The 72,089-nt window shown below is 45.2% G+C and overlaps 1 long non-coding RNA gene across 2 annotated transcripts; it reads right to left on the bottom strand.

Moving 5' to 3' along the window:
* Nucleotides 1–13,988: 13,988 nt before the first annotated feature.
* On the bottom strand, nt 13,989–57,463 carry LOC128843708 (uncharacterized). Of its 2 annotated transcripts, XR_008446334.1 has the most exons (8): nt 57,400–57,463; nt 49,077–49,211; nt 30,040–30,193; nt 29,072–29,157; nt 22,687–23,037; nt 21,231–21,500; nt 20,139–20,295; nt 13,989–16,236 (listed from the first exon to the last, which is right to left on the bottom strand). It is a non-coding gene; the product is annotated as an uncharacterized LOC128843708 (long non-coding RNA). The 2 variants fall into 2 exon arrangements; XR_008446335.1 differs by lacking the exon at nt 30,040–30,193.
* Between the last annotated feature and the right edge of the window lie 14,626 nt (nt 57,464–72,089).

The following is a 72,089-nucleotide window of genomic DNA, read 5'->3' on the forward strand; positions in this document are numbered from 1 at the left end:
GGAAAAAGCAAGTAATTGTGAGGTGGCAAAATTTGCAGATGATACAAAACTACTCAAGATAGTTAAGTCCAAAGCAGACTGTGAAGAGCTACAAAAGGATCTCACAAAACTGGTTATCTGGGCAACAAAATGGCAGATGAAAGTCAATGTTAATAAATTAAAGTAATGCACATTGAAAAACATAATCCCAATTATATCTACAAAATGATAGGGTCTAAATTAGCTTTTACCACTCAAGAACGAGACCTTGGAGTCATTGTGGATGGTTCTCTGAAAACATCTGCTCAATGTGCAACGGCAGTCAAAAAAACTAAAAGTCTGTTAGGGACCATTAGGAAAGGACTAGATAATAAAACATAAAATATCATAATGCCTCTATAAAAATCTCTGGTACGCCCACAGCTTGAATACTGCTTGCAGTTCTGATTGCTCCATCTCAAAAAAGATATATTAGAATTGGAAAATGTACAGAGAAGGGCAACAAAAATGATGGGGTATGGAACAGCTGCCATATGAGGAAAGATTAAAAAGACTGGGACTTTTCAGCCTGGAAAAGAGATAACTAAGAGGGGATATGATAGAGGTCTATAAAATCTTGACTGGTGTGGAGAGAGTGAATACAGAAGTGTTATTAACTCCGTCACATACCACAAAAAACAGGGGTGACCCAATTAAATCAATATGTGGCAGGTTTAAAACAAACAAAAGGAAGTTCTTTGCTGCTAGGGGATGTTGTAAAGGCCAAAACTATAACTAGATTCAAAAAAAGAACTAGATAAGTTCATGGAGGATAAGTCCATCAATAGCTATTAGTCAAGATGGTCAGCGATGCAACACCATGCTCTGAGTGCCATTAGCCTATATTTGCCAGAAGCTGGGAGTGGAAAACAGGGATGGAGCACTTGATAATTTCCCTGTTTTGTTCTTTCCCTCTGATGCATCTGGAATTGGCCACTGTCAAATGACAGAATTCTGCACTAGATGGACCATTGGTCTGACCCAGTGTAACTGTACCTCAGTGGGTCACAACTGAGGATGCCAAATTCAGGACAAACTGCTGAGAAATAGGGCAAACACAACCCAAAACTGGTAGTTATTCTTCCATAAGATATACCAAACCAGCAACAAAAGTAAACTTCTATTTCACCACACTGGCTAACAAGAAGTCATAAAAGCATTTTCCTTAATGACTGGTTTCAGAGTAGCAGCCGTGTTAGTCTGTATCCGCAAAAAGAACAGGAATACTTGTGGCACCTTAGAGACTAACAAATTTATTAGAGCATAAGCTTTCATGGACTACAGCCCACTTCCTCGGATGCATATAGAGTGGAACATATATTGAGGAGATATATATACACACATACAGAGAGCATGAACAGGTGGGAGTTGTCTTACCAACTCTGAGAGGCCAATTAAGTAAGAGAAAAAAACTTTTGAAGTGATAATCAAGATAGCCCAGTACAGACAGTTTGATAAGAAGTGTGAGAATACTTTCAAGGGGAGATAGATTCAATGGTTGTAATGGCTCAGCCATTCCCAGTCCTTATTCAATCCTGAGTTGATTGTATCTAGTTTGCATATCGATTCCAGCTCAGCAGTCTCTCGTTGGAGTCTGTTTTTGAAGTTTTTCTGTTGTAAGATAGCCACCCGCAGGTCTGTCACTGAATGGCCAGACAGGTTAAAGTGTTCTCCCACTGGTTTTTGAGTATTATGATTCCTGATGTCAGATTTGTGTCCATCAATTAATTTGCGTAGAGACTGTCCGGTTTGGCCAATGTACCTGGCAGAGGGGCATTGCTGGCACATGATGGCATATATCACATTTGTAGATGTGCAGGTGAACGAGCCCCTGATGATATGGCTGATGTGATTAGGTCCTATGATGATGTCACTTGAATAGATATGTGGACAGAGTTGGCATCGGGCTTTGTTACAAGGATAGGTTCCTGGCTCAGTGTTTTTGTTCAGTGATGTTTGGTTGCTGGTGAGTATTTGCTTTAGGTTGGGGGGTTGTCTGTAAGCGAGGACAGGTCTGTCTCCCAAGATCTGTGAGAGTAAAGGATCATCTTTCAGGATAGGTTGTAGATCTCTGATGATGCACTGGATAGGTTTTAGTTGGGGGCTGAAGGTGACAGCTAGTGGTGTTCTGTTATTTTCTTTGTTGGGCCTGTCTTGTAGGAGGTGACTTCTGGGTACTCGTCTGGCTCTGTCAATCTGTTTTTTCACTTCAGCAGGTGGGTATTGTAGTTTTAAGAATGCTTGATAGAGATCTTGTAGGTGCTTGTCTCTATCTGAGGGATTGGAGCAAATGCGGTTATATCTTAGAGCTTGGCTGTAGACAATGGATCGTGTGGTGTGTCCTGGATGGAAGCTGGAGGCATGTAGGTAAGTGTAGCCGTCAGTAGGTTTCCGGTATAGGGTAGTATTTATGTGACCATCGCTTATTAGCACAGTAGTGTCCAGGAAATGGACCGCTTGTGTGGATTGATCTAGGCTGAGGTTGATGGTGGGATGGAAATTATTGAAATCATGGTGGAATTCCTCAAGGGCTTCTTTTCCATGGGTCCAGATGATGAAGATGTCATCAATGTAGCGCAAGTAGAGTAGGGGCATTAGGGGACGAGAGCTAAGGAAGCGTTGTTCTAAGTCAGCCATAAAAATGTTGGCATACTGTGGGGCCATGCGGGTACCCATAGCAGTGCCGCTGACTTGAAGGTATATATTGTCCCCAAATGTGAAATAGTTGTGGGTGAGGACAAAGTTACAAAGTTCAGCCACCAGGTTAGCTGTGACATTATCGGGGTACTGTTCCTGATAGCTTGTAGTCCATCTTTGTGTGGAATATTGGTGTAGAGGGCTTCTACGTCCATAGTAGCCAAGATGATGTTTTCTGGAAGATCACCGATGGATTGTAGTTTCCTCAGGAAGTCAGTGGTGTCTCAAAGACAGCTGGGAGTGCTGGTAGCGTAGGGTCTGAGGAGAGAGTCCACATAACCAGACAAGCCTGATGTTAGGGTGCCAATGCCTGAGATGATGGGGCATCCAGGATTTCCAAGTTTATGGATCTTGGGTAGCAAATAGAATACCCCTGGTCGGGGTTCTAGGCATGTGTCTGTACAGATTTGTTCCTGTGCTTTGTCAGGGAGTTTTTTTAGCAGATGGTGTAGTTTCTTTAGGTAATCCTCAGTGGGATCAGAGGATAATGGCTTGTAGAATGTGGTGTTAGAGAGCTGTCTAGCAGCCTCTTTGTCATATTCCAATTTATTCATGATGACGGCAGCACCTCCTTTGTCAGCCTTTTTAATTATGATGTCAGGGTTGTTTCTGAGGCTGTAGATGGCGTTGTGTTCAACATGGCTGAGGTTATGGGGCAAGTGATGTTGCTTTTCCACAATTTCAGCTTTTGCACATTGACGGAAGCAATCTATGTAGAAATCCAGTCTGTTGTTTCGACCGTCCGGAGTAATTCCATAAGTAATCCAGTCCTTGTAACACCACCAAAAACACTGGATTTAGAAATGTGAAGTTCTTTAAAAACCAATCTCTTCAAATAAAAGGTTCTTGTGATACCAAAGACCAGCCACACACCCAGGTCAATATATAACTCGGATCTTACCCCAAAATCACACTGATGACAATTCTTTAGTATCTAAAATCTAAAGGTTTATTCAAAGAAAGAAATAAAGAAAGAAAGGTGAGAGTCAGCTCCCATTAGTATAAATTCATATTCCAGAGGCTTGAGCAGAAAAGAGGCTGGAGCAAGATAGAGACCAAATGGAGGGGTTTCCAGGGCCTTTTATATCTTCTGCCATGTGGAGGGAACCCATTGTTTCAAACAAAGTCCTCAGCACAGCTAGTGGAAAATTACAGGTGACAAGATAGTGTTTGGAGTCACATGGGCAAGTCACATGTCCATGCATGAAGGTTTGGACACAGTAGAAGCCATTACCTATACCTCAAACAGCACGTCTGCAGGAGAGTCCATTCAGTGTAGATGGGCGTCTCCCATGGTCCATTGTCCATTAAGTGTTTCTTGATGAGCCACTTAATTTGAATAGTCCCTCCAAGATGTGCTGGCTAACTACCTTGTTAGTTACCCCAGGAGCAACCATTTGAAATCCAGGTAAGTATAGCGCCACTAGCCTATATTTGCCAGAAACTGGGAGTGGAAAACAGGGATGGAGCATAACTTCAAATACAAAAATGATACATGCATACAGATAGCATAATCATAACCAGCAAATCATAACCTTTTCATAGACATCTTACATGCCACATTTTGTACAAGATTTGTTGCAAATATATAACAGTGGTTGCAACAATGATCTATATGGTCATATTTTAATCAGATAACGTCACACCCAGTATGGCTGTTCTTATATCCCCTATTGGGATGGGGAGGGACTATTTGCTGAATCTGGGCCTCCAAAAGTTAAAGGAACATCCACAACTTGAAAAACCATGTGCTCATCTGAATAATTTCTACCTATGATTGTTATAAATAACAACTAAGACAGCTGTCAATGAAAATGACTGGAAAACATTTTTTATCACTTTTAATTTTTCAGTTTGTGTTTTTGCAGCCTTTTCTGTTGTCGGTTTCACTGGTGTTTTTTGATAGTGGACTGTACTTCCTGACTCATGCACTAGCATGATGACATGTACTGCTCTGGGGTAGCTCACGTGTGCATTCTTCCTCGGGCTCCAAAAGAAAAATCTTTACCAGCAACAACCTCCGCAAAACTGAAACTGTAGAGGAGACAAGCAGCAAACAGGCATGCTGAGGGGAAGGAAAGGGAGGGTGCACTAGCTTAGCATGTAGCTTTCCGCCACCCCAAAGACATTTAAAAAGCAGAGCAACAAAACCCTTTAAACAGTTTTGAAGAGAATTTCAGGACATACTGTTTAAAGTGTGTGTGACAGATATGACTAGGTCCCTACCAAATTCATGGCTGTGAAAAATGCATCATGGACCATGAAATCTGGTCTCACCCATGAAATCTGATCCTTTGTGTACTTTTATCCTATACTATACTGATTTCACAGGGGAGACCAGCCTTTCTCAAACTGGGGGTCATGACCCATAAAAGGGTCGCGGGAGGGCAATCACAAGGTTATTGTAGTGGGGTCACAGTATTGCCACCCTTACTTCTGCGCTGCCTTCAGAGTTGGGTGGGCACCCAGCACTGAAGGCAAAACCACCATCAGCAGCAGCACAGAAGTAAGGGTGATAATACCATGACCACCGCTACAAAAACCTTGCAACCCTCCTCCCCCAACCTCCTTTTGGGTCAGGACCCCTACAGTTATAACACCATGAGATTTCAGATTTAAATATCTGAAATAATGAAATTTACTATTTTAAAAATCCTATGACTGTGAAATTGACCGAAATTGACCATGAATTTGATAGGGCCCTAGATATGACAATGCCTTGCAATATCTGTGGGAGTGATCTTATTTTATGAAGTTTGTGTATCATTGGTGGCCAGGAACTGTATGTAATTCCATTGGGGAAGGTGACCACAGTTCCTTCAGGAATGAAGAACAGTGGGGGATGACTAGGCAAATTTACTCAGCTTGTAGCACCTCCAGACAAGTACCCCATCTGGAGAGAGACAAAAATATTGGTTCAAACTGGATTCGCCAGAGACCAACAGACAAAGAAATGTTTCTTGTCTAAATACCCTGAGTTTAAATTGACTCAGGGCTGCTTTTCTCATACGGCAAATGGACAGGACCTTCTGTCCAAGGGGAGCCCCAAACCTTCCAGGGAAGCGTTGGAAGGACTGTAGCCTACTGAGGCCCCAGAAGACTGAATGGTGACCTCTGGTAAGCTTCTAGTGTGCGTATAGGAACTTTTATTGTTTTAAATGTGTTTTCTGTGTAATGCTTTCACCTTAAGAATAAATGTACTTGCCTATAAAGAGCTGTGTGGTAACTTATAACTGCTGGCAATCCCACTGTTCAGAGCTCTCAGAGAGAAAGCTAAGTGCAGACACTGACATTTGGGCAGTCTGGCTTGCTGGGGATATCACAGTGTAGGCAGAGAACTCTACACCCGGGAAAAAAACAGGCCAGGAGGTAGATAGACATGGGTCTATACCCAAGAAACGTGACAGCTCAGGAGCCAGGAGCCCAGAGTGGAAATCCTTGGTGGACCACTGAGGAGGAATACAGATGCAGTTGTACTGAACTGTAGCAGGCTGCTTAGCAGGTGATTAAAAATATTATTATTGTTATTATTAATACTAATTACTTAATTAATAATGATAATTAATAAATAATAATAATACTTAGCCCTTATATAGCTCTTGTCATCAGTAGATTTCAAAACAATTTACAAATTAGTTACTCGGAAATTCAAGCTACAGCATCCTTTGAAACTTTCCCATTTAAAATCAGAAGAAGGAACCAAATGGACACAATGAATGGAAATGATCCAGCTGAGCAATGAAATCAGGAGTTGTGTATGGAAACGACTCCTCTTATGATGAGTGCATGGACCCTTGCAAAACACATGGCACATTCTTTTCAGAGGAATTTCTGGCAATATGTAAATGAATCGTTTTCAGAAAAAAATATAACATCCACCTGCAGAACAGGGAGTTTGCTCTGTAATGCTTTTTTATGAAAGACAAAAGTTGGAATCCCACATTCGTTTTTCCTGTCTTGTATAAGTCCATGTACTGCACCTGCAGTTAGGCCAGGAAACTGGCTGAGAGATATGTACAGAGACTAGCTACTTTTGAAAATTGTGAATCAGCCATGGGATAATCATCGGAGTTTGCAGGGCTACCTTTTGCTGTGTTTCCTTCCTGTTTGGTGGTGTCAGACTGCTTCTTGGCTGCTGAGTCTTAAAATTTAGACTGTGCTCACTGCAATGGGCTTTAATTTTTAATTGTCCCAAAACTGGGTAAAATTCCCCTGGAACACATTTGAACAATTGTTTCAGTTACCATGTTTGGATACTAGTACGTACATCCATAACTAATAAGTATCAGAGCAAAACACAGAGGAGCAGAGAACCAGAATTTATTTTGTATTGGGGAAAAAAATGAAGAACGGTGAAAGAAAAAGCCTTTCAGTCTAAGGGACCGGAGACAGAACAGTGAGAATGTGAGTTAGTCTAAAGCTCCGGCTACAATACAGACTTCCACTGTGACAGCTATTTAGGGAATGTGAGCAGGTGTGATCCTTGACTGACACAACTGTGCCAGAACGCCTAATGTAGATGTAGTTATACCATCAAGCTGCACTTTTACCCATTCTGCTTGTTTTGCTCAAGGATGGGAGGAACAAACTATATAAGTAGAAGTGCAGTTTTGCCAACATGAGCTGTGTCTACTCGAGGAGCCCTTTGCTGGCATAGTATATAGATATAACTATACTGGCAAAGTATTCCTAGTGTAGACATGGCCTAGTCTACACATAAAAGTTTTATTGGTAAACCATGTCAGTTATGGGTATGACGTTTTTACTGAAATCATTGTTAAAGCAGTACAATCCCTTAGGGTATGTCTACACTACGGGATTAATCCAAATTTAGATCATTCGGATTTGAGAAACAGGTTGTATAAAGTCGAAATGAGTGCGGCCACACTAGCACAGTAATTCGGTGGTGTGCGTCCAAATACCGGGGCTAGCGTCGATTTCTGCACCGTTGCACTGTGGGTAGCAATTCCATAGCTATCCCATAGTTCCCGCAGTCTCCCGCGCCCATTGGGATTGTGGGTTAAGATCCCAGTGCCTGATGGGACAAAAAACATCGTCGCAGGTGGTTCTGGGTACAGCCTCACTTCCTCCCTCCCTCCCTCCCTGCATGAAAGCAACGGACGGCAGACAACCATTTTCGCGCCTTTTTTCCTGGGTGGGTGAACACTGCAGACTCCATACCACGGCAAGCATGGAGCCCGCTGAGGTCAAGACAGCACTCATGAATATTGCAAACACCTCGCGCGTTCTTGTGGAGTTTATGCTCAGCCAGGACCAGAAAAACGAGGCGAGGAGGCAGCGGCGGCGGCAGCGCAGCGACAAGCATGATGAGGACATGGACACGGACACGGACACAGAATTCAGTGAAACCACAGGCCCCGGTGCTTTGGAGATCATGTTGTTAATGGGGCAGATTCTATCCATGGAACGCCGATTCTGGGCAAGGGAAACAAGCACAGACTGGTGGGACCGCATAGTGTTGCAGGTCTGGGACGATTCCCAGTGGCTGCGGAACTTTCGCATGCGTAAGGGCACTTTCATGGAACTTTGTGACTTGCTGTCTCCTGCCCTGAAACGCCAGAATACCAAGATGAGAGCAGCCCTCACAGTTGAGAAGCGCGTGGCGATAGCCCTGTGGAAGCTTGCAACGCCAGACAGCTACCGGTCAGTCGGGAATCAATTTGGAGTGGGCAAATCTACTGTGGGGGCTGCTGTGATGCAAGTAGCCAAAGCAATCACTCAGGTGCTGCTACGAAAGTTAGTGACTCTGGGAAATGTGCAGGCTATAGTGGATGGTTTTGCTGCAATGGGATTCCCTAACTGTGGTGGGGCAATAGACGGAACCCATATCCCTATCTTGGCACCGGAGCACCAAGCCACCGAGTACATAAACCGCAAGGGGTACTTTTCAATGGTGCTGCAAGCACTTGTGGATCACAAGGGACGTTTCACCAACATCAACGCGGGCTGGGCGGGAAGGGTTCATGACGCTCGCGTCTTCAGGAACACTACTCTGTTTAAAGGGCTGCAGCAAGGGACTTACTTTCCGGACCAGAAAATAACCGTTGGGGATGTTGAAATGCCCATAGTTATTCTTGGGGACCCAGCCTACCCCTTAATGCCATGGTTTATGAAGCCGTACACAGGCAGCCTGGACAGGAGTCAGGAGCTGTTTAACTACAGGCTAAGCAAGTGCAGAATGGTGGTAGAATGTGCATTTGGCCGTTTAAAAGGTCGCTGGCGTTCATTATTGACTCGCTCTGACCTCAGCCAAAGAAATCTCCCCATTGTTATTTCTGCTTGCTGTGTGCTCCACAATCTCTGTGAAAGTAAGGGGGAGACCTTTATGGCGGGGTGGGAGGCTGAGGCAAATCGCCTGGCTGCTGATTACGCGCAGCCAGACACCAGGGCGATTAGAAGATCACACCATGAAGCGCTGTGCATCAGAGAAGCTTTGAAAACCAGTTTCATGGCTGGCCAGGCTACCGTGTGAAATATCTGTTTGTTTCTCCTTCATGAAAACCCTCCCAATTACTGACTGATTTTCTGTAAGGAACCCACCCTGCCCCTTCCCCCATCTTTCTTTCAAACCAAATAAAGTCACTATCATTTAAAAATCATTTATTCTTTATTAATAGATTAGAAAAAGAGGGAGGGAACCCGGGTGGTATTTGGGAGGAGGATTGCTGGGAAGGAAAAAGCCACAAAGAAAAGGTTAAAAAAATGACAGCCTTTTGCTTGGGCTGTCTACTGGGGTGGAATGGGAAGGTGTACGGAGCCTCCCTCCCCGCGTTCTTACACGTCTGGGTGAGGAGGATACGGAACATGGGGAGGGGGGAGGGTGGAACAGGGGCTGAAGCGGCAGTCTGTTTTCCAGCAGCCGTTCCTGAATCTCCACCAGACGCCGGAGCAGCCCCAGCGTTGCATCCTTCATCCTCTGGTCTTCCTGCCGCCATCTCTCATCTCGATCGTCTCTCCTCTCCTCACGTTGGTCCCTCCTCTCCTCACGTTGGTCCCTCCTCTCCTCACGTTCACTGACTTCTTTCCTATACTTTGAAACTGTTTCCTTCCACTCATTCAGATGAGCTCTGTCACTCCTGCTGGATTGCATAATTTCAGAAAACATGTCCTCCCGCGTCTTCTTCTTACGACGCCTTATCTGTGATAACCTTCGGGATGGAGGAGGGAGGCTTGAGGAATTTGCAGCTGCTGTAGGGAGGGGAAAAAAGAGAGAATTGTTTTAAAAGCTACATTTTGCAGAACAATGCTTATACTCTTTCACGGTGACCAACACTGTTCACATTACATAGCACATGTGATTTCTGTGCAAGGTCGCATTTTGCCTCTTAATGCTGAGTGCCTGTGGCTTTGCTGCTAGAGATCACAGGTCTGGGCAACAGAATTCGGCTTGCATGCGGCCATGGTAAGCCATTGTTTTACAGCTTCTGCACCCTCCTTTCCCACATACCAAGCATAGCCTGTAGAGTGCTGCAGAAGCCTGGCCAATCTCAGCCAGTTGGGGGGGGGGCAGTGTGGGGGGGCTTGTCTGGGCCCCTTCAGGCAAGTAGAGTGCTGCGGTTTTTCTGTTAACATTCAGCAGCACCAGAAAACAAACTAACCCCCCCCCCGCCATGAATTCTCTGGGATGATCACGGTACCCCTCCCCCCACCGCGTGGCTGGTATCAGGGAAGATCCCTGCAGGCACCAAACTACCCCCCCCCCCGCCGCCGACCCCCCCCCCTCGCCATGAATTCTCTGGGATGATCACGGTACCCTCCCCCCACCGCGTGGCTGGTAACAGGGAAGATCCCTGCTAGCCAAACGCGAAAAACTCAGGGCCAATTTCCCATCTGCGCTTGGCTAACTGCAGGGAAGGATTTATTTTCCGCCACAGGCAAACAGCCCAGTAGGAACGGCCACCTCTGTCCCCTTAATTAAGTTCCCATATTTCAACCAGGTTACCAGGAGTGATATCACTCTCCTGAGGATTACACAACAAGATAAAGAACGGATGTTGCTTGAATGCCAGCAAACACCGGGACCATACGCTGCCAGGCTTTGTCAGGCAATGATACCAGATTACTTGCTGCAAGCATGGCGTGGTCAAGTGTCCTACCATGGAGGAGGGAATAAGGATGCACTGCCCAGAAACCTTCTGGCAAGGCTTTCGGAGTACCTCCAGGAGAGCTTCATGGAGATGTCCCTGGAGGATTTCCGCTCCATCCCCATACACGTTAACAGACTTTTCCAGTAGCTACAGACTTTTCCAGTAGCTGAACTGACCGCGAATGCAAAGTCAGGCAAAGTAATCATTAAAAACCGTTTGCTTTTAAAACAAGTTTTATATTTTAAAAGGTAAACTCACCTGAGGTCCCTTCCATGGGTTCAGAGTCTTGGGTACTGGCTTGGGAGGCTTGGGAGGGTACTTCAGTCAGGGTGATAAAAAGATCCTGGCTGTTGGGGAGAATGGAGTGCTGTGTGCTCTCTGCAAGCTCATCCTCCTCCTCCTCCTCCTCCTCTACCCCATCGGCAGAATCCTCAGGCGTCGAGACTATCCCCGACCCAGAATCCACGAACAAAGGTGGGGTAGTGGTGGCAGCCCCCCCTAGAATTGCATGCAGCTCGGCGTAGTAGCGGCATGTCCACGGCTCTGACCCGGAGCGACCGTTTGCCTCCTTTGTTTTTTGATAGGCTTGTCTGAGCTCCTTGACCTTCACGCGGCACTGCTCAGAGTCCCTATTGTGGCCTCTCTCCATCATGCCCTTGGAAATTTTTTCAAAAGTTTTTGCATTTCGTCTTTTAGAACGAAGTTCTGCAAGCACTGAATCCTCTCCCCATACAGCGATCAGATCCAGTACCTCCCTCACGGTCCATGCTGGTGCTCTTTTTCGATTATCAGCCTGCATGGTTACCTGTGCTGATGAGGTATCTGTGGTCACCTGTGCTCTCCACGCTGGGCAAACAGGAAATGAAGTTCAAATGTTCGCGGGGCTTTTCCTGTCTACCTGGCCAGTGCATCCGAGTTCGGATTGCTGTCCAGAGCGGTCACAATGATGCACTGTGGGATAGCTCCCGGAGGCCAATACCATCGAATTGCGGCCACACTAACCCTAATTCGAATTGCTAAAATCGATTTTGGCGCTACTCCGCTCGTTGGGGTGGAGTACAGAAATCGATTTAAAGGGCCCTTTACATCGAATTAAATGGCGTTGTTGTGTGGACGGTTACAGGGTTAATTCGAATTAAAGCTGATAAATCCGAATTAAAGTCGTAGTGTAGACCAGGCCTTAGTGCTGGGTGCAGTCTTACTGGTATAAAGGTGACTGAGAGCTTGTCTACACTACAAATGTTCTGCTGGCACAGCTATACCAGTATCACTATGCTGGCCAAGCCCCCTACTGGAGAAGCGGTGTAAGATGGCTGAAGGAGTTTTTCTGCCAGCAGAGCTAAATCACGTCCCCAAATGACATTAGCTAAGCTGACAGAAGCACTCTTCTGTTATCATGGTTGTGCCCAATGGGGATTTTGCCAGCATAGCTATGTTGGCAAAGGGGTGTGATTTCCCCCTACTTTCCCCCCCCACCCCACCCCACCCCACTGCTAGATGACATAGCTATGCCAGTAAAATTCAGTAGTACAGTATAGGCTAAGTCTCATGCCAGTATAGCAATTCCCCATATGGCATATTCCCCATATATCAATTCCCCACCTTTATTCAAATATAACTGCATCCACACTAGGGGAAGTGTATTGCTCCAACTATATCAATATAGTTAAAGTGATACAATTTCTAATGTAGACAAGCTCACACTCATGGAGGGATGTTTCTCTCAGAGCTCTTCTGCAGGGCTCTAACCTTCAATACTATTTTACATCACTTTAACTCCTCGTGTTCTGTTCTGCGGAGACACGGATGATTCAGGCAAACCCATTCCTCCTCTCCATTGCTTCTTTCCCTTTCTTTAGGAAAAAAGAAAATGCTGCAATAGGATGCATGTGAGCTACATTCTGCCCCATGTCCTGGAAGTGTGATCACATCTGTGACTCTCAATCATATCTTGCCTTACAGTCTGCACAGTCAAATAGTAAAGAAAGGTACCTGCAGAGAGCAAATATCACTTGGGAGTCTTTGGTGTCTAGCATAGACGAGAAGTCAAGGCTCTAGTCTGGTTGGCAGGTTGACTTTGAGTTCTGTCTGTTCTGTGCAATCAAAAAGGTATCTCTACAGTACCTTCCACAAACGTTGTGGTGGGATTAAGCAAATTCACCTCTGCTCCAGTTGGAGAGCTCTTCTCATAAACATAAGACTGGGAGGGACCTCCTGGATCACTGAGTCCCATCTCCTGCTATCGCAGACAACCAGTCATATAACCTCATTCAATAAAAAGTACCTTATTTATGTATCTTCATGTTGATCTTTGACCAAATTGAATAATCTGGACTGGGTCATATTCTTCTGTTTGGGCATGGAATTGAGACTGTAGAACTGAATCAAGCAAAGGTTCATCCAGTTCCCCTGTGTATACCCTACTATCAGCTATCCAACTTGACACCCTAACTCTTCTGTGCTATCAGTGTGAGAGACTTCATTGATAAAATTGGTTTTGTAGAGACTTAGCCCATAAAGTCCACAGGCTGCTCCCCCAGAGATACCTGTGAAAATCAGCCTGGAGGGAGGAAATCTCCACTAAGATTCAGGGTTTTCCCAAATTATTCTTTGGGGGAACTGGGATTTGCCCCCCTACACATTCTTCACCCGTGATCATGCAGCTCTGCTCCCACCCCAACCCAGGATCCAGATAGCTATCGGGCCCTTTCCCTCTGCATTGAATCTGGAGCCCCTTGCTTCCCCTCCCTGCTTCCTGGCAGCACTGTTGTTTGAGTCAGTGCAGAGAAACACACAATGCTAAGGCTGGGCGTTGGAAATCAGAGAGAGAGCCACAAGTCTGCAGATCTAGTGCTCCACTGCAAGCCGAAGAGAAAGACGGGAGAGAGGAGAAGAGAAGACAGGAGGAAAACAGTAAGTTATGACTTGAGGGAGCGGTGTGGAAATAGGCTAGATCAGTTGGGGTCTGGGGTTGTATTTAGGCTGAGATTTTCAGACACCCAAATTAAGGGGATCTGGCCATCTAAATCCTTTATGTGACTCTGGAAATCTCACTCTGTGTATAAATTATAGTCCTATTGTTTGCTCGCATCTGCTGTGGTTGCCTTAAAATTTCTTTTGACTTTTGCATGGTGTCAAAGTTAGACTCAGGACTCATAGTTTGTCAGACCACTCTGTTTTATTAGCACAGCGCTCTGCTAATACATTCAGATAATGTGAGCCTCCATGCAAGATTCAAACAGTCTTATTTATACAGATAAAAGGGTGCGAACTAAACAAAGGGACAGAGAGAGCAAAATTGTAAAATATGCATGGAGCACAATATGCATATCCTGCTTCCTTGTTAACTCTTATCGATCTAAGACTAATGCTTCACCAATTGCCCTTAAGTGGCAAGTTAAGCAGTTAATGTCTGCTTTCCTGCCCCCCTGGCTTGCAGCATTTCTCATTTCTACTTAAAGGTACATACAGCATTCTTTAATTCATTCTATTTCTTTAATATAATTCATTTCACTTTCACAATCCCTCCTTTTGGTCAAGCTTACGCAAAGACCAACAATTACTGGGTTCCACATATTAATAGTTCTTTATCTCTTCGTTCATCAGTGATATTTAACATCATCATATTAGCACTCTGTTTTGGGGCAGTCACTTGGGTGGCAAACCTTACACAATTCTGGATACAACAGGAGATTAACTGAAAACATACAAAAATCATTAGGATTCCACACAGGATAGTCAGGGCTCCCTGAAACAACCAGTTTCCTATGCCAGAGAAATTGAATAGGTTACTTAGCCACTTCCATAAAGAACTTGGCTCTTCATGGGGAAGATATGCAATTTGTTCTAAGTGACTAGCGCGATCTATTACCTCATTGGTGTCGTCAGGTATGAACACACAACATTCTTTTCCAATGAGAGCACAGGTCCCTCCTTTGGCCACCAGCACTATGTCCAATGCCTGACGGTTTTGGAGGGCCATCTGTCGGATCGCCCCTGTTTCTTTGGCCAGGGTCTTTAAACTCTCTCCGGTTTCATTTGCCATTATTTCAACTACTGCTTGTAACCTTAGGAGGCTTTTTGCATGGTGTATTACTCCCCCAAGTGGGATAAGGGAACCGCCAATGGCCTCTTCCCAGGTCAAGGGGCTTATGTTATTTACATACCATTGGGCATCTGATAAGTCCCTTCTTCTTCGCCTGAAATTACGAAGGCGTTCTCGTGGGAAGGACCCTAGCACTCGGAATTGTGGGAAGAGTCGGGCGGGATAACAGATACCTGACCAGTTAGCTGGTAACACATTATAAGCTTTGGTCCCACAAACCCAATGATGGCCTATTAAGGCTGGGAAGGGTCGGTTGCACCCATTTGTCACATAGGTGCCTGCAAAGGAGGAGTAATATCCTCTGAAGGGCACAGGGTAATTCTCCTTACGAGAAGTGGTGTTATTTGCATGGCATTGAAAGATTGTATTGTTTTCACTAAGGTTACTGTAGGGGGAACATGAGATTGATTTTTCTGTTTGATCCCAGGTCGAGAAAAATTCATATCCCCGTACCCGGCCCGCCACTCTTTAGTTTTGTTTGAATAATCCCATACATCATTGGCCACAATATGCTGAAGGCAACGGCTTTTTCCCAGATCCAGCCCTATCCATTACACACTCAACACCAATGACCTTTTCCCTCCACCACACTTATCCATTTAGATACATTTATTCCCACTGCTTCCCAAGTGTCATTATTGTTCCATGTTTTGTTAAACGGACGAGGTCCTCCAGTGAGGTCTGGGGAATTGAGTAGGATTGCCAGGACAGGAACACCAGCTTGAGAGTGAGCTGGGATGTGGCTGCAGACCCAGCAATTAGAAATATTAAGAGTCTGAGCTATCCACACTTGCTGCTGGATAAAAGAATTGTCATTGTGGACTCCCCAGACCTTAAGACACCAGCAGCCGAGGAACAGGCGCCACCAGAGGCTCATGTTGGAGGCAAGGCCCTTCCGGTTCTGACAACCTTGACTGAGGGAACCGCAGTCACAGTTTTACATCCACCAGGCAGCAGGCGCTAGGCTCACTACTGCTTCTTTTTGGGCCTTGCTTTAGGTCCTTGTCTGCTTCTGGCAACCCTTACAAGAGCGTAGATGGTAAGGTATTGCAGGCTGTTCCTCTATGTCTTCTTCTGGAGTCAAAATTGACTCTGCGTGGTCCTGAGGTGATTGGTTTGCTGGGGGGTGCCTTCTTACACTGTGAAGCATGTATGCACGCTGTGATGCCAGACAGTTTAAACAGCCATCTGGATAGTAAGCAGTACCTGATGATTCTTTGATGTCCTTTAAGTCTCTTTACTTCTTCTTCCTTGACTCTGGCTATAACAATGGCCTTCACACCTTATCTTTTCCTGATGCATACATTCCTTATTCACACAGATTGAGAATACAAACAGTAGTATTTTATATGGAGCAAAAAGGCATTGCAAATTAAACCTTGCTAAGTTTTACAAGCAATAACCAAGACAATTTACATTGAGACCCAGGCCTTCAATGTTCCTCTAATCTACTTAACATAGACACAATAGAGAATCCTGTTTCTTACTTACTAAACCTTAAAACAAAGAAATGTATATTTAACTAGAGGCCTACTTTGTAATACATATAGGAAACCATAGTAGACATTATAACTTATTCTAAAACAAAAGGGTGACCATAATCAGTCAAGGATTGTTCTGGTCTGTCATTCCTTTCTGCTATTCAAAAAGGGTGGCTGACGGGGATGAAATCAAATCATACATTAATTCTTATGGGACATTATAAAATCCTGCTCCTACATATCCCCCTTTTGACACTAAGATTATTAATTGCCAGTGTCACTTCTTATTTAGTCCACGTAATAGAAAATACTGGGAGGTGATTTGGGCCTATGGCTCTAGCTTTGCATACATTTGTTTTATCCAACAGCACATTTCAGACGTTACAATTAAACACATACAATTTAAAATCAAAAACAATTAGGGTTAGTAACATTAGTACGCCAGTAGTTGTGGGAGACCATTCAGAAAATATATTATACCAATGGTAAGCTGTTATGTCTTTCTGCCGTGGCAATTCTTAACATGTTGCCATTTGCATGTATAATATGAATGGTTCGGTTTCCCACATTGCCCTTTTGTTTGTTTTAGGAACTATGTTACCTTTTTACCTTTTGTAAACACATTACTTACATTACATTTACATTTGTCTATTGGAAGGTTGCTAACACTTCCATTCTTTTAAAACACTTTCCCCCCCAAGAATTAACACATACACATAGCCCATTATACCGTACTTTGGTCTCATTATTCATTTTATCCCACATACAGGATCCTAGTGAGATGTCTTTACTACAGGGCTTTGGAGCAACAGGCATGGATAAGCATACCCACTTTTATTTGTTTCTTATTAGGTTGTCCTGTAGCTGATATTAGCTTTTTCTGAAAGACAAAAATAACATTTTTCTACCCCTTTTGGGGTGGCATTCATTATTGCTTAAAATATTCCTTTCTTTTACAAATACCCTTGCTGATTGCAGGTAAAACAAGAGGAATTACCTCCATATTTTCCTGTGTTTTTGTTCTATAGGCAGGCCAGGTTTTAATGGCTTCTATCTTTTAAGAGTTAGGGGGAAATTATCCCACTGTTCAGTCATTAAATCCATGAGGTGGTGTACCTCAGTTTTCCCTTTACAGCAGACCAAGGTTACAATGTCTTTCCTGCTGTATTAAGCTTTAAGTTTGTTCACAGGTAACAGCTGAAAACCATCATTACCATAAAGGATTTTTTTTTTTCTTCAAAAATCATACACACTATACATTGTTACAGGGGTACTTATTAACATTAAATTTATTTTAATTAAAGGTATCTTGTTATACCGTGCCTTTTATTTAGACAATTTGTTTGTTGACCAGGTATGTTCTTTATCTGCAACTTCTTTGTGCTGGCAGTTCTCTCACTTCCTTTATCAGTTAGATAATTTGCATCCACACAGGCTTGGCTTTTGGATTCAAAACCATTAGCAGAGCTCAGAGACTCTGTCTTAAAAGGAACACAATTAACATTTACCAGAGTTTTGATTACTTTTAACTCTTGCTTCCAAAACACACACAGATCTGAAAAAGAAAACACAGTCTATTGTGGCTCCTTTGGAGCCCTAATAGGATTTTAATTAAGTAGCATGTTTTGTTTGCATTTCTTTTACCCCCTCTATAATATACACTGCACATGTCTGCACATTCGTTCTATACTTTAACTTTTAAAACATTAGCCATATTCATTTTTACATAAGGTGTAACTGTTTCTTTTGTTCTTACAGAGTTTTATGTACCCTTATCAAAGTGACAGTCTGATTACACAGAACCATTTTAAGGCTCAGTGTTTCTAACATTACTTCTTTTTGTTTTGTGCACCTCACCCCTGCTGTTGCTTCAGAGGGCCACTGTCTTTATTCTTTTCCTACAGCTTTCATTTGCTATTTTGTTACAAAAACAAACAAACAGAATCCAGAATCTCTCCCTATTTTTCTGATTTTGACTGTCCTGCTGCAGTCATGACTTGATCTTTATTTGAAAACATTTAAATTTTGTAAAGAATCAAGTTACCCCTTAAGGGTTAAATACCAAATCTCAAAGTCAACCAACACTGATTACCTGTGTCTGGCAAAAAGGTCTGTCAGTTTTGCAACTTTGAATTAAAGAGTCAAATGGATTTTTAGTGGCATTATAAGCAAAACAAAACCAATTTATCTTAAACTTACAAAACAGGAGTTTTACAAACCTCACATATTCCCACAGACAGACAGATACATACACATTTTCTCTCCCTTAACATCCCTTTTACACTGCTTTGTTTTTACATAGCTGTACATAGATTACATCACCTTTATACATTTGGGGCAGTTAAGTTCCAATAGAACCCCCCCTATGTTCTTTTAGCAAATTTGACTCAATTGTCCATAGTCAAATGATTTTAATTAGATAGTCTCTTTACCTGGATTATTTACAGACATTCCTCTGGAAAAGGGCCCACTTTTCCTTTAGAATGGCTGCAAAGAAACCAAGAATTCTTTTAACAAGATCCTTTTTAACATTTTCACAAAGTTTAACTGTTTAATTCTCTCCAGCCTCTGTAGAGTTAACTTTTCACTCTCTTTCCTTAAATCACTTGTTTATTTCCCAAAATGACAGTTTTATCAACTCAGATTTCACCATTTTAAGTATTGTTCCAGGGTTCATACTTGCACTTACTCCTGACACTATGCCTTTAGGACTTCCAACCTGTGCTTTTTTTTTTTTTTAGTTTCTTTATCTGTTGCTTGCCTGGGCCCAATCCTGCTTTTTCCAATGAACCATTTTTGTGAGTGATATTGTGGTCATTTCACAATTTTGAAAGAAATGCTTAAGGAAAGGGAGCAGGAAGGGTGGGGGCTAGTTGAGGAGCCCACCCTTCTTGCTGAATTGGTAATGGAACACTAAAGAATCAGTTTCTGAGGCAGACAATGAAGGGGAACAGAACAAGGGGCATTTTATCCTTTTTACAATGAGAGGGGAGTATGAAGGGAGTTGGGATCGATCCGGGGTTGTTTTTTTTGTTTTTGTTTTTGTCAGAGAACAGGGTGAAGAGGAGCGCTCAGTCTGGTGGTTGGAGAGGAGGCTTTTAATAAAGCTTTTAATTTATTATTTGAATATTTGAGAGAGGCGAGTTTTGATTTTGTCCACCTACGATTTGCCTCTTCCCACCACTGCATGAAACAATTAACCTCTCCTTTAGCCAATTTAGTTTTAGGCTGGCCGAGTTTGTTTTTTAAGATGTCCACTCGGTCCTTGTTCCAAGGTTTTAACAGTGGCCACTGAGTTTTGGGATCTCCCTTAGTTAGCCTAGACCATTTTTCCAGAAATTTACAGGAGTCCGGACCCTTCCTAAAACTGAGCCGGCGTTCCTTTAGGGAACTGTCCCGACTTAGACGTCTGGTTACCAATAAAGGAGGACTTTACACACACCAATCACACAAGAAGGAAATTCGGGTTCGTCAGAGCGATGCCCGGTGCAACACACAAAAGGAGCCCACAGGCTACTGACTCAATCGCCCTTGCTTTCACACCAAGGGTTTTACCCAAGGTGCGGTGCCGCTGCGATTGTGCAGATTTCACTCACTCAGACCACGGGGACAGGAACCCCTGGGTCAGCCGATCCCTGGACGGAGATGGCACCCAGACTCAAACACTCCACAGGAGGACGGATAGACACAGAGTGGTCCTCAGTCCTGACAAAACACAGAAATAATTACCTGACCAGATTCCTGATGTCAGATCCTGGGATCCCTACCAGAACAGAGTGGGAACCAACAGGTTCGATGGTGTAGACCTCACTGTGGTCGTGCACCCTTCCATTCAGGAGGAGGATCGCTCAGGTCAAATGCCCAGGTGCCGGCTACCACGGTCATCCTACAAAAATGGTCAGGAATCACAAGCCCCAGTGAAGAGGGTTGCCATCTCGGTGGAACCTCCAAATTGTCAAAGTTAGACTCAGGACTCATAGTTTGTCAGACCACTCTGTTTTATTAGCACAGCGCTCTGCTAATACATTCAGATAACGTGAGCCTCCATGCAAGATTCAAACAGTCTTATTTATACAGATAAAAGGGTGCGAACTAAACAAAGGGACAGAGAGAGCAAAATTGTAAAATATGCGTGGAGCACAATATGCATATCCTGCTTCCTTGTTAACTCTTATCGATCTAAGATTAATGCTTCACCAATTGCCCTTAAGTGGCAAATTAAGCAGTTAATGCCTGCGTTCCTGCCCCCCTGGCTTGCAGCATTTCTCATTTCTACTTAAAGGTACATACAGCATTCTTTAATTCATTCTATTTCTTTAATATAATTCATTTCACTTTCACACAGACTTCCATTCTTCCTGGGACTGTCTGTATGAGCCCTTGCATAAGTCAGAGGAACATCAACATGTATGTTTCGCTGGGCCTGATTCACCATTGCAGTGCTCCAGTTTTGTGTTGGGGTAACTCATTGATTTCAGAGGAGTTACATGCGGTTTCAAAACTGGCATCATGCAGAAGTGAATCAGGCCTTCTGTATGCAGTGTTGTTACCATATAGCAAAAGACTTGTAACGTTATCCAAGGAGGATCTTCTAACATCACTGTATGCAGTTTTACTTTCTAAGGTTGTGTTGTTTGCATGGATGCTTAATTGAATTAAGCCTAGGAACTGTGAAAGGGGGAGAAGAATATGCGAGATTAGCATTTTCATTTCTTAATCTAATCTGCAACCGGCAGAGTGTTACATGTGGCACTGCTAAGCATCAGTTTGGCACTAGGCATGGCAAGTGTCTGCAGTTGAAGGTGCTCATACAACACTTACCTTCAATGGTCAAATTCACTGAGGTTTTCTGCCAGCTTATATCATTGCTGGCATTGCAGGAAAATGATCCACAATCTGATTTCTGCACTTCTGGTATGTACAAAACACTGAAGTTTTCAGAGAACTGGTAACATCTGTTCTTGGGTACGGGCTTCCCATCTTTCTTCCAATCAATAGCTTGCATTTTGCCAACTGGCACCTTGCAGGATAATTCAATGGATGAACCTGCCACAGTAGAATTTATCTGTAGATGGGCTTTGGACACAGGCTCTGTGTGTGGGGAGGTGGGGGAAGGAAGGACAGAATGATATTATACACATGTAAAACTCCTGGTTGAAATGTACACACTGGGGTATCTAAAGTTAGGCATTTAATGTCCATATTCAGGCACCTAAATCAATCAATTAAATCTACTTATCTATATGATAGAACGGTATATGTTTAAAACTTGTGAAATCCTCTTCTAACATGCAGTGATGTAAGCTGATTAGTAGCTCAGTAGACATCAAAAGCCAAATTCTATTCATTCACATCTAAACTTTCATAGCCTAGGTAATCCTCAGTACAGGAGTTTTGAGATACTCAGTCTTGAGGAAGGTTGTTGGTTTTGGTATTTTTTAACATCACTATCTTTCAACCTTTCTAATTTTTGTTTGTCTCCTTACTCCTTTGCTCTAACCCACCTAGAATTTTTTTGTTCTCAAATGATATGGTCCTTATTGAATCATAAATAACCTAGTCAATCAATTCTTAGAGATCAGTGTAGGGCTGTTCCCTACAATATAGTTCAGTACGTTCTCCAGTCTAGTTGTTATATCGTTCACCAGGGATGGAATCTCCACCACTTTTGGAAGACTATTTCTCAGTGTCATATGCAAGAATAAAGGAAGTTATAACTACATGCTGCAAACCTTAATGTGCAACTCAGTGAAATCAAAATTGCTATTTCTTGCTCAGGTTAAACTGCACACATATAGTGTGGCTAGAACCAGAATCTCTCTGTTCTTCAGCCACACCATCTTGGGTTGTGCTTTCATAAGTTAATCAGGGTCAAGTTAGGATGGCTTTCATGGGAGACCGCCAAGAAAATAATGGTAGTGATATGAGAGTTGGCATTTTTCCTGTAGTGTCAGAATTGACTGAATAGAGTGAACAGATCTCATAATAAAAACTTTTTTCCCTCTGATATCCAGCCTTATTTTTGATTTTTTTTAGAAATGTCATCCCCTTGTCAAGCGTAATGGATCCTTGTTCAGCATTACAGGGGTAAGTGTTTTTCTTTATAAATGACTTCAAGGCTGTTTGTGGTCAACAGGTTGTGCAGCTGCTTCCTTGAAATGTGTACATGCACAACCTCCATTCACATTGGTGCGATCTATTCAGTACAAATTTTTTTGTGTGTGCTGCCAGCTGTTTTAATGTACTGCTTTATAAATACTTCTGCTCTTTCACTTACCTAAGACTAGCAGTGTAGTTTGCCTGGCTTCAATTTTGTTCAAATTGACGGTAGCTCTCTAGGTCCCGCTGTCTGTCTCTTGTACGTTTTTCAACAAGAGGGAGCCGTTGGATGAATAGAAAATCACTCTGTCTTCATAAGGTTTATAGATCATAAGTTTTCTTCCAGTTCTATAGTAATCCACAATATTGGGAATTGTGGCACTACTTATGTATTCCCACTGTATATGTTCTATGACTGTTTGGTCATTGGTGGGCAATGCAGTCAGCAGCGCTGAAGAGCCCATACCAACGGTTCTATGTTCTTGGGCTTCTGCTGTTTTTGGAGCCCAGTGGGAAACCAGCAGCAGCACTAGAGAGAAAGGGAAGATAGCAAGAGCCAGGCTAGTCAGTCTTATGCAGTATTTATCCCAGATCTATGAAACCATGTTCATTTGGGGATCTAGTGTCACACCCCAATGGCCCCCTCCCTCAGGAAGTCGCCGGGGAAGGCAGATCAGCATTGTATGTAGCTAACGCTGTTGCAAGCATCACAAACCATTTTGGGGAGGGTCAAAGGTGTGTGAGTGGGGAATGGAAGATTCCTTTGCAGGAGTACAAGAGGCCAAGAGAGGGGGGAAGGAAAAAGAGATCAGAGAATGGATGAACTCAACTCTGCAGCTGACATGCTCAGTCTGAAGATAAGATGCTGGCCTCCACTCAAGGACATTGCTCACAGCCAAGACTTGGCCAACAGCCGAGAAAGACAGGGGCTTGAAAACTGCCCAAGTGGCCATGGGAAACCAACTACACTAATCTGCACCTGCCGGACAGCAGAGCCAGTGGAGGGGAAAACAAAGCCCCGGGCTGCCAGTCTGAAAACACTGGCGACACAACAAGAGGAAGAGCCGAGTCAGACGACCCTGAAGGCAGAATGTTTTGGGAAAGGGAAAGAGACCATAGCAAGCCTGTTTGGACTGGTGTAAAGAGCATCAGGAACAGAGGGCTCTGGACGAAAACACCCCCAAAGATGCCCAGGACTTAAAACCCTCCTGAGAGCTGGAGCAACTTGGAGAACACAGCAGATTCTTGGATGCCCTGGGCCCAGGACAGCACTCCCGTCCATCCTTCCCCCCTCTTCTTCTTACGTTACACCCAAGCCTGGCCAGCTTGGGGTAGTGCGTGTGTGAGTATGAAAGTGGGTTAGGGCTTGGGGCTCTAATGCTTTCTTTCTTCCCCTGAGTGATGTGGGAGCGTTCCCAACACTCTCTGCTGTTATTTTATTATTTTATTAATAAAGCTTTAAAATCTAGACACGTGATGCATTTTGTCATCTCCTCCCCAAACGAGCCTGTGGCGTCAGCCTGATGAACTGATGCTCCAGGCAGATTGGTAACGAAAATCTGTCACACTAGGCCTGGGGAATGGTAATGGGGGACCTGTTCCTCAGGGACCTTAATGTGTATCTGGCCTAGAAAGGTTGTGATGAAACATTAACCTCTCTGGTGGCGGTTGGGTGGCATATGTTTAAGCAGTTGGTGCTCTCTGTCCATTTCCTACTGGACCCGTGGCTGGATCACAATTAGGCCTCATCTACGCTGGCGGCGTGTATGGTATGTGTAGTTACATGCCACAGTGACAAGCAGGCTGCATTCACGCTACGGTGTATAGCTACATGTGGCAGTGAAAGGCTCTGGCAGAGGGGAGGCACCAGAGAAATGTTCTGGCAGCTCTCTGCAGTGGGTGAAAGCCTCAGGCGGTGAGCATATGGGGGACACTGCTGCATAGATGGAGGAGGTACGACTTGGATATGCAGAGAGACATGTAGGGTATCTACCCACCGGGTCTCATCTCTGCTCGCCTAAGCAGTGCCTAACCATCTACACAGTTATTTATAGCTGAACTAGGTGTATGTGCAGTGAATGTACTCTACACACTGCCGTAAGTTTGGACGTATCCTTAGAGAGGCTTGAGCCAGAATCCCAAATTCAGACATCCCTGGACTCTAGTGATGTGGGCAGGGGAGGGAGTTGAAATCTGAACCTGTATCTGCAATTGTGTAGCTTGTATAACCCATCTCCAGTTGCAACTGGCACTCTTGTTTCATAGATGGTTAGGCCAGAAGGGATCACTGATCATCTCAGCTGACCTGGGGTATAGCACAGGGCCTAAGACTTCCCTGAAATAATTCCTGGTTGAACTAGAGCATCTATTTTTAGAAAAAAACCACCCAATCTTGATTTGAAAATTGCCAGTCCTGGCGCATCTCCCGCAGCCCTTGGCAAGTTGTTCCACTGGTAAAATAGAAGATTCAGCACCATACATGCAGAGAACAGGGGATTAACAGTTCATTGCCTTTACCACTCAGCCATCTCATCTCAGAGGCTCGCAGCCTCAGAAGGGTGGCCAAGAATGGAACAGGCATAGAAGTGGTGCATCCTGACAGTGTTGGGGCATGTTGGCAAGGGCTAATGTAGAAAGATTTCATTGCTGCTGTTCCCCATCCTGTGCTCACTGTAGGCCTCATTTTGAGGGGCCAGTTCAACTCTCAGGGTAGCTAAGGGTAATCCTCAGGGTTACTCTAACTTGTATCCTGTCTGCCATAGGCCTGGCTACAAACTGGGACTAGCCAAAACATAGGGATGCTGCAGCCACACCTCCTCTTACTCATTCTTCTGGGAGCTCCACCAAAGGGAGTGCAGAGTTAATAAAGCTACCTCTGCGCCTGCCAGGCAGGCCCCTTACCAGAATGGATAGTGGGGAGAGGATTCATCTGGTCAGCTGCTTTGTGCCCAGTTTGCAGGCCAGAGAGCACTAGTGAATAAGGCCCTCACTGAACAAACTGAGGACTTCTCTCTCAAGTACTCTCCACCCAGCATTTTTTGCAGGCACTCGGGGCTAGCCTTGGGTCAAAATGTACCCCGAGAGAGCCAAAATTTGGAGTCCCAGATCAAGTGGTAGTAATTATTCACCTACAATTCCAGTGGTGCATTGGCCACTGTGAGAAGACATGATACTGGGCTAGATGCATCATTGGTCTGACCCAGTATGGCCGTTCTTATGTTCTTAATACCCAGGTAAGTCTCATCAGTGTTATCGCTCAGTAAAACAGTGGAGTGCCTGTGATACTCTGTACCTCGTGGGAACACCCAGCACCCTCATGTTCATCCTTGTAAAATGTTTATGTGGTATCCAATGCAAAGTTTGTCATGTCAGGTGTCTTCGGAAGGCTCATGATGCACTGAGCATTGTTGTTACAGTAATTTTATAGTAATTTTATAGGTTATAATTTCATGTATGTAGTTATGAGGCTGAAAATGTATCCGCATAGCTTAAAATAAGCCCAGGCAAAAACCCTCTAAGAGTAGAGAGGCAATTCACACCTGGTCAGGGCATGTATGGGACAAACCCAGCCCAACCTCACAGGAACAAAGGATGCTGGCCTAGGCAGCAACAAAAGAATCTGTTGGACTCTCTCGAGAGTCACCCCACCCCCGCATCCTTTGGTCATTATGGGACTGCGATGAGGTAATGCTCCCCTGACTTTGAAGGGGGGGGGAGCCGAGAGGGAAGAAAGGACATGATAAAAGGGAGAGATGTTTGCCATGCTCTCTCTCTTTCACCTACATCTACAGACACCACCACCAAGCAACTGAAGTGCTGATCAAAGGGGAGAGTCTGGCTGAAGAGCAACCAGCCAGCCTGCGGTGAGAAGATTCTAAGTATGTAAGGGCACTGAAAGTGTTAAGATCAGCTTAGAATACATTTTGCTTTTATTTCATTTGACCAAATCCAACTTGCTATGTTTTGACTTATAATCACTTAAAATCTATCTTTATAGTTAATAAATCTGTTTGTTTATTCTACCTGAAGCAGTATGTTTGGTTTGAAGTGTGTCAGAAACTCCCCTTGGGATAACAAGCCTGGTACATATCAATTTCTTTGTTAAATTGACAAACTCATATAAGGTTGCAGCATCCAACAGGTATAACTGGACACTGCAAGAGGGAGGTTCCTAGGGTTGTGTCTGGGACAGGAGATATTGGCTAGTGTCATTCGGTTGCAAGTAGCTGGGAGCAGCTTACATGCCAGAGGCTGTGTGTGAACAGCCCAGGAGTGGGGGTTCTCATAGCAGAGCAGGGTAAGGCTGGCTCCCAGATTGACCTAGCAGATCACCGGTCTGGATAACACCAGAGAGGAACATCACAGTGCCTAAGGCTGGGCTTGAGCTAATGTCACAACCCAATGGTCCCCTCCCTTTAGGGAGTCCCCTGGGAAGGTAGATCAGCACTGTATATTGCTAACACTGTTGCAAGCATCGCAAAGCATTTTGGGGAGGGTCAAAGGTGTATGAGTGAAGAGTGGAAGTTTCCTTTGCAGGTACGAGAGGCCAAAAGAAGAGGAGAAAGAGAGCAAAGAACGGGTTAACTGAACACTGCAGCTAGCAAGCTCACTTCAAAAAGAAGACGCTGGTCTCCGCCCAAGGACACTGCTCGTAGCCGAGACTTGGCTGACAGACGAGAAAGACGGGGGCTTAAAAGTTGCCTGAGCAACTGTGAGAAAGGAAGATTCTTAACTGAACAGACACAGACCTGCAGAGCCAGCCCATAAGAAGCGAGGCAAGCAAAACCAGCAAAAAAAAAAATTAATAATTTTTTTTTTAAAAAAAAAGCCCAGGGCTGCAAAGTCTAAAAACACAAACAAGACAACAAGAGGGGGAGCCAGTCAGGTGTCCCTGAAGCTGGAATGTTTTGGGAAAGGGAAAGAGACCATAGCAAGCATGTTTGGACTGGGACAAAAAAGCACCAGGAACAGAGGGCCCTAAACGAAAATACCCCCAAAGAAGCCCAGGACTTAAAACCCTCCTGAGAGCTGGAGCAACTTGAAAAGCACTACAAATTCTTGGACGACCTGGGCCCAGGACAGCGTGCCCATCCACCTTTCCTCTTCTCTTCTTCTGACATTACACCCAGACTTGGCCAGTCTGGGTAGTGCGGGTGTAAGTATAAAAGTGGGTTAAGGCCTGGGGGCATTAACACTTTCTTTCTTCCCCTGAGTGACGTAAAAACAGTCCCAGCACTCTCTCCTGTTATTTAATTATTTTATCAATAAAGCTTTAAAATTTAGACACTTGGTGTGTGCTTCATCATCTCCTCCCCAAAAGTTCCTAAAGCATCAGCCTGATCAACTGATGTCTCAGACAGATTGGTAACTAAATCTGTTACAGTATTGCAGAGAATATAATGTTTACAGAGGCTGCACCAGCAGATCCTGATTCTCACTCTCACGTAGGTCGCTTTGTGCTGTTCTGGCAGCTTAAGGTGGCCTTAAATGGAGTGGAAATGAGTCCCTGAGATACTCTTCATGCTGAGGATCTCCACAGCCAATGTACAGCTGGAGTGAGGGCTCTGGGTATATCTGCACTGCAACATGAGGGTGCGATTGTAGCACAGATAGGCATTAGAAATCATGCCTCATAGTGATAGGCTCAAGGAGCTCAATACAGTCAGCTTATAGAAGAGGTTAAGGGGGGACTTGATCATATCTATAAGCAGCTATAGGGGAAAAATATTTGATAATGGGCTCTTCAATCTAGCAGAGAACGGTAAGTTGAAGCTAGACAAATTCAAATTGGAAATACAGTATAAATATTTAACCATGAAGTAATTAACCGCTGGAACAATGTACCAAGGGTCGTGGTGGATTCTCCATCTGTGGCAATTTTAAAATAAAAATTGGATGATGTTTTTCTAAAAGCTCTGCTCTAGGAATTATTTTGGGGCAGTTCTCTGGCCTGTGTTATATAGAAGGTCAGACTAGATGATCACAATGGTCCCTTCTGGCCATGGAATTTACAAATACCAGTGCTAGCTTTAAATTAGCTAACATGGGTAACAATGGTAGTGAAGACACGGTGGCACAGGCTAGCTGCCTGAGTACAAGCTGAGGTATATATTCAGGTTGTTAGTACATGGTGAAGCCTGTGCCACCACATTGACGCTACTACTGTTGGGATTGAAAAGGACCATGGCCAAACTGCCCTGCACTGCTGCTATTTTTGGCTTTCTCAGGCCTTGTGGGCCATGGGAAGCAGAGCATAAATTGGAGCAGCCCTAAGGCTAATCTAGATTACACAAGGGGTCAGACAGGTCCTGGCTGCTCCAGAATACAAGGGTTGCAAAAAGGGCTCAGAACCTCCAATATTCTCTACTTCCTGCCTTGAGTGCAGGAATGGAATGGCTGAGATTCAAGCCCCCAGTGCCGCTACTCAGTGAAGTACATGGGGTACTTTCGATATAAGATATAAGAGCTGTATAAAACCTGACAAAAGAGACTCACACGCATTTCAGTGTCCAACTAATACTATTCTTAGACATGTTTCGGTACTGGAAGGAATTTATACATACTCAGGCACCGGCTCATCATTCTGTAATCATCCTGGTGAGGAGGTCTGCATTAGCAGGTAACGTTTTGGGACAATGCCAGCAGGACCCTGTAGAAACATACAGTAAAAATCAGCAACACGCACGGTAATGACAGGATCAATGCAATCACTACACGTGACCTGCAGTTCTATATGAATCCCTCCCATAGGAGAATGCGAAGGCTGCACAGTTAGCATCAGGCATGGATAGAGTTAAGGTTTTACTTGTTCTAGGGCTGACCCAAGGAGAGGCTGTGGTAGGAGCTGCATGTAGCTCTCCTCTGTCAAGGAGTATCTTATGCAACATAGGACATTCGGAGCTGTGAAGGATGTTGGAGAAAGGGCAGGAGAGGAATTGTGGAGCTCCCGGGGATCTGATGACCTCCTGGGGAAATTCTGTTTTGCAGCAGCAATAACCAGTAATAGTCTCCCAAAGTTACCAGTGGTCTGAACATTGGATTAGAGGCCAGGAACCCTGGAATCTAATTCCAACTAAAACTGACCCCTCCATTCCCTGAGTTAAGTCACTGAGACAGAGGTGAAATCGAGGGATAATTTCCCTACCTAACTCAGAAGTGTTGTGAGAATCAGTAATGTTGGTAAAGCCTCCCACATCCTTCATGCCATTCCAGTCCCCTCCCCAGGGATTCCTGTGTTGGAGAAACAAGAATTGCTCTCTCCTCTCCTACCACCCAAAAAACCGAAATGACACCAAAAGGGGTGGGGAGAAGCAGGGCCATGGCCTTATTCCCCAGTGCACCTATCTGTGAGGTGGGATGGATGAACAGGGTCCTAAGGGGTGGGGGCAGAGTGTATGTGGGTTCCCCTTCCACACAGACAGTGTTTGTGTCCCAAAGCATCGTAATTCCACACCTTCCCCTCCAGTGTAATAGTCTGAGACTCTGGCTCTACATATGTGCTAAGAATTATTAGAAACTTATATCCACCTACCTGCCCCAACACGAGAGCTTCAGACCCCCTGCCCACTACTGAAATTCCATTTTTAAGTGTTGTGTTTAGGGGTCCACTGCAGTCAAGGGAAAGATTCCCATTTATGAGCTTTGAATCAGGCTCTTAGTAAACAGTTGACTGTTTCCCCCATTACCTGAAGGAGAAATTCAGCTTGAAACTAGATTTAAGGCTGCAACAGCTGCATTTAGAAATTGTATTGATCTGTTCAACAAAACGTTATTAATACAATTGATAGTCTTATGCAGAGAGATATACTTGTGTCTGGCAGGTGGACTCTAACCTGGAAATACCCTTTCGTTTATGTGCCTGGCACATGCTTTTTATCTCCTGTGACCTTAAACTTCAGGCTTTAATTTCTTTAGTAATCATCTGTGATTATCTGAAACATAAATCTGAAGCAAATGTGGGGGCCTGCATGAAAACTTCTAAGCTTAACTACCAGCTTAGATCTGGTCTGTTGCCACCATTTCCAAGTGGATTCCCTTCCCTGGGAAGCCTTGAGAAACTCTTCACCAATTCCCTGGTGAATACAGATCCAAACCCCTTGGATCTTAGAACAAGGAGAAATAAATCAGGTTCTTAAAAAGAAGGCTTTTAATTAAAGAAAAAAAGGTAAAAATCATCTCTGTAAAGTTAGTATGGAAATAACTTTACAGGGTAATCAAACTTAAAGAGCTCAGAGGACCTCCCTCTAGCCTCAGGTTCAAAGTATAGCAAACAAAGATAAACACTCTAGTAAAAGGTACATTTACAAGTTGAGAAAACAAAGGAAAACTAACACGCCTTGCCTGGCTATTTACTTACAAGTTTGAAATAGGAGAGACTTGTTTAGAAAGATGTGGAGAACCTGGATTGCTGTCTGGTCCCTCTCAGTCCCAAGAGCGAACGAACTCCCAAACAAAGAGCACAAACAAAAGCCTTCCCCCCCGCACAAGATTTGAAAGTATCTTGTCCCCTTATTGGTCCTTTGGGTCAGATGCCAGCCAGGTTACCTGAGCTTCTTAACCCTTTACAGGGAAAAGGATTTTGGAGTCTCTGGCCAGGAGGGATTTTATAGTACTGTATACAGGACAGCTGTTACACCCTTCCCTTTATAGTTATGACACTGCTGCTAGAATTTTTCCTCAGGGATTTATTTGTTAATTCATCTTCATCATCATGACAAATCCTGAAATGACATGGTCCCCTTTGAGTGCCACTTGGATTGATCGCCAGCGAGGTCTTTAAAATAGCCTGGTTGGATAGTCAGTTTCTGTCAATCACTGGCAATCTTATTGTGCCGCGGAAGGTCTCTAATCTAGGAGGCTGTTTTCAGATTTCCGCCATTCTTTTATCCTATTGATATCCCCTCCTCATTTTGCCCCTCCCTCTATTACCAGCAATCACAACCCCTGTCCAGTAGGTTTTCCAGGAATACACCTGCTGCTGAAAGTCTTTCCTTCCCTACAGTGAAGAAGGGTAGGCCCTGCACAAGAGAGAAGGAATTGCCAGCATCTATTGGGAATTAAATGATCTTATATGTTACAGTAAATGCCAAGGCAGAAATGCCTATTCATTGATATTAGCAACTTACCGTGTCACACACAAAAACTCCTAACTTTGGGCCTCATCCAAAGTCCATTGAAGTCAATGAAAAGAGTCCCATTGAACTAAAGAGTGGCCATAGTGGGTCAGACCAAAGGTCCATCTAGCCCAGTGTCCTGTCTTCCAACAGTGGCCAATGCCAGGTGCCCCAGAGGGAATGAACAGAACAGGTAATCATCAAGTGATCCATCCCCTGTCGCCCATTCCCAGCTTTTGGCAAACAGAGGCTAGGGACACCATCCCTGCCCATCCTGGTTAATAGCCATTGATGGACCTATCCTCCATGAATTTATCTAGTTCTTTTTTGAACCCTGTTATAGTCTTGGCAAACAGCGGAGAAGCTAACAGAGGGAGTTTGCCTGGGATCTGTCTGAGAGGAGCTATGCTAAGTGCTACATTGGAGGGCTGTGTTGGGAGCTGGGGGGGGGGGGTGAGTATCTGAGTGTCTGTTGCAGGATATTGTCAGTTTGACCATGTGCTTGATTGTTTGAAAAGTGTGAATTGGGAGTGCTTTGTTACAGGTGGGCCTTGAGTGGGCCTGATTGTTATAAAGAGGCAGCCAGTTGAGAACCAGCTGAACGGCGAACAGAGGGAGTTTTCCTGGGAGTTCACCGACGGAGAGCCACAGAGGCTTTCATCTTACAGGCTTCTCTGAGTAGTAACTGCAACAGCAGAGGAAGCTCTTAGAAGGAGGGTAATATGGATGGTGAGTGATCAACTGTTGTGATCTGCACAGGATGTGCCATGTTTGTCTTTCTTCCACAGGACAGAAATGACTTTCTCTGTACAAAGTGCAAGAGAAGGTTCAAGGACTGGAGAAACAAGTATCAACCCTGCATTGAATAAGAGAAAATGAAGATTTCCTGGACAGACGTCAGGATATGCTTCTGCAGGCACAACATTCTGAAAATTCAGAGCAGGCTGCGCAGCAGGGACAGAAGGACGGTGAAGAACTTGGCAGCATGTGACCTCCAGAAGAAGAAATAGGAGCATACATGCAATGCAGATACAGGTGAGCAACCATTTTCATGTTCTCTCCACAGGTACTAATGCGGAGAGTGGACTAGATGATACATCTGAAAGAAGGGAGCAGAAGGAGACTCCACCAATTGGAAGGCATGACATGCACTGTCCTAGGGATGGGGGTTCCACGACCACCACTCCAAAGAGAAGGAGGTGGGTGGTGGTGGTCGGGGACTTCCTCCTAAGGGGGACTGAGTCATCTATCTGCCGCCCCGACCGAGAAAACTGAGAGGTCTGCTGCTTGCCAGGAGCTAGGATTCAAGATGTGACAGAGAGACTGCTGAGACTCATCAAGCCCTTGGATCGCTACCCCTTCCTGCTTCTCCATGTGGACACCAATGATACTGCCAAAAATGACTTTGAGCAGATCACTGCAGACTACGTGGCTCTGAGAAGAAGGATAAAGGAGTTTGAGGCGCAAATGGTGTTCTCGTCCGTCCTCCATGTGGAAGGAAAAGGCCCAGGTAGAGACTGTCGAATCGTGGAAGTCAACAAATGGCTATGCAGGTGGTGTTGGAGAGAAGGCTTTGGATTCTTTGACCATGGCATGGTGTTCCAAGAAGAAGGATTGCTAGGCAGAGACGGGCTCCACCTAACGAAGAGTGGGAAGAGCATCTTCGCAAGCAGGCTGGCTAACCTAGTGAGGAGGGCTTTAAACTAGATTCACCAGGAGAAGGAGACCAAAGCCCTGAAGTAAGTGGGGAAGTGGGATACTAGGAGGAAGTACAAGCAGGAGGGCACAAGAGGGGAAGGCTCCTACCTCATACTGAGAAAGCAGGACAATCAGCGAGTTATCTTAAGTACCTATATACAAATGCAAGAAGCATGGGAAACAGGCAGGAAGAACTGGAAGTCCTGGCACAGTCAAGGAATTATGATGTGATTGGAATAACAGAGACCTGGTGGGATAACTCACATGACTGGAGTACTGTCATGGATGGATATAAACTGTTCAGGAAGGACAGAAAAGGTGGGGGAGTTGCACTGTATGTAGGTGAGCAGTATGACTGCTCCGAGCTCCAGTATGAAACTGCAGAAAAACCTGAGAGTCTCTGGATTAAGTTTAGAAGTGTGAGCAACAAGGGTGATGTCATGGTGGGAGTCTACTATAGATCACCAGACCAGGGGGTGGAGGTAGACAAGGCTTTCTTCAGGCAACTAACAGAAGTTACTAGATAGCAGGCCCTGGTTCTCATCGGGGACTTCAATCACCCCAATATCTGCTGGGAGAGCAATGCAGCAGTGCACAGACAATCCAGGACGTTTTTAGAAAGTGTAGGGGACAATTTCCTGGTGCAAGTGCTGGAGGAACCAACCAGGGGTCGGGCTTTTCTTGACCTGCTGCTCACAAACAGGGAAGAATTAGTAGGGGAAGCAAAAGTGGATGGGAACTTGGGAGGCAGTGACCATGAGATGGTCGAGTTCAGGATCCTGACAAAAAGAAGAAAGGAGAGCAGCAGAATACAGACCCTGGACTTCAGAAATGCAGACTTTGAGTCCTCAGGGAACAGATGGGCAGGGTCTCCTGGGAGAATAACATGAAGGGGAAAGGAGTCCAGGAGAGCTGGCTGTATTTTAAAGAATCCTTATTGAGGTTGCAGGAACAAACCATCCCAATGTGTAGAAAAAAGTGTAAATATGGCAGGCGACCAGCTTGGCTTAACGGTGAAATCCTTGCCGATCTTAAACACAAAAAAGAAGCTTACGAGAAGTGGAAGCTTGAACAAATACCAGGGAGGAGTATAAAAATATTGCTCAGGCATGCAGGAGTGAAATCAGGAAGGCCAAATCACACTTGGAGTTTCAACTAGCAAGGGATGTTAAAAGTAACAAGAAGGGTTTCTGCTGGTATGTTAGCAACAAGAAGACGATCAGGGAAAGTGTGGGCCCCTTACTGAATGGCGGAGGCAACTTAGTGACAGAGGATGTGGAAAAAACTAATGTACTCAATGCTTTTTTTGCCTCTGTCTTCACGAACAAGGTCAGCTCCCAGACTACTGCACTGGGCAGCACAGTATGGGGAGGAGGTGACCAGCCCTCTGTGGAGAAAGAAGTGGTTCAGGACTATTTAGAAAAGCTGGATGAGCAGAAGTCCATGGGGCTGGATGCACTGCATCCGAGGATGCTAAAGGAGTTGGTGGATGTGATTGCAGAGCCATTGGCCATTATCTTTGAAAACTCATGGCGATCGGGAGAGGTCCCGGATGACTGGAAAAAGGCTAATGTAGTGCCCATCTATAAAAAAGGGAAGGAGGAGAATCCAGGGAACTACAGGCCAGTCAGCCTCACCTCAGTCCCTGGAAAAATCATGAAGCACATCCTCAAGTAATCAATTTTGAAGCACTTAGAGGAGAGGAAAGTGATCAGGAACAGTTAGCATGGATTCACCAAGGGCAAGTCATGCCTGACTATCCTAATTGCCTTCTATGATGAGATAACTGGCTCTGTGGATGAGGGAAAAGCAGTGGACATGTTATTCCTTGACTTTAGCAAAGCTTTTGATATGGTCTCCCAATGTATTCTTGCCAGCAAGTTAAAGAAGTATGGGCTGGATGAATAGACTATAAGCTGGAGAGAAAGCTCGCTAGATTGTCGGGCTCAACAGGTAGTGATCATTGGATCCACATCTAGTTGGCAGCCAGTATCAAGTGGAGTGCCCCAAGGGTCGGTCCTGGGGCCAGTTTTGTTCAATATCTTCATTAATGATCTGGAGGATGGCATGGATTGCACCCTCAGCAAGTTTGCAGATGACATAAACTGGGAGGAGTGGTAGATATGCTGGAGGGTAGGGATAGGATACAAAGGGACCTAGACAAATTAGAGGATTGGGCCAAAAGAAATCTGATGAGGTTCAACAAGGACAAGTACAGAGTCCTGCATTTAGTATGGAAGAATCCCATGCACTGCTACAGACTAGGGACTGAATGGCTAGGCAGCAGTTCTGCAGAAAAGGACCTAGGGGTTACAGTGGATGAGAAGCTGGATATGAGTCAACAGTGTGCCCTTGTTGCAAAGAAGGCTAATGGCATTTTGGGCTGTACAAATAGGAGCACTTCCAGCAGACGGAGGGACGTGATCATTGCCCTCTCTTTGCAACTGGTGAGGCCTCATCTGGAGTACTGTTTCCAGTTTTGTCCCCACACTACAAGAAGAATGTGAAAAAATTGGAAAGAGTCCAAAGGAAGGCAACAAAAATGATTAGGGGGCTGGAGCACATGACTTATGAGGAAAGGCTGAGGGAATTGGGATTATTCAGTCTGCAGAAGAGAAGAATGAGGGGGGATTTGATATCTGTTTTCAACTACCTGAAGGGGGGTTCCAAAGAGGATGGTTCTAGACTGTTCAGTGGTAGCAGATGACAGAACAAGGAATAAAGATCTCAAGTTGCAGTGGGGGAGGTTTAGGTTCGATATCAGGAAAAACTTCTTCACTAGGAGAGTGGTGAAGCACTGGAATGGGTTACCGAGGGAGGTGGTAGAATCTCCTTCTTTAAAGGTTTTTAAGGTCAGGCTTGACAAAGCCCTGACAAGGACGATTTAGTTGGGGATTGGTCCTGCTTTGAGCAGGGGGTTGGACTAGATGACCTCCTGAGGTCCCATCCAACCCTGATATTCTACAATTCTATGTTTCACAATATCCTCTGGCAAAGAGTTCCACAGACTGACTGTGCGTTGTATGAATAAATACTTTTTTGTTTGTTTTAAACTTGCTGACTATTAATTTCATTTGATGACCCCTAGTTCTTGTGTTATGAGAAGGAGTAAATAACACTTCCTTATTTACTTTCTCCACACCAGTCATGTGTGACGGGTTGGATCACAGAAACCCCCTTGGGAACTGACAACTGATATGCCAAGACTACTTCTGCCCCTGCTTTCCCTGCCAGCTCGGGACACCAGCTCCCTGTCTTGTTGAGCCAGACACACCAGTCTGCTCCAACACAGACCGAGGGTCTGAACCATGTGCCAAAAGCTGCAGACTTAACTGAAAGCAACTTACAGAAGTGTTCCTGTCTTTAACACTCAGATGTCCAACTCCCAATGGGGTCCAAACCCCCAATAAATCTGTTTTACCCTGTTTAAAGCTTATATAGGGTAAACTCATAAATCGTTCACCCTATATAACACTGATACAGAGATATGCACAGCTGTTTGCCCCCTCCTCCCCAGGTATTAATACATACTCTGGGTTCATTAATAAGTAAAAAGTGATTTTATTAAATACAGAAAATAGGATTTAAGTGGTTCCAAGTAGTAACAGACAGAACAAAGTGAATTACCAAGCAAAATAAAATAAAACAAAACTCAAATCTAAGCCTCATACAGTAATAAAACCAAATACAGATAAAATCTCACCCTCAGAGATGTTTCAATAAGTTTCTTTCACAGACTAGACGCCTTCCTAGTCTGGGCACAATCCTTTCCCCTGGTACAGCCCTTGTTCCAGCTCAGGTGGGAGCTAGGGGATTTGTCATGATCGCTCCTCCTTTTCTCTGTTCCACTCACTTATATATCTTTTGCATAAAGTAGGAATCCTTTGCCCCTTTGGGTTCCCACCCCCCCCCTTCTCAGTGGAAAAGCACCAGGTTAAAGATGGATTCCAGTTCAGGTGACATGATCACATATCACTGTAAGACTTCATTACCCACTTGCCAGCACACACGTATATAGGAAGACTCACAAGTAAAGCAGAGCCATCTACAGACAATTGTCCTGGTTAATGGGAGCCATCAAGATTCCAAACCACCATTAATGGACCACACTTTGCATAATTACAATAGGACCTCAGAGTTATATTTTATATTTCTAGTTTCAGATACATGAGTCATACATTTATACGGCTAGGATGACCACACTCAGTAGATTATAAATTTTGTAATGATACCTTACAAGAGATCTATTGCATGAAACATATTCCAGTTACATTATATTCATGCTCATCAGCATACTTTCATAAAATCATATAGAGTGCAACGTCACATCATGATTTATAGACTTCAATCATATCACCCCTTAGTCGTCTCATTTCCAAACTGAAAACTCCCAATCTTATTCATCTCTCCTCATATGGAAGCTGTTCCATACCCCTAATCATTTTTGTTGCCCTTTTCTGAACTTTTTACAATTCCCATATATCTTTTTTGAGTTGGGGCAACCATATCTGCACACAGTATTCAAGATGTGGGTGTACCATGTGTGACGTTGCAGTCCATAGATTTATGGAAATATGTTTATGAGTGTGAATATGGTATAACTGGAATATGCTTTATGCAAAAGGTCTCTTGTAAGGCATCATTATAAAGCTTATGATCTACTGAGTGTGTTCATCCCATTTGTTTGCATGTATTATTTCTATGTCTGGAGTTAGAAGAATAAGATATAAACTTGTATTACTGATGTAAACATATTAAATGGAAGACATTAAGGGTGCTTCAGAATCAATCACCTGTAAATAGTTCTGTTTACTTGCAAACCTTCCGGGGTACATGCTGGCCAGCCCTGGAAGAATGGAGACTTGGGGTCTCACAGGACATGTGACCATGTCACCTGGTACTGGGATCCATCTTAAACCTGGTGCTTTTCCATTTAGAAGGAGGGATGGGGATCCAGAGAGACAAAAGATTCCCACCTATAGCCAAAGCTATAAAAGGGGTGGAACAGAACAAAGGGGGCTGCCAGTTATGAGAAATCCCCGAGTTACCACATAAGATGTCTGCTAGAACTAACAAGGACTGTACCAGGGGACAGGTATCAGAGGGGTAGCCATGTTAGTCTGAATCTGTAAAAAGCAACAGAGGGTCCTGTGGCACCTTTGAGACTAACAGAAGTATTGGGAGCATAAGCTGTCATGGGTAAGAACCTCACTTCTTCAGATGCAAGTAATGGAAATCTCCAGAGGTAGGTATAAATCAGTATGGAGATAACGAGGTTAGTTCAATCAGGGAGGGTGAGGTGCTCTGCTAGCAGTTGAGGTGTGAACACCAAGGGAGGAGAAACTGCTTCTGTAGTTGGATAGCCATTCACAGTCTTTGTTTAATCCTGATCTGATGGTGTCAAATTTGCAAATGAACTGGAGCTCAGCAGTTTCTCTTTGGAGTCTGGTCCTGAAGTTTTTTGCTGTAAGATGGCTACCTTTACATCTGCTATTGTGTGGCCAGGGAGGTTGAAGTGTTCTTCTACAGGTTTTTGTATATTGCCATTCCTGATATCTGACTTGTGTCCATTTATCCTCTTGCGTAGTGACTGTCCAGTTTGGCCAATGTACATAGCAGAGGGGCATTGCTGGCATATGATGGCATATATAACATTGGTGGATGTGCAGGTGAATGAACCGGTGGTGTTGTAGCTGATCTGGTTAGGTCCTGTGATGGTGTTGCTGGTGTAGATATGTGGGCAGAGTTGGCATCGAGGTTTGTTGCATGGGTTGGTTCCTGAGTTAGAATTGTTATGGTGCGGTGCGTGGTTGCTGGTGAGAATATGCTTAAGGTTGGCAGGTTGTCTGTGGGCGAGGACTGGCCTGCCTCCCAAGGTCTGTGAAAGTGAGGGATCATTGTCCAGGATGGGTTATAGATCACTGATGATGCGTTGGAGAGGTTTAAGCTGAGGACTGTAGGTGATGGCCAGTGGAGTTCTGTTGGTTTCTCTTCTGGGCCTGCCTTGTAGCAGGAGGCTTCTGGGTATACGTCTGGCTCTGTTGATTTGTTTCTTTATTTCCTTGTGTGGGTATCGTAGTTTTGAGAATGCTTGGTGAAGATCTTGTAGGTGTTGGTCTCTGTCTGAGGGGTTGGAGCAGGCTGAGGTTGATGGTGGGGTGGAAGCTGTTGAAATCATGGTGGAATTCTTCCAGGGTCTCCTTCCCATGGGTCCAGATGATGTACCAGGGGAAAAGGTTTGGGCCCAAACTAGGAAAGAGTCTAGTCTGTGAAAGAAGCTAACTGGGACATCTCTGAGAGTGAGATATTATCTGTAACAGTTTCTTAATATATTAGGCTTGGACTTGTGTGTTTTGTTTTATTTTGCTTGGTAATTTACTTTGTTCTGTATGTTATTACTTGAAACCACTTAAATCCTACTTTTTATACTTAATAAAATCACTTTTCTTTATTAGTAAACACAGAGGAAGTGATTAATACCTGGGGGAGCAAACAGCTGTGTTATAGAGGGTGGACAATTTATGAGTTTACACCAGAATAAGCTTTATACAGAGTAAAATGGATTTATTTGGAGTTTGGATCCCATTGGGAACTGGGTGTCTGGGTGCTGGAGATAGGTAATCTGCTGAGCAGTTTTTGGTTAAAGTCTGCATCTTTGGGGGCATGGTCCAGACGTGGGTCTGTGTTGCAGCAGGCTAACGTGTCTGGCTCAACAAGGCAGGGTTCTGGAGTCCCAAGCTGGCTGGGAAAATGGGCTCAGAGGTAAATTCAGCACGTCTGGTGACAGTCCTAAGGGGGTCTATGTGACCAAACCCATCACACCATGGATTTATATAAAGGCAATATGATATTTTCTGTCATTGACTTCAAAGGAGTTTAAAACATGTCCCTAGAGAGAGGTTGTTTTAGAAGGTTGGGGGGTAGGGGCTGATTAGTCTGGGAGTGTTTGGAGCAGAAATATTTATTAATAAATACACAACAGTGGACAAAAAAGCAAAAGAAATATTAGGTTATATAAAGAAAACGATATAAAACAATACTGAAAATGCAATACAGTTATAAATTGCTGGTATGTTCTCACCTGGAATACTGCAGGTTAGAGACTGCATTAGCATGACTCTTACTGACAGCTTTTGTATAACCACCCACACAGGGAGTCATAACTATAAAGGGAAGGGTGTAACAGCTGTCCTGTGTACAGTACTATAAAATCCTTCCTGGCCAGAGTCTCCAAAATCTTTTTCCCTGTAAAGGGTTAAGAAGCTCAGGTAACTTGGCTGGCATCTGACCCAAAGGACCAATAAGGGGACAAGATACTTTCAAATCTTGGTGGGGGGAAGGCTTTTGTTTGTGCTCTTTGTTTTCGGGGTTGTTCGCTCTTGGGAGTGAGAGTGACCAGACATCAATCCAGGTTCTCCACTCTTTCTAAACAAGTCTCTCCTATTTCAAACTTGTAAGTAAATAGCCAGGCAAGGCGTGTTAGTTTTCCTTTGTTTTCTCAACTTGTAAATGTACCTTTTACTAGAGTGTTTATCTTTGTTTGCTGTACTTTGAACCTAAGACTAGAGGGGAGTCCTCTGAGCTCTTTAAGTTTGATTACCCTGTAAAGTTATTTTCCATACTGATTTTACAGAGATGATTTTTACCTTTTTCTTTAATTAAGAACCTTCTTTTTAAGAACCTGATCGATTTTTTCCTTGTTTTAGATCCAAGGGGGTTGGATCTGTATTCACCAGGCGTTGGTGGGAGAAAGAAGGGGGGATGGTTAATTTCTCCTTGTTTTAAGATCCAAGGGGATTGGATCTGTATTCACCAGGGAATTGGTGAAAGGTTTCTCAAGGCTTCCCAGGGAAGGGAATCCATTGGGATGGTGGCAGCGGACCAGACCTAAGCTGGTAGTTAAGCTTAGAAGTCTTCATGCAGGCCCCCATATTTTGTACCCTAAAGTTCAAAGTGGGGATACAGCCTTGACACAGGGGACAGAGTCAAGCGGGACCCCATCTCCTTCATAAAACATGAATGAAGCATCTCCTTATCATGCACCTGATGTCAGAAATGACACAGGTCAATATCCAAGAGGGTCAAATGTTTTTGCGTAAAAACTTTTTTCTTACAAAAAATATCCTTTTTAAACATGAATATCTGCATTTAAAAATTGCATCATTTCATTTTTTTTCTGATTTCTCACTCAAATTTTAAAAAATTATTTTGATTGAGTGCGACTAAAAGCATTTTTCTTTCCATTTTTCTTCTCATTCCCCCTTTCTTACCCCTTCCCTCCCCCATCTTGTCCACTGAAAAAAAATCATAGATGTATAAGACTGGAAGGGACCTTGAGAAGTCAGCTAGTCCAGTCACCCATACTCAAGGAAGGACTAAGTAATAACTAGACCATTCCTGACAGTTTGTCTAATCTGATCTTAAAAACCTTCATTGACAGATTCCACAAACTCTCTAGGTACTTTGTTACAGTGTTTAACTACCCTGATGGTTAGGAAGTTTTTTTCCTAATGTTCAACCTAAACCATCCTTGCTGAAATTTATACCCATTGCTTCTTCTCCTATCCTCAAAGGTTAAAGAGAACAATTGTATACCCTCCTTGTAACAACCTTTGATGTACTTGAAAACTCTTATCATGTTCCCCCTCAGTCTTCTCTTCTCCAAACTAAACAAACACAATTTTTTCAATCTTTCCTCAACGGTCATGTTTTCTAGACCTTTAATCATTTTTGTTGCTCTTCTCTGGACTTTCTCCAATTTGTTCACATCTTTCCTGAAATGTGGCACCTAGAACTGGACACAATATTCCAGTTGCGGCCTTATCGGCATGGAGTAGAGTGGAGAATTACGTCTCATGGCTTGCTTACAACAGTCCTGCTAATACATCCCAGAAGGATATTTGGTTGTTTTTTGTGGGGGTGTGGTGGGGCGGTACACCACCCCCTGAGAAAAAGGGCTGAACCAGACCAGACAGGCTGTGCGGACCACCACCCAATAAATGAAGGCCTGGGGAAAGCCAATCAGCGTATGAGGAGAGACAGCCAATCAGTACTGGACTAGGTCCTATATAAAGGCTGCCTTGCTGGGGAGAGGGCAGGCACTCCCTGGCCAGCAAGGGAGAAGGACTGGCTCCTGATGAAAGGAGCAGCACCTTGGACAGAGCGGTGCTGGGCAGGCTTGGGGGAGCAGATAGGAGCTCTAGCCCATTACCTGCCAGGCTGTGGCCCTGCTGCAAAGGGTCAAGAACGTGCATAGGGCCAAAGGGGAAGTGCCCAGGGAACTCAGGCAGGCAAGAGGGGAAGGAAGAAGGGCAAGGGGAGGCTGCCGCTAGAGGGTCCCTGGGTCAGGACTCAGAGTAGCGGGTAGGCCTGGGTCCCCCCCTTTTCCCCTTTGCACTACACCTACCCTTGGAGGAGAGGGGCCGTGACAGACCGCAGCTGGCCTCTGAGATGAGGGGCTAGACTACAAGGTTGCGTTTGGCCACTGAGGCAGGTGCGGAAGGAAGGACTGCTGTTACGAATGCTCCCCTGGAAAGGGGTGAGACGAGACTAGTGGGCACTGCCGGAGGGCAGTGTCCTGAAACAAACAAAGACTGTCCGGAAGAGGAGGCCGCTGAGCAGGGAGCCATATGGGTCCCAGGACAGCAGAGCAAAAGATAGGCACGACACCACATGTAGAGGGTGCTACAGCAGTTGAGAGCTAATTCCTGGAGTGACCGGCAGGAGGCGCCAGCAGTGGTGAGTCGAACCCCATGACGGGGGGTTTGGGGCTGTGGTGTGTGTGTGTTTTTAAACAGTGTGACACTGACTCATATTTAACTTGTGATCCACTAGAACCCCCAGATCCCTTTCTGCAGTATTCCATCCTAGGCAGTCATTTCCCCTTTTCTGTTTATATTCCCCTTATTTTGTAAATCAGTGGATTAGAGAGAAGAAGTTTGTTTCTTTTCCCACTTTTTAACAAAGAGAAGTGAAAGACTTGTAAAGGAATAAACACTTGAAAAGACAAGCCTAAATGAAGACATATTCCGTTGGTATAGGTGTTTCAATAACATGTGAATCTGCAGAAACAACCCAGACTTAAAAACACAGAAAGCCTTTTTATAAAAGTAATGTATAGTGACAAAAAGTTTTAGACTAATGTGTGTTATTTTTTAGTAAGCATAATTTGAAACAACAGGCTTTTTTGACAAAGCCATTGCCAGCAAAAACAGCATGTGTGAGTTAGTGGATCAGAGATAAGAAGACTGCTTCTTTCCCAAACTTTTTAACAAACACAAGTTAAAGTTACATTAAGTTTTGTAAAGGAATAAAGCTCTGCTTTATATTTACTTGAAAAGACAAACCTATCTGAAGAAACTACCCTTTATTTACATGGGTGTTTCAATAAAAAAGAGCATGCAGTATTTAGTAAAAACAATGTGAAGCTGCAGCAAAGCTCCTGTTAGCAAAGCAGCCTTTGTTAGTCAGTGAATCAGAGAAGGAGTTTGCTTTTTCACCTGCTTTTTAACAAACACAAGTAAAAGTTACATTAAGTTTTGCAAAGGAATAAAGCTCTGCTTTATAATGACTTGAAAAGACAAACCTAAGACACATCCCTTTTGTATGTGTTGTAATAAAAAATTATGCAGAAGTAACAGTAACTTTCCTTAAAAGCCTTAATATAACGTTCACCTCTCTTTGTTAAAGAGTGGGGGAAGAAACAAACTATTCTCTAATCCACTGGTTTACAAAATAAGGGGAATATAAACACTGTTACTAAAAACCTGTGGTTTTAAACCTAGGGTGCTTCTGCATAATTTTTTATTACAACACATACAAAAGGGACATGTCTTAGGTTTGTCTTTTCAAGTCATTATCCCTTTGCAAAACTTAATGTAACTTTAACATTTAACTATGAAAGGAGACTAGAGGAGCTCGGGTTGTTTAGCCTGACCAAACGAAGGCTGAGGGGGGATAGGATTGCTCTCTTTAAATATATCAGAGGGATAAATAACAGGGAGGGAGAGGAATTATTCCAGTTCAGTACTAATGTGGACACGAGAACGAATGGGTATAAACTGGCCATGGGGAAGTTTAGGCTTGAAATTAGACGAAGGTTTCTAACCGTCAGAGGGGTGAAATATTGGAACAGCCTTCCGAGGGAAACGGTGGGGTCGAAGGACCTGTCTGGTTTTAAGATTAAGTTAGATAAGTTTTTGGAAGGAATGGTTTAAGGGGATAACATGATTTTAGTCAAAGGAACAGTGTGCCATGGCAGGTAAATAGTATAATGGCAAATGAGGGTGAGGCTGGTGACTCTTGCCTACATGCTCGGGGTTTTACTGATCGCCATATTTGGGGTCGGGAAGGAATTTTCCTCCAGGGTAGATTGGCAGAGGCCCTGGAGGTTTTTCGCCTTCCTCCGCAGCATGGGGCAGGGATCGATGGCAGGAGGATTCTCTGCCAATTGAAGTCTCTAAGCCACAGGATTTGGGGACTTCAACAGCAGAGTCAAGGGAAAGGGTAGGGACGGCTTTGTGGCCTGCGTCATGCGGGAGGTCAGACCAGATGATCATAATGGTCCCTTCTGACCTTAAAGTCTATGAGTCTAAAGTCTATGAGTCTATGTGTTTGTTAAAAAGCAGGTAAAGAAGCAAGCTCCTTCTCTGTGATCCACTGACTCACAGACACTACTTTGCTAACAGGAGCTTTGCTGCAGCGTCACATTGTTTTTACTAAATAAATAACCCCTGTTAGTCTAAAACCTAGGAAAAAACTTTTAAAAATTGTGTGCTACTAAAAGCTTATGATTTTAACTTTTATGAAAACCCTTATGTAAAAGGGCTACACGGTGGAAAAAACGCTGGGGGGTCTGTTTCTATAGATAAGAATAAAACAGTTAAAAGGGAGGGGGGAAGAGGAGGGGAGGGGGGAGAGAAGGGAGTTGGCTCTTGTTTAAAATCTTGGGACTCTAGGATTTGTTCAGAAAAATGAATTCTATGATGCTGCTGTAGAACAAACTCTGATTGGGCCAATCCAAAGGCAGTGATTACAAGTCTGAGAGGGTCTGAACCAGGGAAGTTGCCTCATTCTACAGAAAAACTTAAAAGGTAAGAAGAAGAACAGGAGTACTTGTGGCACCTTAGAGACTAACAAATTTATTAGAGCATAAGTTTTCGTGGACTACAGCCCACTTCTTCGGATGCATATAGAATGGAACATATATTGAGGAGATATATATACACACATACAGAGAGCATAAACAAGTGGGAGTTGTCTTACCAACTCTGAGAGGCCAATTAATTAAGAGAAAAAAAAACTTTTGAAGTGATAATCAAGCTAGCCCAGTACAGACAGTTTGATAAGAAGTGTGAGCATACTTACAAGGGGAGATAGAATCAATGTTTGTAATGGCTCAGCCTCACGCAAAAGAATTAATGGACACAAATCTGACATCAGGAATCAAAATACTCAAAAACCAGTGGGAGAACACTTTAACCTGTCTGGTCATTCAGTGACAGACCCGCGGGTGGCTATATTACAACAGAAAAACTTCAAAAACAGACTCCAACGAGAGACTGCTGAGCTAGAATTGATATGCAAACTAGACACAATCAACTCCGGTTTGAATAAGGACTGGGAATGGCTGAGCCATTACAAACATTGATTCTATCTCCCATTGTAAGTATGCTCACACTTCTTATCAAACTGTCTGTACTGGGCTATCTTGATTATCACTTCAAAAGTTTTTTTTCTCTTAATTGGCCTCTCAGAGTTGGTAAGACAACTCCCACCTGTTTATGCTCTCTGTATGTGTGTATATATATATCCTCAATATATGTTCCATTCTATATGCATCCGAAGAAGTGGGCTGTAGTCCACGAAAGCTTATGCTCTAATAAATTTGTTAGTCTCTAAGGTGCCACAAGTACTCCTGTTCTTCTTTTTGCGGATACAGACTAACACGGCTGCTACTCTGAAACCTTCTCTCTCTCTCTCTCTCTCTCTCTCTCTCTCTTTCTGATTCAACCATGTGCTGTCTATCTTTGCCCTTTACAAAGGGGCTCTCTTTTCCCTTTTCTTGCCCTTTCCTTTCTTTTAACCTCTCTTTTTTCTTAACCTACCCTGATAATGAATAGTATAAATGCTTTTCTATTCATTTTTTACCATGTACTTACTAAACAGGCTCTGCCTGCTTATCTTTTTCATTCTTTCTCTCTCTTATTCTGATTCCACCATGTGCTGTTTATCTTTCCCTTTGCAAAAGGGGCTCTCTTTCCCCTTTTCTTACCCTGTTCTTTCTTTTAACCTCTTTTTTTTCTTAACCTACCCTGGTATTGAATAGTTTCAATGCACTTTTACTTCCTTTTTTATCCTGTGCTTACCAAACAGGTTTTGCCTTAGTAAATTCCCCTTTTAAACCTAGTTTTCAATATTATTTAACTCTTTTCTTAAACTAACCCTTTAAAAACAAATATTTCCTTTTTTCTTTAAGTTCTATCTTTCTATTCTTGAATAACCTGCCTTTACCAGCCTCTCTCCTTATTCAATCACATCCAATAACCTTTCTTTCCTTTTTTTCTCTAAACCTTACTCAAAATTTCTTTTTCATCTTTAAACTCTCTCACTCTCTTCTTTCAACCTTTTTTCTCTCAATGTACCCAAGCACAAACACAAACAACACATTCCCTATTCAAAACACACACACACACAATTTTCAAAATGGCCGACGGCACCAAAATTTGGCGCCAACGGAAACGTGGTGGGAAGGCGGGACACAAGCCCTAAATGGGGCGTGGAATCCTGTCAAAAATGCATAGTGATGAATACTATCGAGCTGTATCCTACTCCCCTCCCCAAGGATTCCTGTGTTGGAGAAACACAAGAATTGCTCTCTCTTCTCCTACCACCCAAAAAGCAGAAATGACACCAAAAGGGGTGTGGAGAAGCATGGCCATGGCCTTATTCCCCAATGCACCTATCTTTGAGGTGGGATGGATGCACAGGGTTCTAAAGGGTGGGGGAAGAGTGTATGTGGTTTCCACTTGCATACTGGGAGTGTGTGTGTCCCAAAGCAGCGTAACTCCACTCCCTCCCTTCCATATGGGCCAGTGTAATAGTGTTAGACTCTAGCCCTATATATGTGCTAAGAATTATTAGAAACTTATATCCACATACCTGCCCCAATATGAGAATTTCAGACCCCCTGTCCACTACTGAAATTCCATTTTTAAGTGTTGTATTTAGGGGTCCACTGAAGTCAAGGGAACGATTCCCATACATGAGCTTTGAATCAGGCCCTTAGTAAATAGAGGACTTGTTTTCCCCATTACCTGAAGGAGAAATTCAGCTTGAAACTGGATTTAAGGCTGCAACAGCTGCATTTAGAAATTGTATTGATCTGTTCAACAAAACTTTATTACAGTACATCTTTTTTGAGATGGGGTGACCGCATCTGCATGCAGTATTCAAGATGTGGGTGTACCATGGATTTATATAAAGGCTATATGATATATTCTGTCATTGACTTGAAAGGAGATGAAAACATGCCCCTAGAGAGAGGCTATTTTAGAAAGTGGGGGTGGGGAAGGGCGCTGATTAGTCTGGGCGTGTGTGGAGCAGAAAACAGTAATGGATGGAGAAATAGGCATGACCCTAGAACGGTCCCTTTATAGTGGCCACTGAGGTATGTCTACCCAGCGAGCAGCAGTGAGTCTCAGAGCCTGGGTTGACAGAAAATAGCTGCCCAGACATTGTGGCTCAGGCAGAAGGTCTGACTCTCAAGCCTACGGAGGAGGGTGGGCTCCAGTCCGAGCTGCCATTTGTTGCTCAAACCTGTCGACCCAGTCTCTGAACCTTACTGCTGTGGGCTTTGTAAACATACCCTGAATTAGCTACATGGCACTGATGAATCAGGCACATGACATTTACTTCTAACTTAATTTTAAAAAACAAACCTCACAGTGAATGGCTGAGTATCATCACTATTGGGGCAGGAAAGGTCCTTGGATGTTATCCGCTCCAGCTCCCAGTATCTACTGCCTGTTTACTATTAGCTGCCTCCTTTTGTCCTTCTCCATTCTGCCCTCCTATCTCCCCTCCACACACAGTGTTTGCTACTCTCACAAGCTCTTTCTTTGCAGATGTTCCCCTCTCTAATGTCGTTACTGTTTACAGGATGTGGTAGCTGTTTATGATTTAACAGCTTGGAAGCTTTTTCTTGGACATTTTCCATTTAACTCTTCAAGGACTGAGGAGAATTGTACTAACTAAATCATAGCTCCTCAATTCCATTGCTAATGCCTGACTTACCCTTCCTGTAAGTGCCCCAATTCCGCTAAGCCCTCTTATCTATCCCCAAACCTCCTGGAAAGTTCTCCAACCAGATATGTGGTTTCCTTGTTTTCTCCAGCACCCCAACTTTTGTTGCCCAACCACTTCCTAGCAGCCAGCTTTGGTCTAACTGGTCTTTGCCCTCCAGTGCCCAGATTTCACTCTTAGATTCTCTGGTATTGGGAAGAGTTGACCATCTATTTCCATTTCCTCTGCTGTTTACACTCACTAATGTATCTTGTCTTAAATTAGATTTTAAACTCCTTGGGACAGGGGCTGTCCTTTTAACTCTGTTTGTACAGAAACTGTCACAATAGAGTTTTATCTTCCTCCTGCAATATTAATTAATAAATACACAACAGTAACAAAAAAGCAAAATAAATATTAGGTTATATAAAGAACACGATATAAAACAATACAGAAATTGCTGGTACACTCTCACCTGGAATACTTCAGGTTGGAGACTGCATTAACATGACTCTCACTGACAGCTTTTGTGTAACCACCCACACGGGATAGAGGCAAGCGGGACCCCTATTTTCTTCATAAAACAGGAATGCAACATCTGATCATGCACCTGTTGTCGGAAATGATACAGGTTGATATCTGAGAGGGTCAAATGTTTTTGTGTAAAAGCTTTTTTCTGACAAAAGTATCCTTTTTGAACATGAACATCTGCATTTTAAAAATTGAATCATTTCATTTTTTTCTGATTTCTCACTGAAATTTTAAAAAATCATTTTGATTGAGTGGGACTCAAAATATTTTTTTCCCATTTTTCTTCTCCCTTCCACCTTTCTTACCTCTTCCCTCCCCCCTCTTCTCCACTGAAAATGAATCATAGAAGTGTAGGACTGGAAGGGAACTTGAGAGATCATCTGTTCCAGTCCCCAACACTCAAGGAAGGACTAAATAATAACTAGACCATTCCTGACAGTTGCTTGTCTAACCTGATCTTAAAAACCTCCAGTGACAGATACCACTAATTCCCTAGGCTCTTTGTTCCAGTGTTTAACTACCCTGATGGTTAGGGAGTTTTTTCCTAATGTTCAACTTAAACTGCCCTTGCTACAATTTAAGCCCATTGCTTCTTGTCCTATCCATAAAGGTTAAAGAGAACAATTCTTTACCCTCCTCCTAACAACAGTTTTCAAGTACATCAAAGGTTGTCATGTTCTCCCTCAGTCTTCTCTTCTCCAAATAAAACAAACAATTTTTTTTTCAATCTTCCATCAAAGGTCATGTTTTCTAGACCTTAAATCATTTTTGTTGCTCTTCTCTGGACTTTCTCCAATTTGTCCATATCTTTCCTGAAATGTGGCACCTAGAACTGGACAGAATACTCCAGTTAAGGCCTTATCAGCATGGAGCAGAGTGGATGAATTACTTCTCATGTCTTGTTTACAACACTCCTGCTAATACCTCCCAGAAGGATTTTTTTTTATTTGTTTGTTTTTGTTGCAACAGTTGACACTGACTCATATTTAGCTTGTGATCCACTAGAATCCCCAGATCCCTTTCTGCAGTATTCCATCCTTGGTGGTCATTTCCCATTTTGTGTGTGTGCAGCTGATAGTTCCTTCCTAAGTGGAATACATTACATTTGTCATTGGATTTCATTCCGTTTACTTCAGATCATTTCTTCAGTTGTCCAGATCATTTTGAATTTTAATCCTATCCTCCAAAGCACTTGCAACCCCTCCCATCTTGGTATTATCCGCAAACCTTGTAAGTGTACTCTCTATAGCAGGTGTATGCAAACTACGGCCCGGGGGCCACATCTGGCCTGCCAGCCGATTTAATCTGGCCCTCGAGCTCCCGCTGGGGAATGGGGTCTGGGGCTTGCCCTGCTCCTGCACTCCAGCTGGGAATCAGGGTCGGGGGCTGCTCTGCACATGCGTACCATGGCCCCCGGAAGTAGCAGCATGTCTCCCCTCCTGCTCCTACGCACAGAGGCAGCCAGGGGGCTCTGCATGCTCCCCCCACCCCAAGCACCTCCCCTGGAGCTCCCATTGGTTGGGAATTGTGGCCAATGGGAGCTGCAGGGGCAGCACCTGTGAACAGGGCAGCACGCAGAGCTGCCTGCCCACGCCTCCACATAGGAGCTGGAGGGCGGACATGCTGCTGTTTCCAGGAGCTGCTTGAGGTAAGTGCCACCCAGGGCCTGCACCCCTGAGCCTCTCCTGCACCTCAAACCTCTGCCCCAGCCCTGATCCCCCTCCAAACACCTTGATCCCAGCCTGGAGCACCCTCCTACACCCCAAACCCCTCATCCTCAGCCCCACCCCAGAGTCCACATCTCCAGCTGGAGCCCTCCCCCTGCACCGCAACCCTGTGGCCCAGCCTGGAGCCCCCTCCCGCACTCTGAACTTCTCATTTCTGTCTGCACCCCCAGCCAGAGCCCTCACCCCTCCTGCACCCCAACCCCAATTTCATGAGCATTCATGGTCTGCCATACAATTTCCATACCTAGATGTGGCCCTCGGGCCAAAAAGTTTGCCCACCCTTGCTCTATGGCATTATATAAATCATTGATGGAGATATTGAACAGAACTGGACCCAGGACTGATCCTTGAGGGACTCCACTTGATATGCCCATCCAGTTTGATTGTGAACCACTAATAACTACTCTCTGGGAACGGTTCTCCAACCACTTATTTACTCACTTTATAGTAGCTCCAACTAGGCTATATTTCCCTAGTTTGTTTATGAGTAACTCATGCAAGACAGTATCAAAAGCACTGGTGGGCAACCTGTGGCCTGCACACAGCCTGTCAGGGCAATCCACTGGTGGGCCGCCAGACAATTTGTTTTCATTTACACTGCCACCTGCAGCTCCCAGTGGCTGTGGTTTGCAGTTCCCAGACAATGGGAGCTGTGAGAAGTGGCACAGTGAACTATGTTAGATGTCTGATTGCTAACCTTTCTGGTGAAAGCTGAATCAAAGAAGGCATTTAGCTCTTCTGCCACTTCCACATTTTCTGTTACTGTCTTTCCCCACTCAGGCCTGGTCTACAATAGGCGGTGATGTCGAATTTAGCAGCATTAATTTGAATTAACCCTGCACCCGTCCACACAATGAAGCTATTTATTTCGACATAGAAGTCTCTTTAAATCGATTTCTGCACTCCTCCCCGACGAGGGGAGTAGTGCTAAATTCGACATGGCCATGTCGAATTCGGGTTAGTGTGGACGGAATTCGACGCTAATAGCTCCGGGAGCTATCCCACAGTGCACCACTCTGTTGACGCTCTGGACAGCAGTCCGAGCTCGGATGCTCTGACCAGCCACACAGGAAAAGTCCCGGGAAAATTTGAATTCCTTTTCCTGTCTGGGCAGTTTGAATCTCATTTCCTGTTTGGACATCATGGCGAGCTCAGCAGCACTGGCAATGATGCAGAGCTCTCCAGCAGAGGTGACCATGCAATCGCAGAATAGAAAGAGGGCCCCAGCATGGACTGATCGGGAAGTCTTGGATCTGATCGCTGTGTGGGGCGATGAGTCCATGCTTTTGGAGCTGCGATCGAAAAGACGGAATGCGAAGATCTACGAGAAGATCTCAAAAGCCATGACGGAGAGGATACAGCCGGGATGCAACGCAGTGCCACGTGAAAATCAAGGAGCTGAGACAAGCATACCAGAAGACCAAAGAGTCAAACGGACGCTCCAGATCCCAGCCACAGACTTGCCGTTTCTACGAGGCACTGCATTCCATTCTAGGTGTGGCCGCCACCACTACCCCACCACTGTCCGTGGACTCTGACGACGGGGTATTGTCGACGGCCGCTTCCTCAGAGCTGTTCGTGGACGGGGAAGATGAGGAAGGAGATGAGGAGGACAAGGCAGTCGACAGCGCTTTCAACGCTGATTTCCCTGACAGCCAGGATCTCTTCATCACCCTCATGGAGATCCCCTACCAACCCTCCCAAGGCAGTAACCCGGACCGTGAATCAGGGGAAGGATCAGTAGGTAAGTGTTTTAAACATTTATTTTGAATAGAATAGGCATGGTATGTTAGCAATGGGTTTTTAATCATTAGTTTGCCCTAGGCGCTTAACTTTTTAGTCCTTGCCAGTGCAGCTACTGGAAAAGTCTGTTAACATATCTGGGAATAGAGTAGAAATCCTCCTGGGACATCTCCACGAAGCTCTCCTGGAGGTAATATGAAAGCCTTTGCATCAGGTTCCTGGGGAGAGCAGCCTTATTGCCTCCTCCATGGTAGGAAACTTTTCCACCCAAGGCTAGCAGCAGGTACTCCGGTATCATTGCCTGGCAAAGCATGGCGGCATACAGCCCTGGTGTTTGCTGGCATTCACGCAGCATGCGGTCTTTCTCTGTCTCCATAATCCTCATCAGAGTGATATCACTCATGGTGTCCTGCTTTGAATTAGGGGAATTTTAGTATGGGGACTGATTGCCTGTTCCTTTAAATAACTGTAACCGTCGGTTTACAGCCACACGGTGGGGGCGGGGAGGCAAACTGCTCATGCTGAGTGGTTTGCCGGCAGCATGCAGGGATCTTTCCTGGGGACAGCTGCGACAGGGATGAGACAGGGGCAGAGTTCATGCTGGCTGAATCGCCGGCAGCAGGAACTGGCCAACGCTAGGAGCACTGCTTGGAACGTGAAAGGAGGGCACTGCTGTAAATTAAGCTTTAAGCAGCCAAAAGTCTACGGCTTACCATGGCTGCCTGCTAGCAGAATTCCGTTGTCCGGCCCCGCTTGTGTGATCTGTACAGCAAGACCCCAGGCACTCAATGTGAAGACACAAAATTCGACCTTGTGTACTGAGTGCACATGTGATAAGTACTGTGCATGGTCTTGTTCACAGAGAGAGACTATATTCATTGTTTGCAAAAATGTATGTTTTTGAGGAATTCACTCCCTTTTTCCCATCCCACAGCTGCGAGCGTCTCCCGAGCTACCCCGGCATCCCCCTCCCAGAGGCTGGCGCAGATCAGGTAGCGAAAGAAAAGGACACGGGACAAGATGTTCTCAGAACTTATGGTCTGTTCCCGAGCCGAGGCGGCACAGCAGACCCAGTGGAGGGAGAACATGTCGCAATACCAGCGATCACACAGTGAACGGGAGGACAGGTGGCGGCAGGAAGACCAGCAGGCGACTCAAACGCTGCTTGGACTAATGAGGGAGCAAACGGACACGCTCCGGCGCCTTGTAGATGTTCTGCAGGACCGGAGGCAGGAGGACAGAGCCCCGCTGCAGTCTATCTCTAACACACTCTGTGTGTGGGGGCTATGTGACTTTGTGGTCGGGGAGGGCGGTTACAGATCTTATGCAGCGGTCCTTAGCCTGGATGACAGAGCCACGCAGCAGGGGATCTGTAACCGCCCTCCCCCACCACAAAGTCACATAGCCCCCACACACAGAGTCCTGAAAAGGAGGGGTGGCAGGCTCCGTTGAAACAACCAGTCCACCACTGCGGACCGCTCTAGGAGCAGAAGCCTGTCATTCCTCGAGTTTAGAAGTGTCCTTTCCATCACTACACCCGCTCCCCACCACAGTCTGCGTCCCAGTTTCAACCCTTTACCGCGAAATCCTTAATAAAGAAAACTGTGTTAATGAACAAAGTTTCATTTATTTTATTTTTAAAGGTGTGTTGGAAGGGGGGGAAGGTGGTTGGTAACTGGAGAGGATAGTCAACATTAACTGGATAAAGAAACGGGGGCAGGTTCAGCTTCTGTTTAAAAAAACATAATAGTCACAGGTTACCCTGGTCACTCTGGAACCTAGCTTTCAAAGCTTCCTGGATGTACAGCGCGTCCCACTGGGCTCTTCTAATCGCCCGGGTGTCTGGTTGGGCGTAATCAGCAGCCAGGCGATTTGCCTCAACCTCCCACCCCGCCATAAACGTCTTCCCCCTTGTTCTCACAGAGATTGTGGAGCATACAACAAGCTGCAATAACAATGGGGATATTGGTTTCGCTGAGATCAGAGCGAGTCAGTAAGTTTCTCCATCTCCCCTTCAGATGTCCAAAAGCACACTCCACCACCATTCTGCACTTGCTCAGACGGTAGTTGAAGAGTTCTTTTTCAGTGTCCAGGGCGCCTGTATAGGACTTCATGAGCCAGGGCATTAGCGGGTAGGCTGGGTCCCCGAGGATCACTATAGGCATCTCCACATCCCCAACAGTTATTTTGTAGTCTGGGAAGTAAATACCTTCCTGCAGCTGTCTAAACAGACCAGGGTTCCTGAAAATGCGAGCGTCATGAACCTTGCCCAGCCATCTGACGCTGATGTTGGTAAAACGTCCCCTATGGTCCACCAGTGCTTGCAGCACCATTGAAAAGTAGCCCTTTCGGTTAATGTACTGGCTGGCCTGGTGGTCCGGTCCCAGGATAGGGATGTGAGTTCCATCTATAGCCCCACCGCAGTTTGGGAATCCCATTGCAGCGAAGCCATCTAGGATCACCCGCACGTTTCCCAGGGTCACTACCTTTGAGAGCAGTAGCTCAACGATTGCATTGGCTACTTGCATCACAGCAACCCCCACTGTAGATGTGCCCACTCTAAATTGATTCGCGACTGACCGGTAGCTGTCCGGCGTTGCAAGCTTCCAGAGGGCTATGGCCACTCACTTCCGGACAGTCAGGGCTGCTCGCATCCAGGTGTTCTTGCACTTCAGGGCAGGGGACAGCAACTCACAAAGTTCCAGGAAAGTTCCCTTATGCATCTGAAAGTTTTGCAGCCACTGTGATTCATCCCAGACCTGCAGCACTATGCAGTCCCACCAGTCCGTGCTTGTTTCCCGGGCCCAGAATCGCCGTTCCACAGCATCAACATGACCCATTGCCACCATGATATCCACGGCGCGGGGTCCCGTGCTTTGTGACAGGTCTGTGCCCCTCTCAGACTTAATGTCCTCACCGCGCTGCCGTAGCAGCCTCGCCCGATTTCTCAGCTTCTGCCTCTGAAAAAGGTGGATGATAAGGTGCGAGGTGTTGACAACGGCCATAACTGCAACGATGATCGCAGCGGGCTCCATGCTCGCGGTGCTGTGGCGTCCGCGCTGTCAATCACCAGAAAAGTGCGCGAACTGATTTCCCGCCGGCGCTTTCACGGAGGGAGGGCGGGAGTGAGGGTTGAATGACAATAGTTACCCAAAACCACCCTCGACACATTTTTTGTCCCAGCAGATATTGGGGGCTCGACCCAGAATTCTAGTGGGCAGCGGGGACTACGGGAACTGTGGGATAGCTACCCACAGTGCATCGCTTCCAATGTCAACACTTGCCCCGTTAGTGTGGACTCACAAAGTTGAATTACTGTCCTTAGTGTGGATACACACGTTCGACTTCGTAATATCGGTTCCACAAATTCGCTTTAAGTAAAATCGAACTACTCTCGTAGTGTAGATATACCCTCAATGAGTAATGGGCTACCCTATCCTTGGTATTCCTCTTGCTTCAAATGTATTTGCAGAATGTTTTCCTGTTACCTTTATGTCTCTAGCTTATTTAATCTTGTTCTGTACTTTGGCCTTTCTAAATTTGTCCCTACATGCTTGTGGGTTTTTTTTATATTCATCCTTCGTAATTTGTTTCCATTTTTTGGAGGACTCCTTTATGATTTTCAGATCATTGAAGATCTCCTGGTTAAGACAGCGTGGTCTCTTGTCATATTTCATATTTTTCCTATGCAGTAGTTTGCTCTTGGGTCCTTAATAATGGCTATATGAAAAACTGCCAACTCTCTCAAACTGTTTTTCGCCTTAGACTTGCTTCCCATGGGATCTTACCTACCAAGTCCCTGAGTTTGCTTAAGTCTGCCTTCTTGAAATCCATTATCTTTTTTCTGCTGTTTTCTCTCCTACCATTCCTTAGAATCAGGAACTCTATCATTTCATGATCACATTCATCCAAGCTGCCTTCCACTTTCAAATTCTCAATCAGTTCCTTCCTATTCATCAAAATTAAATCTAGAACCGTCTATCCCCTCCACCTTCTGAAATAAAAGAATCTCCTATGTATTCCAAGAACTTGTTGGATAATCTGTGCCCTGCTGTCTTCCCAACAGATGTTTGGGTAGCTGAAGTCCACTATCACCACCAAGTACTGTGCTTTGGATGATTTTGTTAGTTGTTTAAAAAAACAACATCTGTCTCTGGAGGAGAAAAGGAAAGATACAAATTCCAAACATGTTTCATTTCAGTTTGCATCACATTTTTAATAAAGCCTTTTGATAGAAAAATTGAAACATTTTGTGAGTTTTTTTTAAGTAAAACCAGTTTTCTTTCCTTTGAAAATTTTCACTGAAAAGAATTGCCTTTTTTCACCAGCTCTACTATTGAACTTTAGTTCCATTCTAATATATTTCTCTCCTAGACTGCCCAGTCCTGAGTCTGCTCAATATTCACATTTCAAACACAGCCTAAAATTTGTGAAATGCCCCCAGGTTTACATCTGAGTGGTGAGGACTCCTTCTCTGCTTATGCTTAAAACAAGGTGATCTATTACGTATTGGGACTACAATTTAAATAATTTTTCCCAGCTATTGAGGAGCAATAGATCTGCGTGTAATGCACATGCTTTGATAATGTCTTCAAAAGTGCAGTCAGAGTGTTATTGTTAAGGTATTTATTTTGCACTATTTAGAAAGTGAAAATAATCCAGGAAGGCTGAAAATAAAATATTTTTTACAGAAACTATACAATACAGCTTTGCAACAGCATAATCAAAGTAGTAGAATAGTAATGCTAGTAAGAATTTTATGTTACAAAGGAAAAGCAAAGAGATAGTTCCACTTACCAGCAGTTGCCTGGGGGAGCTCACCCAGATCTCTTTACATCAGGAACTAACAGCATCTGAAAACTGCAACGGAGACTGACCATGTGACTTTTTTCCCTGTCACTCCTCTCTGTAAAGGTCATGTTTGCCTGATTGGTTATTTTGAACAACTTAGCAAGCACATTCCTAATCCCCCTAGTCAGTGTTTGTAACAGGAATGCAAAATATGTGAGCATTCAGCACATCAGCACTTTGTTGAGCATTAACTGCCAGACGTGTGACATTTTAAGCAAAGTATCCAATACGTTAATTTGCATATTAGCAAATGTGCAAATTTCCCTAAACTTCATTTTAAAAAGCTTTATGGTTAGAAATGGAGGTCAATGGGATGGGACAAAGGAAACAAAAGTGTAGATCTAGGTAGAGGCAAGGTGTGTGAGGGTCATTTCCCCCCACTTCCCTCCCCTTTCAGTTTTATGCCTATCATTTAGCAACAGCTTCAGAAGTTTTCAAGCTGGAGTGTGCCCCCCTCAGGGGGCTTGGAGGAATGTTGGGGGGGGGAAGCGGTGATGCCAGGTGGCTCGGGTCAGTTCCACATGGTGAGGCTCAGGGAGGGAGCACCACCTCCACCCCCGACTAACTTCAGCAGGCCACCCAGTGTGTCTGGGTTGGGGGGACCTTTCTGAGCTGAGCCCCCACACCCCCTGTGTAGTTACAATTTTTGGTTGAGTCAGGGGGGTGGAGGTGGTGCTCTCTCCCACTGCCCCTTAGCATTGTCACTCCCCCCAAATATTCCTCTGTGCTCCCCTTGGGGGCACGCCCCATTTTGAAAACCTCTGTTCTAGATTCAGAGGCAATGCTTGGGGTGGTCATGGGCCCTCCACCTTTAAATTGTAACCCCCCCCCACTACCAACAGTTACACATTGCCTCTGGGTCTAGGGGGTGGGTCAATCACATATCAGAGGTTGCCTGTGCAAGGACACCAAGCAGAGACCCCTGGATGATGCCCACTACTCTGAATCCCAATGAAATTCTGTCTGGATGGAGGAACAACCAGTGCAAGGAATTCAGGCAGAGAGAGCCTTGCAATGAATGAGTTTCCTCTTCCTAGCCTCTTACCCAGACAGTTTGGCCAAGGCCAGGAGGAGATTTACACTGATTGCTTGGGATATTGTGGAGTGAACAAAAGGAAAAAAGTGTGGGAGGAGTGCAGCCAGAACTTCAACAAGAGGTTCTGGAGGAGCTGAAATGCACCAAGGACTTCTTCCTCTAGAGAGAGGACAGGACCCAAAACCTTCCAGCCTTGCCAACCCTGTGGAATGGAAACAAAGATTTTCATAGGCATAGTGACGGGGCTTGACTCACCACTGTGGCGCCTCCTGCTGGCTGTTCTGTGGATTAGCTCTGTATACCAGTGCAACCTCCTCTGGTGATATCTCGCCACTATCATTTCTGCTTCAGGGACCCACATCACTCCCAGGACTGCAGCATCCTCTTCATGACACAGCCGTCTGGCTTTGCCACACTCTGTGTTCCCCCCTTCTAGGGGACAGTATCACAGTCCCTCAGTCCAGCCACTTCCTCAGTGGCAAGTGGGGGCAGAGGGGGATCTGGGCCCACCCACTACTTCAGGTCCTAGCCCAGAGACCCTGTAGATGGCCGCAGCGGCAGCTCCAGGTACCAGTGCGTGCCTGAGGCGTCAAGCCACGGGGAGCACCCTGCTGGTCCCTGCGAGGGTGGCAGTCAGGCAGCCTTTGTCGGCATGCCTGCGGGAGGTCCGTCGGTCCCACGGCTTCGGCGGTTATTCAGTGGCAGGTACACCGAATCCGCAGGACTGGGGACCTCCTGCAGGCAAGCCGCTGAAGGCAGCCTGCCTGCCGTGCTTGGGGCGGCAGAATAGCTAGAGCCGCCCCTGGATAGCTGTCACTTGCTGCGTCCCCTCCGACTCCTCTATAGATCTTCCTGGGCCACTTTCTCGGAGCCCCAGCACTTTCCTTGCCCTTGCCTCAGGGCCTCAGCCTGCCAGGAGCTGTCTTTAGTTCCCTGGGTCTCTGCCTGTAGAACTGTTAGGTGCTTCCTGCCCTCCACCTTCAAGGGAGCCAGTCCTCCTCCCTCTTCAAGCTCCAGGAAGTGACTGAAGCTGCTCTCTATTGCAGCTGTTCTTATATGGGCATGCCCGGCCCTGATTGGCTGCTCCTATAAGCCCTTCTGTGATTAACTGCCTCCTGTGCAGCCTCCCTAGGGCTCTATTAACCCCTTATGGGCCAGTGTGGGGCAGACGCCTCATCACGGGTATCTGCATAGCTGAGCAAACAGATAGGAGACAGCCAAATACATTCACTCATCTATGACATGGAAAGCGAAATGCAGCATGTTTTAGCTCCTTTTCTTTCACCAACATTGATGACGAGAAGGATTAGGATGAAGTTCTCCAGGAAGACTACTGCAGCAATAGTATAGTTCAAATTGCAAAATAGTTCTGTTACAATCCCATTTTTTCGCTCTTCCCTTCCTATGGCTGCTGTCCTACCAGCAACTTCCATTCAAACAATGGTAAATGAGCTGGCAGAACTGTTAGTAAGACTTCTGATTTGCATAACTGTATCTTCACATCCTGGAAACCCACTCTCTCACTGGTTGGATTTTGTAAAGGTTCAATAGTTGAATAAACCAGCAAAAGATTCATATTAGATCTTCCATGGCAAAAGCCATTCCTCTAGACCTGGGGTGTCAAACATATGACCCCCAGGCCAGATCAGAGCATTGTGATGTATTTAGGTGACCTACATGACATATTTAGATTGTGAAGAACCTAAGTTTTCATTTAAAAATAAAAGTAAGTGTCTAGCCCTCCTGGCTGCACACAGAACCTTCCAAATGTGACCTGAGCATAAAGTGATGGTGTGATGTCTGCCTGAGTCTACAGACAGTCTGAAACAATGACTCAGAGAAGTTTACCCCTTGATTGCATTACAAGCCTCCTTCTTATATCAGGGAGTAATTCCCTAGGTACAGAGGGGAATATAAAGTCTTGAATTTATATCCTGGCCCATGACCCAAATTTAAGCATAGAATCCAGCCTTCTTCCTAGTGAATTTGACGTTGCTGCATTAAACCCTGAATGGGCTACCTTAACGGTATTCTTGGACCGTAGGAGAGTGGTTGGTCTGCATTCATTTTATGTGACTCTAAAAAATTCTGAGAAAAAATAAACTTGTCATTTAGCCAAGTTTGAAGTTGAGATGAGTCAGGGATGAGAGAGAGAGAGGGAGAACCTCAAACCTCTGAACCTTGTGGGTTTCAAAATCCAGATCCCTATTTTGTAGCTTGACCCCATTTCTGCTGTACACAAAAAGCAATTTTTCTTTGCAAAAATATATGTGCTATGGGTCTTGTCAATTTTTATCCTACCTCCCTGAATAAAACAACATGGCTACAGGAAAAGAAACGGATGAAAAAGATTTTCTCATGCCTTGCAGCAGCATTCATTGTCCCACAGAGGGAGCTCTTAAACAAGTTACAAATTAAATCTTGCCCCAAGTATTTTATTTCACTGCTATAGATAAGTTTAGTGTGGTGACTATATTAATGGTTTTTCACGGCACTATTAACATAAGGATGTTAATATCATGTCTATTAAGCACAGCCTCGCATAGAGGATGATGGAGGGCCATGCTGGCCTAGCAGAAGCAATAAATCTGTGAAATGGCAATAATGATTGTGAGCTTCATTATAAAGTTCTTTGAGATCTGATGACATAAAGGGCTAGATAAAAGCTCAGCTAGCTATTATTATTATTATGTATTCTTTGTTGATGTTTCTATCTAGGAACTTATCTGACCCCAGAATCTGAGTGGTTCCCAAAAATTTAAAATACAAAATAATACTCTTCTTTTCTTTTTCTCCCTTCCCAGTAGCTTGATCACTTTATGATTTGTGTGTGTGTCTGCATTTGAGCAAGTGAATGGTGGGTGTTGGTGTGTGTGAAAAACTTAATCAGGGAAAGCTAAGTGGAAGAGATGAGTTTCTGTTCTGAACAGGGTGAGGCCCATGGTTATTCCTTTCTCTTGTGGCAGAGAATTCCATAGTCTAGATCCAGCTCCTGTGAAGCTTCTGTCTCACTTATTCAAGAGCTTCCCCTATTATTTGACAATGTCATGTGTTCCAGTGGAACATATCTGTCATGGGAGCACAGAGGGAGATCCCTCGGGTACCTAAGGCCAATCCTAGGGCTTGGAATAGCCTCCTTTTGAAAAGAGCTCTGTGTTCAGTGAGGAGCCAGTACAGAAACCAGAGTGCTAAGTAGTTGTGCTTGAGCTCACCTGTGTCCTCTGTGTAAGGGGACTGTTGCCCCCTTACTAACATTCAGTGGGGGTGTTTTGGTTGGCTAGCTCCCAGTATTAAAAGGGGAAAGGTCGATGGGAAATCAGGACCCTGAGACTTCTGCTCCCGCCAGTAGGTGCTCGACCCCCCGCTCTGCGCCTGGCCCTGCCCTGACTCCACCCCTTCCATGAGGCCCCGCCCCTGCCCTGCCCCCATTCCAACCCCTTCCCCAAAGTTTCCACCCCCTCCCTGCCCCTTTTCCGACTCCTTCCCCAAATCCCCGCCCTGAGTGCACCACGTTCCCGCTCCTCCTCCTCCCTCCTGGAGCTTGCTACGCCACCAAACAGCTGTTTGTTGGTGCTGGGAGGTAGGTGGAGGAGCAGAGATGTGGCATGCTCAGGGTGGGAGGCGGAGGAGGAGGTGGAGTGGGGGGGAAGGGAGCTTGGCTGCCAGTGGGTGCAGAGCACCCACAAATTTTTTCCTGTGGGTGCTCCAGCCCCAGAACACTCATGGAGTCGGCACCTATGGAGACTGACTGTACCCAGGAACAATGGGGAGAGGTCAAGGCTCCAGGTCAGCCTGAATGCTAATCAAAGAGTTGGGAGGCCAGGGTGGGCCCCGTCCTCAGTGGGAGTTGGAATTGCCTGGGTCGGACAGGGTGGGGCCAAGCTAAGGAGAAAGCAGGAGCTTAAGTTGAGCTGGGGAGCAGAGCTGTGCCAGATCCAGAGGGACCAGAAAAGCAGCCCAGAGAGAGCAGACCCTATGCTGGGAGCAGAGCTGCAGCCCCAAAGCCAGAGCACAGCCCAGAGAGAGCAGACCTGCCCTGGGAGCAGAGCTGCAGCAACCAGAACCAGAGGGGCCAGACATGCAGCCCAGGAAGCAGGTCAGAACTGGGAGCAGAGTCACAGAAGCAGCCTCAGAGCAGACCTGTCCTGGGAGCAGAGCTGTAGCAACCAGAGCCAGAGGGGCCAGAGAAGCAGCCCAGGGAGCTGGAGGCAGAGCAGCAGCAGCAGCAGCAGTGCTGAGACAGAGTGGTGGAGCTGGAGCTGGAGCAGTCCAGAGCCGGGTGCAGTGAGTAGCTGGGAAGATTGAGGGGGGACCCTGGGCAGCGGGCCCAGCACAGGGAGACGCCTCAGCCAAGAGGCTCTGCAGGCCAGGCTTGGACGGGGATCGTAATCCCGACAGGGCGGGGGTGACACTGGGAAGAAGATCCTGCCACTTAGAGCCAGAGGGCATGTGGCCACACCAGAGCAAGTGTCCAACCCGCAGCATCCCTGCAGCACAGCCAGGGCCTGAGAAGGCGGCCTGGGACTTACAAGAATAGGGTTACCATCCATCCGTATTTCCTCGGACATGTCCAGCTTTTGCGTCTCTAAATAGCCGTCCGTGAGGAATTGGTAACAAGGTTAAAATGTCCGGGTTTTTTTTCTCACTCTCCTCCCTCCCTCCCATCCATGCAGATTGCGGCTGCTGATTGGGTGGCTGGGCCAATTGAGCTGCTCCCATTGGCCTCCAGCAGCCAGAGCCCTCCCCTGCTCCCCCCTCCCTCTGTCTGCAGCCCTGTGTAACACACAAACCGACCCCTGGGCAGCGTGTTTTGCAAACACGTGGAGCCAGAATGGTAAGTGGAGTCGGGGGGGGGGCAGCCAGGGAGCGGGGGAGTATTGGATGGGTCCCTGACCTCCACCTGCCACTCCCCCTCCACGCGTTCCCCCCCCCCGTGGGGCCTCCCCTCCCTGCCTGCCTCTCCCTTACCTGCTTATACTGCCAGAGCCAGCAGCAACTGCTGTCTGCTGCCCCCGGGTCCTAGCGTCCCCCATCCACTAATGGGAAGACAGGCTGCCCTTACCCTGCCCTTCCACCCTAGCCCTGAGCCTCTCCAACGCCCCACACCCCTCATCCCCAGCCCTCATCGCCCCGCACCCTAATCCTCTGCTCCATCCCTGAGCCCCCTCCTGCATCATGAACCCCTTATCCTCAGACCCATAGGCCTCACCCCTGCATCCCCTCCTATCCCCAAACTCCCTCCCAAACCCCCTCCCCCTTCCCACACACACCCTCCTGCCCTCAAACTCCCTCTCAAAGCCTGCACCCCCTCCCTTTGCACCACCTCCTACCCCCAAACTCCATCCCAAAGCCTGCACACCTCACCCCCTCCTGCACACCTACCCCCTGCCCCAGCCCAGAGCATGCACCCAGCACCCAAACTCTATCCCAGAGCCTGCACCCTGCACCCTAATCCCCAGCCCAGGACCTGCACCCCAGACTTCCTCCTCCCACCCAACCCCCCTCCCAGAGCCTTAGGTAGGTGTGGGGGGGTTCTGGGCACCACCAAAATTCCTACAACCCTGCCACCCATGCAAGTGGATAAGGGGTTGGGGCAGTCAGGGGACAGGTAGGGTCCTGGAGGGGCAGTTAGGGTGGGGGGTTCTCAGCAGGGGGCAGTCAGGGGACAAGAAGCAGGGGGGTGGGGTTCTGAGGGGGGCAGTCAGGGGGTGGGAAGTGGGAGGGAGTGGATGGGAGTGGGGCTAGGGTGGGGCTTCCCCCCCCAGTGTCCTCTTTTTTGATTGTGGAAATATGGTAACCCTATACAAGAAACAGTCTGTGAACTGCTCTGACATTCCAGAGACACTGTTTGTAATGTTCCCTGCCACAGAGCGGGGTGATGTGTTTTCCTTTAACCTTTCCCATTTTTCCTTATTCCTTTTTAAACTAATAGTTGATTAAATAAATTGTATTTGCTTTAAATGTAATGATCAGTTGGTCAGGGAAGTGTCCAGTGCAGAGAGAGTACCCCGGAGTGGGGACACCCTAGCCCCTGTCCTAGGTGACCACTGCAAGGTTGGGGGTCGAGCCCCCCAGGAATCCTGGGCCCAGCCTTGTTGGGGTTACCAGGACACTGCTAGACAGGACAGTAGAAGGGGAGTCCTTGAGGGCAGGGAGGCCTCCGGGTAAAGGAAGTGGGAGCAAGGACTCAGATCCTTCCGCTAGCCCATTTCACCGGGGTAGTGCAGAAGCCAGGAAAGTTCCCTGCAATAGCGGGACCATTCCCCTGCTTACATATGCAGATGGGTGGCTACATGTTGTATCAGTTGGAACTTTTCTGGAGAGTTCGGTTTCTTTCCTAGATATAATGACTTGCAATAATTAAGCCTGGAGATCAGTCATGCATGGATCTCTGTGGCCAGGTCTGTGTCTTAGAAGCCCTGTGGCCTGAAGCTCTGAAGAGATAGGAAAGTCACTACTACAATCTGTTGCTGAACAGGGGAAAGAGCAGCCCAGAGCTGCTTGGAAAACTCCAGGTGGACAGAGGATCCATAGGGGAGAGAGCTCTCTGCTGACATCTGTTGGTGAGCTGTGGGAAATGATTAAATAGGCAAGGCCTCATTTGCATCTCTGCTATGTGAAGGTTTAGGCAATTTTGTTTAAAATTCAGTTAATTTTTTTGGGGGGGCGAGGGTAATAAAAAGTTGTTGTTCCTGTTGGGTAACAAAAGGGCAAGAGAACAGCACCAAATGTGCCTGGGGTGACAGGTCACCCTGACCAATACTGCAGTCTGGCACAGTTGGGTAGCAGAGTCTAGCCAAAGTTAAAGAAAGAGGTTTTTATTCTCTGGTATGAGTGTATTTTAGCTGGTATGAACTCTGTTTAGGGTCCTATATGCTACTGAATCTTCTCTGAAGAGTTTGTGGAGAGATAATTTTCCTCTACAGCAACTGTACTGTGACCTGAAGCAGTTTGGAGGTGGTTTTTGGTGAAGCTATAAAGGACAGCAACAGCATAACTGAGGAACCCTGTAATGCTACCTAGCATTATTAGAGCTGAAATCACCACAGCTGCATTATAAGGTGGGGGCCCCAGAGCAGACCAGCTGGTGTTTCACTTAGGGCTGGAGATGGATGTGCCTGAACTCTGGACTTCACTAACCCTAGATAACAAACAGTGAGTGTGGGTGCAGTTGAAAAGAGGGGGTAGACTGGCTATTGAAGGAACATTGCCTGTTTGGGTGTTCACACTACAAGTGGAACACTGACTCTAAAGACTATTACCAAAGACACTGCCGGGCTGGGGGGTGGGAGTTTTACTTAATAGTCATATATAGAGATATTTGTGGTTTATTCTTTGCTAGTTTCCCCCAAGGTGATTCTGTGTCTCATTTCCCCCTTTCTAATACAATGTTCCCTGCTTCATACACAGACTCAGTGCTTGAAAGTGGAGAAGTATTGCCTATGGAGGTTGCCCAGGGGATATATTTAGTTTTCCCAGGTTTCAGGGACGGGGGGCTTGAGCTGGTGGTGTCTGATAATTGTTAAAGAAACTACCAGCTAGCTGAACCTGACTCTTGTTGCTGCCAACAAAACCTGTCAGATGCGTGGCAGTCTGCTAGAACAGGGCACAATCTTCTAGCCAGGTGCAGATAGAAATGGTGTCTTTGTTGCTGTAGGTATTTGGGTGTTCAACAGCACTGAGTCCAAGAGGACCCCGAGGCTATGGATTGCCTTAACATTCTGGGGGCACATGTTCTCAATAACGGGGATAGTTATAGAGGAAGGAAGTTATTCAAAGCACTTCCTTCTTTCTACCAGCATCACCTCAGGCATGTCCATGTTCAGCTTTAGCCTGCTGGTTTTCATCCAGGTGCTTATTTGGCTAACTAACCATTACTGATATTATTGGCAGAGGTGCTGTTTGCAGTTGACATGAAGGAGTTGTAGACCTGGATGTTTGCAAATTACTGGCCCTGCAATCTGTGTTACCTTACTTGATCCCTTGTGGCTTCAGTTAGATGTTGAATAATAAGCTGGGGATGGACTGCACCTTGTGTAAGCAAGAGACAAGTAGGTGCTATAACAACAACGGGGAGGTCTGATGCAACCCTGAGTTCTCATGGTGCAGAGGGACCATAGTGATTGCTACCCCCTTTAAGAGCATGCAACCAGCCCCCACAATGACAGGGAATGATATACAGATGATCCTGGCAAGCGACCTACACCCACATGCTGCAGAGGAAAGCTAAAAACCCTCAAACTCACTGCCAATCTGACCCAGGGAAAAATTCCTTCTCCACCCCCCACATACGGTGATCAGTTAGAGCACATGGTCATCAACCAGCCAGCCAAGAATCTGAGAGAGAGAATGCTCGGTGCCACCTCAGAACCCTGAACTTCCCCGTCCAATGTCCCATCTCCAGCCGTGACCATCCCTGATGCTTCAGACGAAGGAGATTTAAAAACTTCTCTGAGAATATATTAGGGAGTCTCTTCCTGACCCTTGCCAATGCTGGCTCAAACCCTGAAGCATGAACTTTAGGAACAACAATATATAACCAAAGAGACCCTCAGGATGGCTGAGCCCTACCATCACATACAACCCTGTTATACAACTGCACTCAAAAATTTGTCCAGCTCTCTCTCCGATCTCATTACATTGTTCGGTCTCACAACTCCTAGTGGAAGGCTGTTCCAGAACTTCACCCTTCTGATGGTTAGAAACCTTTTTCTAATTTCCAACATGAATTTTTTCATGGCTATTTTATATCCATTTGTTCTTGAGCCAGCACTGTCCTTTAGCTTAAATAGCTCTTCACTCTCCCTAGTATTTACCCTCCTAATGCATTTATACAAAGGGATTTTATCCCCCTCTGCCTTCTTGTTGCTAGACTAAACAATCCAAGCTCTTTTAGTCTCCTCTCATAAGATTTGCCCTCCAGTCTCCTGATCATCCTAGCTCGTCTCTGCACCTGTTCCAGATTAAATTCATCTTCCTTGGACATGAGTGACCGGAACTGAATACAGTATTCCAAATGAGGTCTTACCAGTGCCTTGTACTGTGGCAGTAAAACTTCTGTCTCTACTGGAATGCCTCACCTCATGCATCCTAGGATCACATTTCCCTTTTTCACAGCTGCATCACATTGGTGACTCATAGTCATCCTGTGATCAACTCACACACCTAGATATCTCCTCCTCTGTCTTTTCCAACTTGTGTTCTATAGCCTTGCATACTTCTGAGGTTAATTTAATTGTCTGTAATTGTACGGATCTCTTCCCCCCCCCCACCCCTTCTTAAATATAGATAGGACACTAGCTATTCTCTAATCATATGGTACAACCCACAAATAGATGTATTAAAAATTCTTGCTACCAAACTAGCAATCTGCCAGTTTTTTCAGTATTCTGGGACAGAAGTTAGCTAGCCCCCACCCCCCAATTTTTGAGCATATTAAGCTCTTTACGTTTTTCTTCTACCTCAGATGTGGTAATTTCCATTTCTAAACACGCATTTCCATCAGCCATACTGCCTTCATGCACATGTTCCATATTATTATCCTAATTGAATACCAAGGCAAAATATTAATTTAGTTTTTGGATTATACACCTCTACCCTGATATCACGCGACCCAATATAACATGAATTCGGATATAACGCGGTAAAGCAGTGCTCTCGGGGGGCGGGGCTGCGCACTCTGATGGATCAAAGCAAGTTTCACTTATAACGTGGTAAGATTTTCTGGCTCCCGAGGACAGCATTATATTGGGGTAGAGGTGTATTTAGATTATTTTTCATCTCCTTCCCAGCCACACTGCATAGTGGCCCAACCTCATTGTTCCTTATCTCTTTTCATTTATATAACTAAAACACCTCTTCAGATTTATTTTAATTTCCTTGACAAGAGCAAATTCAGCTTGATTTTTAGCAATTCTCATTTATTCCTACATTTTCAAACCTTCACAATGTAGTTTCCTTTGCTGATCACCTCCTTTTTTCATTCCCTACAGGCTTTCTAACTTGGGATGCACATTTGATAGCTTTTATGTAGTTGACCTGATGAAATTTCAAACCTCCTCTATATTTAAGTCCTTGCACTCTTCAGTCTAGCTGAAATTTTTAGCTAATTCCCTTAATTTTCCAAAGTCTGCCCTTTTAAAATCATAAATAAACAGATAATGCAAGTTCGAAAAGTGAATCAAACAATTTTGGTCTAAAATTCCACCCCCAGGTTTAGTGCACTTGTTAACACTGGGTATAAATTGCACAGAGAGAACAACTAATACTCAAGTATTTTTATACTTAGATTGTAAGTTTTTTAGGGCAGGGACTGTCGCTTTGCACAAGGCCTAGCACAATGGGACCCTTATCAATGGTTGGGATCTACATGTTACTGTAATCCAAAATAATAATAATAATAAAGAGTTACCTGTTTAGATTAATTTAAGCAAAGATCTAAACCAGATGCTCAGTAGTTTAGGGGAAGTATAATTTTATTTTCATTTCTAAACTGTGGACATAATATTGAAGGAAGAAAAGGGACAAATTGGCAAGGAGGCTGCTACTTTCTAGACATAAAACAATCTATCAGACATTCCATTCTTAGCAAACACAAGTATAATGTGACCATTGATGAAATTACATTTCAGTTGCACACTAATGGAATACAATGCAACTGTGTAGAGCATAGCTTTAAACACAAACATACAATTCTCTTCTCATGTGCTGCAACAACAAAAATTACTACCCTTTAGGACTGCCAACTTTCTACTTGAATAGAACCAAACACCCTTTTCCCGCCCTGCTCTGCCCCTCCTCCGAGGTCCCTCCCTGCCCCTTTTCTGAGGCTCTGTACCTCCTCATTCTTGCTTATTTTCACTGGGCTGGCTCAGGAGGTTGGGGTGTGGGAAGGGATGAGGGGGGCGGGCTCTGGGATGGGCCAGAAATGAGGAGGTCAGGGTGCAGGAGGGGGTTCCGGTTTGAGGCAGTGGGTTGGGATGTAAGAGGGGGTGAGGGCTCCAGCTGGGATCAGGGCTGGGGCAGGTGGTTGGGTCATGGGAGGGGGTGAGAGGTACAGGCTCCAGGCACACCACACCACACTGTTGCCTATTTTGTCCCCATATCTACTCTAGCGACACTATCAGAGGACACAACCACATCAGCCACACCATCAGGGGCTCATTCACCTGCACATCTACTAATGTGATATATGTCATAATGTGGTAGCAATGCCCCTCTGCCATGTATATTGGCCAAACCAGACAGTCTCTATGTGAAAGAATAAATGGACTCAAATGAGACAAAACATACAAAAGCCAGTAGGAGAACATTTCAATCTCCCTGGACATTCAATAACAGATTTAAAAGTAGCCATCCTTCAACAAAAAAACTTCAAAAACAGACTTCAAAGAGAAACTGCAGAGCTACAATTCATTTGCAAACTTAACACCATTAATTTGGGTTTGAATAGGGACTGGGAGTAGCTGGCTCACTACAAATGTAATTTTCCCTCTCTTGGTATTGACACCTCTTCATCAGTTATTGGGAGTGGACCACATCCACCCTAACTGAATTGGCCTTGTCAGCACTGGTTCTCCATTTAACTCCCTTCTCTTCATGTACCAGTATATTTATGCCTGTGTCTGTAATTTTCAGTCCATGCTGTGACGTTGTGCAGTCTATATGGTTTTATAAAAACTTGATAAGTCAATATAATGTAACTGAGACAGTTTTAGAGAAAATACGGTAATAAGTGAATGTAAGTAACTGGGATATGCCTCATGCAAAAGGTCTCTTGTAAGGTATCATTACAAAGCTTATAATCTACTGAGTGTGATCATCTGATTTGTATAAATGTACCACTCTTGTATCTAAAACTAGAAATATAAAATGTAACTCTGAGGGCCTATTGTAATTGTGTAAAGTGTGGACCATTAATGATGGTTTGGAATCTTGATGACTCCCATTGTCTGCAGATGGCTGTATTTACCTGTGAGTCTTCCTGTATATGTGTGTGCTGGCAAGTGAGTAATGAAGTCTTGCAGTGACATGTGATCATGTCACCTGAACTGGAATCCATCTTTAACCTGGTGCTTTTCCAGTGAGGGGGGGTGGAAACCCAGAGAGACAAAGAGTTCCCGCCTTATGCAAAAGATATATAAAGGGGGGAAGAGAACAGTGAGGGAGAGGAGCCATCATGAAGAATCCCCTACCTACCACCTGAGCTGCAACAAGAGCTGTACCAGGGGAAAGGATTGTGCCCAGGCCTGGAAGATGTCCAGTCTGAGAAAAACTTACTGAAGCATCTCTGAGGGTGAGATTATCTGTATTTAGTTTGATTAGGCATAGATTTGCGCATTTTATTTTATTTTGCTTGGTGACTTACTTTGTTCTGTCTGTTACTACTTTGAACCACTTAAATCCTACTGTCTGTATTTAATAAAATCACTTTTTATTTAGTAATTCACTCAGAGTATGTATTAATACCTGGGGGAGCAAACAACTGTGCATATCTCTCTATCAGTGTTATAGAGGGTGAACAATTTATGAGTTTGCCCTGCATAAGCTTTATGCAGGGTAAAACGGATTTATCTGGGTTTAGACCCCATTGGGAGTTGGGCATCTGAGTGCTAAAGACAAGCACGCTACTGCGAGCTGTTTTCAGGTAAACTTGCAGCTTTGGGACAAGTGATTCAGACCCTGGGTCTGTGTGTGGAGCCAAACGGGAGTGTCTGGCTCAGCAAGACAGGGTGCTGGAGTCCTGAGCTGGCAGGGAAAACAGAAGCAGGGGTAGTCTTTGCACATCTGGTGGCAGCTCCCAAGGGGGTTTCTGTGATCCAACCCGTCACAGTGGCGTAGTCGAGCAGGATCTGTGCACAGCTGATTGCTTTGAGATACTGGTAGTGATTTTAAGTGAGTTTTAAGTGTGGTGGCTGGAGAACAGACAAAGTGGTTACTGGTTTGTTATTTTCTGTTTGCTTATTTCGGGAAAGGGAAGTAGGGACAGAAAAGGAAGCAAAATAAGTAAGAATGAAGATCAAAAGAAGCTAAAACTACACAAGTTGCAAATTGCCCAGAAAGACTGAACAATGGGCATTGGGAATGTCTCTGTTAACTAAGAAGCCCCTGAGCTGAGTGCATCTCCGTTTCAGTGAACTGCAGATGGGTGTGGCCCAACCTCTGTCTGTGCTGAAGCTGACTGGAGTGTCTAATTTAGCAAGACAGGAGTGGAGGGGTGCCTGTTCTGGCAGGAGGGTATTCTCTGTGGTATCCCAGCTCATCAAGTGATGGTCTCAAGGGAAGACAAATGGAAATTGATGTACAATTTGCCTGGGGAAAGCCTGACCTGGAAAAAGAAAAGGCTGCCCACCAGCCTGGACTTAAGAGACAAAGCAATTAAGACCCAGAAGCATGACCTGGCTGTAATGGAGTGGAAGAGGTGCACAGAGACATGTATCCTGGAGCTGGAAGTTGGGGTCCTGGTGACTGCTGCGGTGGGAACAAACCCCAAGGACTCTAGCTGGAAGCAAACCCAACCTGAGTGAAAGGGGGGGGGGATTTTGCTGGCCAGCGAAAGGTCCCTCATAGTTGGAAGCTGTGAGCCTACAGCTGGGTCAGG

The sequence above is a fragment of the Malaclemys terrapin genome, chromosome 9 (assembly GCF_027887155.1).
Source record: "Malaclemys terrapin pileata isolate rMalTer1 chromosome 9, rMalTer1.hap1, whole genome shotgun sequence".
In the NCBI taxonomy this organism is placed as follows: domain Eukaryota; kingdom Metazoa; phylum Chordata; order Testudines; family Emydidae; genus Malaclemys; species Malaclemys terrapin.